The 71,084-nt window shown below is 39.7% G+C and overlaps 12 protein-coding genes across 12 annotated transcripts; 7 read left to right on the forward strand and 5 right to left on the reverse strand.

The window, feature by feature from the left end:
* Positions 1–2,210: 2,210 nt before the first annotated feature.
* Positions 2,211–2,873, forward strand: BGZ61DRAFT_487555 (uncharacterized protein; the record flags this gene model as incomplete). Its single annotated transcript, XM_046249988.1, has 2 exons — positions 2,211–2,517; positions 2,677–2,873. The coding sequence occupies 2 exons, from the start codon at positions 2,211–2,213 to the stop codon at positions 2,871–2,873; spliced, it is 504 nt and encodes a 167-aa protein (XP_046093725.1).
* Positions 2,874–6,616: 3,743 nt separating this feature from the next.
* BGZ61DRAFT_229015 (uncharacterized protein) lies at positions 6,617–8,923 on the forward strand. Its single transcript, XM_046238195.1, has 4 exons — positions 6,617–7,029; positions 7,085–7,902; positions 7,969–8,237; positions 8,292–8,923. The coding sequence occupies exons 1-4, from the start codon at positions 6,880–6,882 to the stop codon at positions 8,735–8,737; spliced, it is 1,683 nt and encodes a 560-aa protein (XP_046093726.1). The 5' UTR covers positions 6,617–6,879; the 3' UTR covers positions 8,738–8,923.
* A 633-nt stretch (positions 8,924–9,556) lies between these two features.
* Positions 9,557–10,513, forward strand: BGZ61DRAFT_487557 (uncharacterized protein; the record flags this gene model as incomplete). The annotated part of the gene is made up of 2 exons (XM_046249989.1): positions 9,557–9,706; positions 9,851–10,513. 2 exons carry the CDS (start codon positions 9,557–9,559, stop codon positions 10,511–10,513), a joined length of 813 nt encoding a protein of 270 aa, XP_046093727.1.
* Positions 10,514–10,864: 351 nt separating this feature from the next.
* Positions 10,865–13,225, reverse strand: BGZ61DRAFT_374933 (uncharacterized protein; the record flags this gene model as incomplete). Its single annotated transcript, XM_046242375.1, has 2 exons — positions 10,865–10,958; positions 12,834–13,225. Coding segments are annotated over 2 exons (486 nt in total), but the record flags the coding sequence as incomplete, so codon positions are not given.
* An 11,025-nt stretch (positions 13,226–24,250) lies between these two features.
* On the forward strand, positions 24,251–24,953 carry BGZ61DRAFT_500871 (uncharacterized protein; the record flags this gene model as incomplete). The annotated part of the gene is made up of 2 exons (XM_046251624.1): positions 24,251–24,291; positions 24,530–24,953. The coding sequence occupies 2 exons, from the start codon at positions 24,251–24,253 to the stop codon at positions 24,951–24,953; spliced, it is 465 nt and encodes a 154-aa protein (XP_046093729.1).
* Positions 24,954–26,129: 1,176 nt separating this feature from the next.
* BGZ61DRAFT_289997 (uncharacterized protein) lies at positions 26,130–26,282 on the forward strand (the record flags this gene model as incomplete). The annotated part of the gene is made up of 1 exon (XM_046238562.1): positions 26,130–26,282. A coding segment is annotated over one exon (153 nt), but the record flags the coding sequence as incomplete, so codon positions are not given.
* A 7,380-nt stretch (positions 26,283–33,662) lies between these two features.
* Positions 33,663–33,884, reverse strand: BGZ61DRAFT_374925 (uncharacterized protein; the record flags this gene model as incomplete). The annotated part of the gene is made up of 1 exon (XM_046242374.1): positions 33,663–33,884. A coding segment is annotated over one exon (222 nt), but the record flags the coding sequence as incomplete, so codon positions are not given.
* A 1,485-nt stretch (positions 33,885–35,369) lies between these two features.
* Positions 35,370–35,801, forward strand: BGZ61DRAFT_288798 (heterokaryon incompatibility protein-domain-containing protein; the record flags this gene model as incomplete). Its single annotated transcript, XM_046238548.1, has 1 exon — positions 35,370–35,801. A coding segment is annotated over one exon (432 nt), but the record flags the coding sequence as incomplete, so codon positions are not given.
* Positions 35,802–52,642: 16,841 nt separating this feature from the next.
* On the reverse strand, positions 52,643–54,283 carry BGZ61DRAFT_435776 (endo-1,4-beta-xylanase). The gene is made up of 3 exons (XM_046244000.1): positions 53,673–54,283; positions 53,174–53,614; positions 52,643–53,115 (listed from the first exon to the last, which is right to left on the reverse strand). Exons 1-3 carry the CDS (start codon positions 54,108–54,110, stop codon positions 53,023–53,025), a joined length of 972 nt encoding a protein of 323 aa, XP_046093733.1. The 5' UTR covers positions 54,111–54,283; the 3' UTR covers positions 52,643–53,022.
* Positions 54,284–55,788: 1,505 nt separating this feature from the next.
* Positions 55,789–57,125, reverse strand: BGZ61DRAFT_487563 (Clr5 domain-containing protein; the record flags this gene model as incomplete). Its single annotated transcript, XM_046249990.1, has 2 exons — positions 55,789–56,929; positions 56,992–57,125. 2 exons carry the CDS (start codon positions 57,123–57,125, stop codon positions 55,789–55,791), a joined length of 1,275 nt encoding a protein of 424 aa, XP_046093734.1.
* A 4,264-nt stretch (positions 57,126–61,389) lies between these two features.
* On the reverse strand, positions 61,390–64,302 carry BGZ61DRAFT_576492 (trehalose synthase; the record flags this gene model as incomplete). The annotated part of the gene is made up of 6 exons (XM_046256222.1): positions 63,765–64,302; positions 63,304–63,692; positions 62,957–63,232; positions 62,334–62,879; positions 62,174–62,283; positions 61,390–62,105 (listed from the first exon to the last, which is right to left on the reverse strand). The coding sequence occupies exons 1-6, from the start codon at positions 63,915–63,917 to the stop codon at positions 61,390–61,392; spliced, it is 2,190 nt and encodes a 729-aa protein (XP_046093735.1). The 5' UTR covers positions 63,918–64,302.
* A 2,978-nt stretch (positions 64,303–67,280) lies between these two features.
* BGZ61DRAFT_541922 (uncharacterized protein) lies at positions 67,281–68,687 on the forward strand (the record flags this gene model as incomplete). Its single annotated transcript, XM_046255108.1, has 4 exons — positions 67,281–67,754; positions 67,916–67,924; positions 68,029–68,415; positions 68,622–68,687. 4 exons carry the CDS (start codon positions 67,281–67,283, stop codon positions 68,685–68,687), a joined length of 936 nt encoding a protein of 311 aa, XP_046093736.1.
* Between the last annotated feature and the right edge of the window lie 2,397 nt (positions 68,688–71,084).

Consider the following 71,084-nt stretch of genomic DNA (forward strand, 5'->3'; position numbering starts at 1 on the left):
AACTAAGTTATAATCTTTACTTAATAACTAATACTATCTAACTAAAGTATACTAAAAATTATTATCTTAAATTATAACTCTAAGTTTATATCTTTCTTTTAAAAGACTCTTTAAAGCCTTTTTAATATTAAGCTTATAATAATTATAACTTATTATCTTTAGATAAATAATTTCTTTAAGTAAAAAAATTAAATTATTAAAATTACTCTATACTTTTACTATATAAAAAATTCTAATACTAACTAAATTTAAATTCTTCTAGCTTTATAATAGAATCTTAATAGTATCTATAATATTAAAATCTATATCTTTACTTATAAATTTATCTATAATATTAATCTTTATAAATTCTTAAAATTCTTTTAGCCTAATAATAAAAAAACTATAAATTTACTCTTTTTTTATAAAATTATATAAAAAGAAATATAGCTTATAATAAACTTTATAGCTACTAAAATAAAATAATAATATAATATAAAATACTACTCTATTTAACTTAAAATTAGTAATAAAATATATTTATAACTTTATAATAAATACTATCTTTTTAAGAAGCTATTAAAAAAGCTATTCTAGTAATATACTAGCCTCTTTAAGATTAAATAAATAGTTAGAGATCTTATAGCTAAGCTCAAGCTACTACTTACTTAAAAGATCTACCCCATAATATCCTACTAATAGCTTCAGCCTGCCTATATTAATACCTTCTACTCTAAGAAACTAAGTCCTATAGAGGAAGATAATAACTAATACATTATAAATCGGATCTTATAATAAGAGGTCTACTAGCTCGGGAGGAATACTACAGCCTTTAAGGGCTTCTAGGTGCAATAGAAAGAATGGGGACCGGAATATAACAGCTGGGTCCGGACTAAGCATATTAACGAGGAAGTCATTGCTAACTTCAAGGCAGCTAACCCAGCTGCCTTCGAGGTAAATAAAGAACCGCAACAAAGCTTACAAAAAGTAAAGAAATAAGCCCACTATTAGGCCCTATATAACTAACTATACAATAGAAATAATTAAATAGTATTAATATATTAATGCTTAATGAAAGATGCAAAGAAATAATAAAGATAGAAGGAAATCACAGGTTGAGAGGCATCGCCGGCTTGCAGTTACTAAGGTCAGTAATAACCTCCTTTAAAGCCGGGGATATAATGCGGAAAGACCAATCCTGAGCCTCACGCTCAGGGTCGGGCCTAAGGTATCAGGCCCTATGCAGTTACGTGGGTCGGGACCCTTACGGTCCCGAGCCCTCGACTGCAAGATAGAGAAATCAACCTTCTTTATATATCTTTATGATACCCTTACTTATATAACAAGCAATTCTATTTCGCATTAATAACTTCTTTATAATATTTAATACTTATATAAATAAAAGCCTGAGTTAAACTATTTATAAATAAATCTTATTTAAGATAAGTATTTTATATATTAAATTCTATATATTAATTTAAATAGGTATTTATAAGATATCTAGTTATAGAATTATATCTTATTACTTAATCTATTACTATATTAAATACTATACTAATAATAATATTTATATTACTATAATATAAGTAATATATAATCTATTTCTTCTTAAATTTAAGATTCTTACTAATATAGTTAAGGTAAAATATATAAGTTATATACTTTATTAAATTTATCTATAATTTTCTCCACTTTTTAAAAGGTAATCTTACTAACTTTTAAAAAATAAAAGTCTTAAGTTTATATAATTTCTAATAAATCTTAATAGTATCTTTACCCAATTTAATAGAAAAAAATAGTTTAGTAAAGTTATAATTACTAACCTTAATAATATTATTTTAAAGAGCTTATACTAAAATATAGCTTATAAAATAGAAAATTAGTAGAAGGTACTTATAGAATAGAAAGATTATACTATTAAGAAGGCTTAGCAGTTATAATCTAATACTATATTTAAGGTCAGTTAATTATCTTACAGCTTTAGCTTTCTATCTGCTTCTTTATAGTAGCAGAGATTAACTTCTATAGCAAGGACATCTCTGCTGTTTTTCATCGGATCCTTAACAATTCAAAGGGTCAAATCTTCGTAATACAATGCCTTATGTAAGCATACCGACTCTATTTCTGAGCCTCCAGTCGTTTCAGGTCGCTCAGTTACTTCTCCAGCATCTTCAGAAGGGCCCTTTTCAGGCCTAACTTGCAGGGCACCGTGTCTGGTTCGTCCAACAGGCATGGGCCGACTGGCCAGGCAGCTGATACCATCTCAGGGTTCAATAACTCACGCTTGCCCTATCAACACAGGTGTTAACAACCCTCAGGGCCTCGATTCCAATGGGTTTGAACGCACATCCGAGCATGGGCAATTCTTCACACGGAGCAACAGGCTGATCGTCTCGACTAGCACTGTGTTACCTCCCTTACAACCTACCCTTTGCAGAATCATCTGTCCTGTCCAAGGCGGCCGCAGCGAAGGCGAAGATACCACTCGAGGAGCGCTGTTCGAGTCTCGAGACGGAGGCGGTGCTGTGGGAGTAGACGGTAGGAGGAAGAGCGTTTGGAGGAGGATAGTCCTAGATGAAGGAGCGTGGGGTGGTAGATAAGTCCCTAGGAGTATTAGAGGAGGACAGAATGGCCAATGGGAACTCGCTTAACCTCACTACCCGACACAAAGGACACCCCGCACTACTACCGTTGCAGATTATATGACTCTTCTAGCCCTCCAATTCCACGTTCTATTTCCAAATGGTGCAACGGCTAGAGGATTCTGGGAAAGCCTTAGACCGCCTTATACCCAAGCGACAGCGGCAGCAAACTATGCATATCCCGCCAATCCCAGTTCTACCGTCGAAACTGATATTATACAATACCCGAGACCGAGCCGTAGCCCCGAATAATATTTATAGCGACGTGCTGTTAAGCCAAGTACGACACCTTCACGCCTGGCTGAAGAGGTGAAAGACGACGTTATCTACCTCGGCACCTTTCCACGCCAGCTGTATTATAACACCGCCGTTTCTGCTTTCCGATGCCCTGCTATCGACTCGAATTGGCCTTTAGATATATTGCTACGATACAACACCCGCAAAAAAAAAGGCAGGCGGGCAGCTTAGTCCCTCAATAAGCAAACAGATACGCAGATGATATAGTATAAGAGAGCCACACTATTAGGCTAACTAACGATACCTATAGCAACAAGGAACCAGAATATCTAGTTAGGTTGGGCAAGAAACTTAACTAGTCTAATTTATAGTTTCTTTAATAGCATAGGCTGATTTTACTGCAGGGTAGATATTAAGTATTTCAATAGAGCGACTGAATATTAGTTAAGTTTTACTTATATTTCTTATAATTAAGTTATATATTACTTTATTTTTTAATAGATAATATATTTGCAAGTTCGAGCTGAGGTTTATTATTAGGTAGTTATAAAATTTAAAGAGTCTTTATATAATAAAGAGATTTAGCTTATTAGATAAGAGTATTATAAATATTTAATATAAATCTAGCAGGCTCTATTATATATCAGCCTAAGAGTACTAATACTAAATAAGTAATATATAATATATTCTTTATTAAGCTGGTATAGTATATAGTTTAAGTATAGGTCTTTTACTTTTATAAACTAACTTTAATTAAGTATAAAAAATATTAAGGCTGCTTTTAATTAGGTAGTCGTAAATAATCTTTAGCTATATTTAATATATTATATTAACTTATCTTATTTATCTTTTATTATTATTTGCAATAGATAATGAAATAAAGGAGCTGCGGACTGCGAACTGCAAGGCAGCAATCCAGAAGCGCACCAGTTAAACCTCAGCACTCCGCGTTAGTTAGCCCTGCTACAGATCAGCGTCGGCCTATTGTATATCCAATCGGCATTGGCTCCATCCGAATACCCACTTAAGCTCTGCGCTGAGCTGTATCCTTCGTGAACGGGGCCGCAGAGGCCTATAAAGCTTAATAAAGCATTTAAGAGTGGCTATACGATCCTTATAAATATAAGGTAGTATGGTAGTTGCCTGTCGTAAATGCGGGTTTACCCGTTATCTCGGCGTCGATATCTGGAATTAGTTGACCCTCAAACGGGACCCGGACCCTAGAAAGTATATGCAGCACCCACCGGCTCCTACGGCTGGAAGGAATGCTAGCAATGCTGGGGCCTGCCATAAAAGGGCGCCGGTAGACCGTCATCTACAGCTGCACCGCACAAGCTCAACCCTGTTATTAATTAGAGCCTTAGCGACCTGGAACTCGCCCAATAGGGCATAAGATGTAAAGTGGGGTTCCACAAGTCTTGTAATAGCCCCCTCGTATACCACCACCCTGGCCGGAACATATATAATAAAGATACCAATTCCATATGCTACAGACTAGCTACAATAAAAGTAACTGCATTTTTAGATTCCCTAAAGGCGTAGCTTTAATATTTTGTATACCAACCCCTAGCCTTGTAGCAGGCCTCGACTCTCTGCGGCATTAACTCTATTAGGCTCTAAATAAAATCCTGGGGGATAGTATTTTATGTTGCTTCTAAGTATACTTTAAATTTTATAATATTAGCTGTATTTTTTTTAATTTTAAGACTTAAGAGAATTTTTTATAGAGGTTTCTTTTTAATCTAGCTTAAATATACTTAATAGAATTTAAATTAGAGCTATAAGAAAACTAGTTAATAAGAGAGATTTTATGCTTTTAAAGAAATACTATAATTACTTTTAATATATAGATTTTAATATTATTTTATTAAAAATACTAAGTATTTTTATAATTAAAAAAAAATCTAGAAGTTAAAACTTTAATATAGCTATTTAATAAGTAGTTATTATATTTAAAAGTTAAGTTTTAAGTTATAATAATTAGCTTACTTTAGCTTTTTTTATAAATTATATTTTATATTATTATTATTATATTACTTTTACTATAAGATTTTATATTAATAAATTTTAAGTTATAAGCTTTATAAATAAATCTTTAAATTTAAATATTTAATATAATATTACTATTTTATATAAAATATTTATTAAAATAAATAATTTAAAAATATAAATAAGATATAAAGTAATAAATAAAAATATCTTAAATATTTAGTTATATCTTATTTAAATTTTTTTTTTTTTTTACTTAATTATATAAAAATTAAAGCTACTAAGCTATATTTTCTTTTTATAAAAAGATTCTTTTTTTAGCTTTCTATTTATATAAATTAATCTTATTTAAAGCCTAGTAAATAGTTATAATACTTATTTTAAGATTTAAATTATCTAATAAGTTTTTTCTTAAGATATTTTTATCCTATTATATAGTGTAAATAATAGCTCTTTTTACCTATAGTATTAAACTTAGAAGATACCTAAACTAGGGCTTTAAATTAATAGATATAGTTATCTCGAGCTATTAAAGCAAATAGCTAATTATAGCTGTCGACACCCTAAAATGCATTATAATTATACTCCTTACCTCTCTAGCTTGTATAGCTGGAATAATAGCTACATAAAGTTCTGGGTTGGTTTGTTGCTTTTCTTGACGATTTGCAGATATAATAGTCCCAAAGGACTGTAAATTAGACGACATAATAAAAAGTTATGGAAGGTTGAAGATGAAGGAGCAAAAATCGCGGTTCTGATTTTTGATGCAGGGCGCGAGAATGTTGCGTAGCGTTGCAAGACTTGTGGAACCCCACTTTAGGATGGGCTGGTTTTTTTTTAGATCGTGTGGAACTCTCATCACCTGACTGTAGCACATTCTTAATGGAGCATACGTTGACTGGGGGTCTGATGGCTATGTTGGCGCTGGAGGCTTTATCGCGATGTGTGGGGAGGATCTTTGGGGAGGTCAGGGCATCCAATTCGTTCACCCGCAACCGCATTCTCTGCAAAGCCATCGAAATCGGCTCTTCAGCCAAGACATGAGCTGCGCCAGCACGGGTGATACGACCAAGAGATAAGACATCCTTCGCCCCTGCAGCTCCTTAAGCACTCTATATACGCGACCACAATCATCTCGCTGTGTTGGAGTTTGAGTCAATAGAGGCCAACCTGGCTGCAGACTCTGTTTATGCCACCGAGAGTCGGGCATACACGCTTGGTGCTGCCGTGGGTCGTGCTGCGGTATTCAGCCCAGAGGGCCGCGAGATGGCTTCAATTCCTGCTTACATGCCTGCCGAAGTTGCTCCGTTCTTGCTGGTAAGAAAGAATCAACACAACTGGCTTCGCGGATCGACCTGTGTACGGCGTTAATGGCCAGTAGTCTTTGGGCGTGCCAGAGGAGATTCGCAAGGGTTGGCCTAAGAGTGTACCTAAAGAAGAAGGAACGTTTACCAATGACGTCTTCAACAACGTTTCAATTTTTTCAATGGGTTCTTGTAGGATGAGATTTGTATGTATTGCCTTGACACAGATCATGTGAGTTTCCAAGTGGAGATGAGGGTGATTTGTCTCGTTTTGATAGGTCGTCTCATTGCATTTACCCCCAATCACGCCCACGACGAAGTGCGCAGATGCGCAATACCTTGGCGCAGTTTCGGTGGTTGTTATTGGTCGCCTCACTTTCACATGGCTTATCATGCGCCTGCTACAAACTGACTTAAAGGGACGTCTTTTTCTTCTCCAATCGCTATTCCCTCATCTTCAATTTCTTTTCACTCTCGCCTTCAGTTTCTTTTCGCTCTCATCTTCAATTTCCTTGAGCTGTCATCATACCATCATCCACTATTGCCCCAGTTCTTGATTGCCTCGACAAGCGCCACCATGGCAACAGCCAAGCAAAGTCACAGTCACTCTGGAATTGCTACATGTGCGGCAACCGCCGGCACGTCGTTGGGGTAACGTCCACAGTTCCATCAATTTGCTCAGCGCTACGACTGGAAAGTAGCCAGGGCAACCCTCACTGCTGCACCTGATGGCAACTTCTTGCCTCGCAACAGTTGGTGTGGGGCTGGTGGTTAGGTTGGGTATGAAACATGTCGCTGGGGGAGAAGGTATCTCTCGTTTGGAGTCTGATTTTACGACGTACTCATTGTGTTCATTGCCCATTTCATTTGTCGTTTCTGTGAGTACTGGCATTTCCATTTCCTAGCTTGGCCAGAAATTAATTTCATCCTTAGGGAAATGCCCCGTCGGCGTCGTGCTATCATGAGGCCCTCGGGCTGATTGAGAACAGGATGCTGAGGGCTAAAACATGTCATCGACTGGTGCTCATCATCCTTTCGGTCAAGATGAAGAACTGCAACCAGGATCTGATGGATCAGCCGGCTTACAATGTTCCGAAACCAAGGCCACTGAAGCCACCGTGGTCATATACAACATTCAATATTGCAAAAGTTCAGCAAGACTCCATACACAACAACCAAAAGATTACAGCTGCCATGGCTAACACTCTGAGCTATTCCGAGTCCGGCCCTCAACCGCACACAAACAATCAAACTCACCGTGGACCATTCTTGGACTTGAACCTTTTGTTTCCAGAAACTGAATATCACCAATCTGAAGCCACGTCACCCAAGCAGTTTCTGGCTTTGGAGGAATTTTCCTCCATTCAGCTAGAAAGTTTAGACAGCTTTTTAGCAGAACGACCACCCTCGACGTTGCACAGCTCTCATATGTCAGTATCCGGATGCAAGCGGGGTCTGGACAATATAACCCACCTCCTAGAATCTCAAATCGGTACCAAACGTCAGAAAATATACTCATGTCCACTTGACATTCACCCACAAGCGCCGGAAGCAAACTGGAGCGGCCCGCAAGACGACAGAGGATCTAATCAAGGAAATCCTCAACCGAGCCCATTTCGCAGATCAGAAACATATGGACACTCAGGTCCTGATCTCTTTCCCTGTCCATTTTATCGGCGCGATCCAATCAAGTGCAGGACAGTGAAAAGGAACTCATGCATCAGAAAGAAGTGGACAATTAACAGACTAAAGTAAGCCTTGATTGGATTGGATTTTCGGGAGTATGCAAAAACACGTGGGTGCTGATAAAATCACAGAGAACACATATACCGTCAACATCATTCTTCGACGCATCGATGTAGTCGTTGTTTCGAGGCTTTCGATACAGCTACTCATCTCTACGAACACCAGCGCGCCAGAAGCCCTTGTCTAACACAGCCTGATCGACCAGAGATTGAAAACATCGACGACCTCCAGAAGAGTCAGATCCAACGGAGAATGCGGGGAAAGTCTGAAGTCGAAAAGTGGGAAGACATTTACAGGATTGTATTTCGACTTGGGTCTTCCGACAAGATTCCCTCTCCTCGTCAGTAGTGCCCTAAGTCTCATTAATGTGAATAAGCTAATACCCATGGAGCAGAATTTGATACCGAACTCGGTAACGGAACTGGTAGTTCCCTCGATGATTTTGGAAAGTACTTGATCTGTCAACTTCAACCCAACGTGGATCAGGAAGCTGAGTTAGAGATTCGAGCTTGTCTCCGCCTTATGCAATCCTTCAAACAGTCGAGATCTATGACTTCCCCCACTACTTTTTGTGATACATCGAAGGTTTTTGAAAGCTCGCTCAATGCTACAGAAAAAGAGCAAGACTGGGCAGATGTCGACACATTGACGGTGAACGGCCAGGAACACAGCGTGGTTGATGAATGCACGACAAGCATCAAGTTGACTGAAGACATTGATATCTTCACTAATGCGGGGCTGTTCTATACAATCGAGGATACATTGTCTGAAAATGAGACAAGTTTGTTTCAAAGTGAGTGTAACTCGTCACTGGTTAGCTCTGAGCAGAAGGTTGGGTGATGAAGCAAAGGGACTCTATTTTCTTTTTTTGGGTCTCCTATGTTTATTTCATATATATGTCCTCACTCTAGAATGTTTGCTAAAAGGACTGTCAGTTGCTTGGGGAATATAGTTTTCAATTTGATTCTTTTGTCAATTCATCACCACTACACGGGTCCGAGTAGGCCCTCGTCACCAAATGTTTAGGGGGTGATTAAATCGGCTCTCTATAGGTGCCCAAGAGATCTAAGCAATTCCATAATGTTGTAGCTGTTACTGCTACTAGTAGGCGCCCGAAAATCGGCCCTCTATAGTCGCTCCGCTCCCTAGGGGGGGTTACTAATAAGGAAAAGGTGCCCTTTACTTAGAAAAATTCGGTACTTTTAAATAGTGCCAATTTCTTGAGACTGTGAGGTCACTTTATTATAAAGGTAATTATCCCTCGATGAGGGAACCTAGTGTTTGAATTTACTGCATTTTCGTTGTGCACGTCACAATTGCCAAGGCCCAAGTTTGGGTTTCAAGTGTCACATAATATAGGCTATCATAACACTACGCATTAGCGGAGTGTTCATTCCACTTTTGCCGTAGCTGTCAAATGCAACAGTTATGAGCCCGGTTTGCCCATAGCTGAAGCGGACGATATTCTTTGATCAAGCTGTCTTCTCAGAGCCCTTACAAGCTGTCTTATCAGACCCCTTACAAGCTGTCTCATCAGACCCTTATCAATCTTATCTCCCTTCCCTGCTTCCTAGCCTAAGTCTTGCAATCTAGCTTCTTCAAGCTAGCCCTTCAAACTAGGTTATCAACTTCCGCTGTTGCTTGCAGTCATCTATCGCGATGGGCACTGCTGATACGGAAGCCTCTTCCTGGGCCAAGCTCAACGGGCCCAGCGATTGGAAACACTGGATCGCCAGCATCCGGAAATCAGCCACCATAAAGGACGTCTGGGACCTTATTGACCCTTTTAAGGAAAACAAGGATCCCCTAGTCCGACCAGTCTTTCCTACAGCTGCAGATATTAAGCCTAATGCGACTAGGCTGTCTCAGCTGACCCCAGAGGAAAGGACTGACCTTAATGGCCTTGAAAAATAATATCTCGAAGATATCAGGATCTATAAAAAACGCGAAAAGGCCCTATCCTCTATCCAAGACCGGATTATCCTGACTGTCGGCAACTACCGAGATGTCATCAATGATAAAGATGACGTTACAAAGGAACTAGCCCTCCTACGGGCCCGGATCCAGCTAGCTACCTGGTTCCATGAAAGAGAAGTCCTTAACCGTTATCGAACAGCCCTCAAGGGGCCCGGCCGGACTAAGACTAAAGAATGGGTCACAAGCTGGCAGAAGGTCCTTACAGAAGCCCGCAACCTAGGCCTTCCTGGCTCCAAGGGTCTTAGACCAACCCTAGACTTCCTAGAGGCTGTCAGACCGATAGACCTGACATTCGCCGATATCTGGATGAATAAGATCCAATATAAGGTATTAAAGGGCAAGGCAGACTGGGAAGCGAAGATCCCGGACGGTATTAAGATCAGCGAGCTATTCGAAAAACAGGCTGCAGATACGAAGGCACCGAGAGGGTCCTTTGCTACCTTCCAGGGGTCCGGGTCTTCCGGATCCAACAGATCTGAGGGACTAAAGACCCCCTGCCTCTGCGGCAAGCAACACCGCTACGCAAAATGCTATTATCTTGTTGCATCTATCCGCCCGGCCGGATGGAAGCCCAACCAAGACACCGAATTCAAGATCAATCAACAGCTCGAAGACCCCGCTACGAAACAACGGATGTGAATGGCACACGCTTCACGCGTACCCGGATCCAAGTCAAATCAACTGAAGGACCCGATCGATCGGTAAAAGTCTGTATCGACACAGGCTGCAGAAACCCAATTATTGATCGGAATTGGCTCCGAGGACTTGAGCATCCTGTTGAGACGAGGCCAGCAGTCAAGCGAACGGGAAACCTTTCCTGATTCACGGGATACAGTGAGCGAGAACCGGCTTCACTGGTCTGTCATTCCAGCACAATTCTTCTTCATCTCCTTACAACTATTATACCTGCCCAACCCGGGGCTGCTACTACCCGAGAATTCTTCCGCTAAAAGCCAGCTAGTATAACTCCTCCACCCAGGCGCCCAGATACTATAAGGCCGCGACAATAAAATAGATACCTAAGGGAGTCTCAGTCGTCCCTAGTAGTATCTTGGTGTAGAGTGCAGTCTTTTGCCCTTCTATTCTGTAATCGTCTCTATTAAGTCTGCCCTTACCTTTATCGTCCGGATATACTGCTACTACAGGTATACTAGTAACGAAACTCCAGTCGTGGCTGTAGATAAAAATGCCCAGTAGGAATGAGATTCCCTCTCCCTGGTTCTGTACCTTGGCGTCGTCCCCGTCCTTATCCATGCTAGTTTATGTGCCTTCGTTGGTACCCTCGCCGGCATCGCCTATGTCCCTGTTCCCTTGCCTGCCCACAGCTGGTCGCATACTATATTCCCCCCTCCCCAGCCGTCCTAGTATATCTGCCAGCACCTTTAAAGTGGCGAGGCTTTGGAACTGCACGGCGTGCCAGATGCCGATCTATAGCGTGGAGTTGGTGAGGTCCCTATCTGGCTTCTTAGTCTCGATGGAAATAGCAATAAGCCGTTCTTAGAGGGGGGGGTAATTAGTATAGTTAATAGATTGGCCGGGCTGTCGGTTATGGAGTTTATTAATCCTTGCCTGGACTGGGGATAACTGGCTGTCGACGCTGGAATTGATGCAGATATAGAAATCTACTAGCTTGTGTGGGGTATTTCGCGGGCGGTAGTAGGTTGAGATAGTAGCCGACGTACTAGATTGAGATAGTCTCCTATTAGTTTGGACTTGCCTGCCTGTCTGGGTGGGTAATATAGGGAAATATGCTAACTTACTACATCCAAAAGTCAACAAGTTGGCGCTGGGCCTCGGGTCGAAAGGTCCACCGTAGCAAGTAATGGTGCACCTCCGTATTCCAAGCTGCCTCCTCCTCCCCCATCACCTCACATTCGTTGGCTCGTTACATCACGAACAAGGCCGTCCGCCAGGGTAGAGTTCGCTGCGCCGGCTTGTGGCCAGGCTCGGAGCAAAAGGCGTCGTCCGAGATGTCGTCGACGCACTGCGAGGCTTCAATATCGGGCTATAGGCACAATATTAGAGCGGGCCGAAGGTTAACTACCGAACTCCTAACCTACCTAGGCTATGTGTAATCCAAGACGGGATTGAAGGGGAAAAGTCAGATACCTTTACAGACGGCGGAATGACGCCCACGCCTCGGCCGATGCGCCTTAGCTTCCGCATCAGCACCACAAGCGCAGGCGGGAGCCTGTCTGGACTGTCGGCAAACTTCCTGTGCGTGAAGCCATCGTCGTAGAGCTCCATGGCGCGCAGCTGCTTTAGGGGCGAGGACCTCCGCGAGACGGCGGATAAAGCCGACTCTGGTGATGTAATGGAGGAGGCGGCGTCGGGGAATGACCGCGCCGGGGTCAGGACGGCGAGCGGTGGCCTAGCTCAGCATAAAAATAGAAGCCTAGCCAAACCATGGATTTCTCACCGGCTACTCCGCTAGGCATCCTTGTATACAATTCACTTCAAACTGCTGAGTTTGGGACTACGAAGTTGTAGTCGTCTATCATAAACAACCCTGTCTAGTCTGTTTGTTGTTGAGAACTGGCCAGGGCAAAATGCATCAGACGTCAGCGCTACGCGAGGTAGGCATGTTGCTATGATATGGATCTGAAACTGCCTGCTGTTAATTACCTATTCGTAGCATAAGTTCAATTGCTAAGACTAGTCTATGGTCTTTCAGCCAGGCGCTGGGTGCGAGGCGTGGCGCAGGGCGACGACAGACTCTATTGTTGATAGCGCCTCGCCCGAAAAACGCAGAATATGCTTCTTGTACCAGGGCTAGTATGTCTCGCTTGTCCATTTCCTCAGTCGATGAAGCCCTGTAATAACCTCGAATGTTCCCAGGGCGGTTTTGGTATTCCCAAAGGACTGGTCGGTCTAAAGTGTCTATATTGCATATTAGGATCTGATCACGCCAGGAAGATTCGACAGGTAGGATAAACTTACCGTCTTCCCTGCGTGGTACGTCGTGGCCGCCAGCTTCCAGTCATAACCTTCCACGACAATACCAGGGATAAAAGGCAGTTTTTGTACGGCCTCTGGGCCAGCCAGGTTAGCGAGCAGCTTCCATTGGGATGACTGCCAGATGCCGATCTGGAGCAATGCCTTGTCTTGGGAGCTACTTGCTCGTTTTGTCTCGATGCTGACGCTAATCGGTCGGTTGCGTATGGGAAAGAAAGCGGTGTGGTTCACTGATTTCTCGGGCATTGCTCTCTGGAGCCTCTCGATTGCGTCGTGTACTTGGACGCCGGTGTCGTAATCTGGATTGACAAATATTGCGTAGTCGACTCGCGCTCCTGCTGCGCGATTGATTCGATATTCTCCGGTAATGCTTGCGGACATGCTGAAAGGAAAGTTAGAGTCGTGCTGTAAGACTTGGAAATATGGATTAGAATGGGCGTTCTTACCATAGACTAAAGCCGACCAAGTGTTAAGGCAGTCGGCCGAATGCCATATTAAGTAATAGGGAATGGACAAGGTGATTCCAACCCGTCTCGTTATACGCCATCTTCTCGCATTCGTGCGCCATTATAACAGTCTCTAGGATAGAGTCAAGCTTCAATTGACGTCCATCATCTTCGGGAGTGTATACAGAGTCGTCAAACTTCTTAAACAGTCGCGCATTTCGGGTCGATTTCTGTTCGTTTATAGGTGCCTTAAGGTAAATTGGAACAACACTCTTGCCCATCCCTATCGACTCTATCTCTTTAATCAGATCCGCCAACGACTCAGGCAAGTCCGGGTTGAGGACATCCATAGGGACCCTCTTCAATCCAGCCGGTTCGAGGGACAGTGTAGAGTACAGCTTAATGGGAGACGATCGTCCTGACTTCTGACTCTCGCTCTGGGTGCCAGAGGAAATCGAGTGGCTGTCCCCCGCATCGCTCGGCCGTAGAGAGGGAGGCTGCGCTCGCGGTGTCGGTTCATTGGCGTCGGCATCGTCATGATTCGCCTTACGCTTCTTAGGTGTTCGGGGAGGCATGTCGTTGCGGGCTTCTACGTTTCTTAGCGAGGCTGGTGGGGATAGCAGACGATGGCTACTCTCGCGTTTGTGCTTCGTCGGTCGGCTGATTGCGTCGCATTCGAAAATTGAGGAGTCGTGGTTGTCGGGAACATTTCGAAGCCATGCAATGAGGAATTCGCTCTGGCCAGTTCCCGGTTCGCACATTGGCAGACGTCTTTCTAGTGGCGTTGGTGCGATTCTAATGGCTATAGCGGCGACGTTTTGCTGTTGTTTGTGGTTAGGTGAGATAGTATTGACGATTCGAGTTATGCTAATTATTGGCAGGGGAATGCAGGATGCGTCAGCTTATCTAATGTAAAGTCTTTAGGGGGCGACCCCTAACGTAATCTACCACCTTCCCGGTCAGACCCCCTACTCGGTCAAAAATTCCCCGCCGACGCGACCCGCACCTCACGGCAACACAAACTGAGCACAATGACGACAATTTATTGCAAGGGACCGTTAAATCAATTCAGGACTAACCATTACACGTACGGGCAGTGTGTTCAAAGGACCTGCATTTACTACACCTTGGTGGCGCACGCTGTCTTGGGGCACTTAGCTCCTGCTCCTCTTCTATCCGTCGTTTGACCCGCTCCTCTTCTTCTCGCCGTCGCTTGGTCTGCTCATCTTCCTTCACTCGCCGTCGCTTGACTCGCTCCTCTTCCTTTTCTCGACGTCGCTTAACCCGCTCTTCTTCTTCTTCTCGCCGTCGCTTTATCCTAGCCGTACCTTCTGCAACCGACAGAGTCCCGCCTTCGCTAATGTATTCACGGCGTTGTTCTTTTTTCTGCTTTTGCCGTAGGTTTCCTGACCGTAGTTGTCGGTTTTCGTCGGCAAGGAGGGCGGCGCTATGCATGGCTATTTGACAGCCTTTAATAAGCTGGTTGATAGCTTGTGAGACTGGCGAGTCTGGGATTTGTGGCCGGCGTTCAAGAAGCCTTTCGGCGTGAGTGTTAAGCTGGTTAACGTTACACGGGGTCTTGTAAGATTCCAGCCTCTTGTGGGGGCTTGGAGTGTTCTTATCACCGTGATCGTTACCCACTTTATCAACCTGAACTTGTAACCGCGATAATACCCTGTTTGGATCCAATGGAAAGAGGCCTGTCGCCATAAATCCGCTTCGGATATTTGACGGCGAGAGTGCTTGTCGGCGAGCTTCTAAGTATATAGGAAGGAACTCCTGTTTATCGATATGATGGATCCCAGCGAGCATTTTCTCTTGAACCTTCCGGCCGTATATTGTTTTTAACGGCGAAAAGCACCCAACATCAAGAGGCTGCAAGAGATGTGAGGAATGTGCTGGCATTTGGAGTACCACGATGGAATTTGCTGTACAGTACTTGTCAAATTCCGGCGTAACGTGGCTGCCGTGCCCATCGAGAATAAGAAGTCGATGTGTACCAACCGTACGGCGCCGCGTATTTGGATCAAAAACTTCCTTTAACCAATATAAGGCAAGGTCGTCGGAAGTCCAGCCTTTCTCACTAACGGCGATATGCCAGTCGTCGGGTACGCCCGATTCATACCAGCTTGCTTGGTGTAACTTGCCCTGGAAGATAACCTTCGCCGGTAAAGCCCAACCTTGGCAATTGACAGCCTCGATCACAGTAACCCATTCGCGATTTCCAGGCTGCGTGAGCATAGGCCGACCTCGTCGGTCAGACCTAGTAAGGACTCTTGCCGTTGCAATGACTCCCATTTGAAAGCCCGTCTCGTCAAAGTTATAGACATCCTCATCAAGAATCCCCCATTTCTGCTTCGTCGCTGCGACTCGATCATACCATTCTTGGATCTTTTGCGGGTCTTCGCATTTGGCACGTTGGTAATCATATCGGCGAGAGTACTTTGCCTTGATTTCGTCGTGGCGGCTAACGAACCTCCGCACCCAGTTTTCGCCAACAGGATCTTTGCCTCGCTCAGAAAGCAATAAATTAGCCATCCGGCGAGTGTAAGCCACTGTCGGCGGCATCCCTCGCTCGTCCATCGATAAGATCCATTGTATGAGGGCCGTCTCTTCCGTCGCCGTTAGCTTCTGGTTCTTCATCTGCGCGTCGCGTCGGGGACGAACACCGCGGAGTCGATCAGATACTGTCGATGGAGGGACGTCGTATGCAATCGCAGCCTTGCGAGCACTTTCGAATTGGCCTTGTTGATAGGCCCTGGCGGCGAGCAGGACCCGTTCTTCGCGCGGAACTGATTGGTCTTGCGTCGCCATCTTGGTGTCCACTTTGTCTTGCCGTGAGGTGCGGGTCGCGTCGGTGGAGAATTTTTGACCGAGTAGGGGGTCTGACCGGGAAGGTGATAGATTACGTTACCTGCACCGCCCCGTACACGCACCGCCCCGTACATGAGTCAGCAACAGCTCCTATAAATCCCCCCCTAAGAGCCCTAAGAGCCCTATAATTATAGGCTGTCTTGACTACGTAAAAGACAGCAGATTGCACCCCTTCTGTAACCTTCCTTATGATATTTACTACAAGTAGGCAATTTCCTCTCTAGTAGCTTAATTAACAGCTTAAGCTCCTGCAGCTTAAGCTTTTATAGCTAGAGCTGCTAGAGCTGCTAGAGCTGCTAAAGCTGCTAGAGCTATTAGAGCTTTTAAAGTTAGAGTCTGTAGTTATAGTAAAAAATCAGACTTTAGTATAATATTTAAGATACTATAGTATATAAGAGTTTTCTTTAGTTAAAATTAAAAAGTAGCAGTTTTAATATTAGTAATTATAAGTAAATAAAATAAAAAAAGTATTTAAAATTAAATTAAAAGAAATATAATTATTAAATAATATAATTATAATTTTTAACTACTATATAAATTATAAAATTTAATATTAAATTTTTAATTAACTTATAATATTATTTAAATAAAAATATAATAATAAATTATAAGATTTTTAAAGTTTTAAAGTTTTTAAAAAGAGATTTATTAAAGTTACTATTTATAATAATTTATGTTTATTTTAAAAATATGAAATAAATAAAAAGAATATTTAAAATTTAATTAAAATTTAATTAAAATTTAATTAAAATATTAATATTAAATTATATAAATTATAATTTAATAATATACTAAAAGTAATTTAATATAATAGGCTAGGTCTATAAGAAGATCTCAGCCTATACTCTTAACCTACTAATACTTTAACCTATATTAGTTAGAAGATTAAAAAGCTCTCTTACTAATATTTCTTTTCTTCTTTTTCTTTTTTTCTTTTTAGCTTTAAAATACTTATTACAGTTACTTAGCTAGTTATTAATATACTTAATTAGACTGTTATATTATCCTAAAGCTTACCTTTTAATAAGATAACTATTTAATTAAATTAATTAATCTAACTTCTACTTAGCTTGCTATATAATTAAGCCTAGAAGAGTAGAAGATTCTTATTTATATAGCAGTTAAATAGTATATTTCTATAATAACTTTAATAATAGATTAAGTAGTAGAAAATTTTTAAATAGAATAAATAACTAATTAATTAAAATTAATTAGTCTGGTTTCTACTCAGCTTACTTTATAATTGTTAAAGACTAAATAAATATATAAATATATATCTTTAACCTTAAGAATTAAATCTTAATTAATTCTATAAATAAATATAATACAGTATTAATAGCACTATTTATACTGTATAAATAGCACTAAAATACAGTATAAATACAGTATTAATTATACTATTTATACTGTATAGAAAAGATATTAGCCCCACTTATATTTGGAATCATTTTTAATTCCAAATCATTTTAACTTATAATCCGGATACTTCGGAAAGTATAAGCATTTTAAGTACAAAGATTATACTAGAAAAAGGCTGCTTTTTTAGGCTTTTTTATGGTATACAATATGTCTCTATATCTTTGATGATTTCAAATCAAACCACCTTTGATTTCAAAGCAGAGACTTGATTTCAAAGCAGAATTACTCAGAATCCTCTAAACATTAGATGACAATAATAGTACCACTAAAAAGCCGCTTTTTTGGGCTTTTTAATAGTATACTTATTGTCTAGCTACAATACCTAGATTTTGAGAAATTGTCTATAAAAAGCTAGAGACCCTCTGGTAAATTCTGAACTTTTATATATTATTATTATCAGTACAAAATACACTATTATATACTATTATACACTATTTTACACTATTATCCCTTATCTCTTATCTTATCCCTTATCTATATATTCTTTATAAGAATATTCCTTATCTATAATTTATCCTATTCTTCTACTACTACATAACCTCTTACAATAATTAAGCCTTAAAGAATAAAAAGCTTCTATTTATATAGCTAGTAAATAATAACTAATAAGATAATTTAACTAAATAAATATCTAAGATAAATAACTCTTATAATAGATAGCTTTAGTTAAAAAGAAGACTCTTCTAGCTAAACCTTTTAAGTACTAATATAAATAATAATATAGATATTAAAATAATTAGAAGCTCTATATATAAAGTAAGACATAGATTATAAAGAGATAAAAACCCATATCTATACTCTTTAATTAGCTATTATAACTTCTATATCTCTACTATAACTACTAGCGTCTATTAATATAATTAGATTAAAACCCTAATAAAATAACCTATTAAAAAACCTACCTACTAAAAGAAAGCTAATACTATTAGATTTCTAATACTTTAATAAAACCTAATAGAAGTTTTAAGTATAGTAGCTTAAAATATAAAATAAGCTCTATATTAATAGCCCTACTCTTAATAAACTATCTAATTAATTTATATATATCTATATAAAATTAAACTAAATACTATAGGTAATATTTATAGTTTTTTTTAAGAAAGAAAAGCTAGATATATAATTTAACTTAAATTAATTTATAGAGTATTTAGTAAGTTATTATAGAGATATAAATATTAAATAATAAACTCTTAGTTAATTAAAGATAATAAGATAGAGAGATAAGAAAAGTTTTACTTTTTTCTTATTAAAATTTAAAAAAAAAATTATAAATAATAAAAAGCTAGCTAGAAAGACTTAATATAAATTAATATCCTTAAATATATAATTAACTAGGAATTTTATTCCTACCTAGCTAGCTAGCTTAATCTACTAAAAAAATACCCTTCTTTTATTAATACTCTTTAGAATCTTAAAGCTAATTTAGAAAATCTTTACTTTTATAATTAAAAGCTAGAAAACTGGTATAAGTAATAGTAAAGCTTAAGCTTAAGCTAGAAATAACTAAAATAGAAATTAACAGTAAGGTAAAATATTTAATTAAATAAATTAAAAACCTATAAAAGTTAGATAATATAGCAGTTAAAATAAAAACCAGAGAAATTACTAACCTAAATAAAACTAGTAGAAATACTATTAATATAATAAGATTAGCTATATTACTATCTATTATATATAAAACTAAGAGAATAAGTAAGACTTAAAAAAATAGATAAAAAAGCTAAAATAGATAATAAGAGCAGCTAAAAGCTAGCTAAAAAAAAAGATAAAAATAGCAGCTTGAATAAAATAACCTTAGAGGTAGAGTTAGAGGCAGAATTAGAAAATAAATAGCTTCTAACTAAAAGTACTATTAGGAGTACTAATAGGCTTAAGCTAAGTAAAAAATGCTAAAATATTAGATAAATAGCTAATTTTTCTATATTAATATAGAAATTAATTAAGAGTATTACTCTATAGCTTTTATTAATAGTAAATACTTATACTATAAAATAATTACTAAGGCTTTTATTTATAAGCTATATTTACTATATATTCTAATTATTTTATAAATATTTGTATAAGTAAATATTATCTTATTTAGTATTATTAAGTATATAATATATATAAATATAAATATTAATAGCTATTATAAGAAATAAATCTTCTTTTATATTATAGCTAGCTAAGAAAATAAGATTATTCTTAGTTAAATTTAAATAAATTAAAAGAATATTACTATCTAATTTATATAAAGCTAATTATATATCAGCTTATAGAAATACTAGGTAAAAAAAAAGATTCTAAAAGCTTTTAATTATTTAATTTATTAAAATAAATTAATACAGTTTTTACTAGCCTAGTCTAATATATCAGGCAATAAAAAAAAGATAATAGCAGTATATATATTTTTTCTATAAGCCTTTAAAATATTAAAAAGACTCTAATATTAAAAAAGAAGTTAGATTTAAAAAAGATATTAAAGACTAAATAAATATATAAATATATATCTTTAACCTTAAGAATTAAATCTTAATTAATTCTATAAATAAATATAATACAGTATTAATATACTATTTATACTATATAAATAGCACTAAAATACAGTATAAATACAGTATTAATTATACTGTTTATACTGTATAGAAAAGATAATAGCCCCATTATATTTAGAATCATTTTTAATTCCAAATTATTTTAACTTACAATCTAGATACTTTAGAAAGTATAAGTATTTTAGGTATAAAGATTATACTAGAAAAGAGCTGCTTTTTTAGGCTTTTTTATAGTATACAATATATCTCTATATCTTTGATAATTTCAAATTAAACTACCTTTAATTTCAAAGTAAGACTTGATTTCAAAGCAGAATTACTTAGAATCCTCTAGACATTAGATAACAATAATAGTACCACTAAAAAGCCGCTTTTTTGAGCTTTTTAATAGTATACTTATTGTCTAGCTACAATAGCTAGATTTTGAGAAATTGTCTATAAAAAGCTAGAGACCCTCTGGTAAATTCTGAACTTTTATATATTATTATCATTAATTATACACTATTATACACTATTATACACTATTTTACACTATTATCCCTTATCTCTTATCTTATCTCTTATCTATATATTCTTTATAAGGATATTCTTTTATCTATAATTAATTTTATTCTTCCACTACCTTATAACCTCTAATAAAAGCTAAAGGGAAATAGTATTGGAAATGCTTTTACAAGATACTAGAGATTATTGATATCTACAAACTTATTGCCTCTTGAAATATAAATATATAGCTGAAGGTGCAAATTCTATATACTCCTAGTTAGCTAGTTGGGCAGCTATACTTATATATTTATGTGTCTACTTCTAATTATATTAATGGCAAATTGTAGTTTATTGGTATTAGTTGCTTGTAGTGCTATATCCAGTGGAAACATACTAGATGCAAGCATCTTATTAAGAAAGCTTCCCATACCCTCATACTCAAGCTCCTTCCAACTGCACTCATTATAAAGCTGCTAATCCTCGTCGTAACTTACTGGTATATCATTCTCATTATACGCTCTGCCTAGCCCGTCTACAATCTGTTCGAGTAACTGGGGCTTAGTGTTATCTATTCCATGTTCTTCCGGGGGCATAATATGTGCTATTCGTGTTTCTTCCCATGCCGATGGCTTATCTCTCTCTATTTTGTTATAGATCTGGCTCGGAATCCTATATGCTGGCTTTCCTTAACTATTTAACTTGGCTTTGTTGATTTGGATATACTAATAGTAGGGGTTAAATTCTTTTAGCTAAAGCAATGCCCGTTCTACAGCTCCTTGCCGGACTAAGAGTAACTTAGATAAATCGCTAGGAGCTGGTTTCTGTAGTCTATACTAGGATATATGGATGTCCTCTAAAGATTGTAGAAGTGAATGTGGTAATACTATAATAACTAAGTCTTAAATACTATTTGGAAATATAGTTATATAACTCTTTATATAGTATATATATGCTGTATTCTATTTAGTGCTTTTTATTATTTTAATTCTTATAATAAAGTTAAAATAGATATTAAGTATAATTAGCTTCTTCTTAATTAATATTAAGTTTCTAAGAGTATCTAAGTATATATACTTATAGCTAAGTACTTAATATAAGTTTCTATTTTGTGCTATATTGTATTTGTGGATTTTTATTATATAGTTTTTATAGCTTGATATAGCCTTATTAATAGAAAAGCAATTTAAATATAAATATATATAGTAGCTATTTATTGCTATATTATTTATTTACTCTTCCTAGCTAAGCTTTTTTATCTTTATAATACTAATCTTCTAATAGTATATTATATATATATATATAGGTAGGGTATTTATATTATAAAATACTTAATAAAAGTCTATAACTATAGATATATTTCTCTAATAGAAGACTGGCTTCTACTAATTCTTTATGTAGGATATTCTCTTTTTCTTTGTAAATTCATCTTCTAAATACTCAATAGCCCTCTCTAATACCTAAGTTTGCTCTTTAAGGTTGCTATTCTCAACTTATCTTTAATTTTATCTTTTATTTTATTCTTATCCATATTGATTAGCCTTGCATTTTACGCCAACTTCTTATCGGCAATCTTAAAACCTCAGTCTTACTATATATCCACATCAATCCAGTTTATCCTCTACAGGTTTTAATTGCTATGCTTATTGCAACCTCCTTTTTTAACATTGTAAAGCATTAGGTAGATGGCAACTGGGAACTAGCTGGGGGGGTCCCAACAGCAACCAGTGGTCTTTACTATTGGGTTTATATCCTTTGCCGCCAGTTTCTTTCCCGGGCATCTTTCTATCTTAATGCACAAGAAGTTCGCGGTTTGCCTCTTAATCTTGGAGGCGCCTATATTGGTGTTGTACTCCTTGGCGACGGTCGACTCATCTAGCTTTCAGGTCTCTGTATTTAAGTATTAATAGTATCGGCTTGGTATGCACTTGGCTGATGTTCCTATACCTGATTTCCTTTTTGAATATCTCTCCGCCTTGGTATATGAGAATCTTGCGATCTGCCTCTTTTTCTTGGAGGCACTTGTATTGGCGTTGTGCTCCCTGGTGGTGGCCGACTTATCTAGTTTCCTGCCGCCTGTGTTTGCGCATTGGCATTGTTGCTTTGATTTACACTTGATTGGTATTGTTGGTGATTACCTGGTTTGCTTGATTGACCAGTTAATTGCGATCCCTCTAGTGCCGAGTCTATAAGTACGGTTTCTGGAATATCACTAGATGCACTCGGTTGGACAGTAGAGTGTGACCTCCTTAATGCCAGGCCCACAGGCTGGACATCCGGAAAACGATCGGATATGCTTGGTTGGACAGAATGTGATTCTCTTGGTGTTGCGTTTGTATTCCAGTTTGCCGCGCCAAAAATATCATTGTACGTCTTCAGCCCGAGACTGCTGAGTGTGCTGCCAGGCGTTCGACCACGCAACCTTTCAAGTAGAGCAGATGATGACGAATCCATTACAAGATAGTGTGGTGTCCCAAAAATCTGAGACCATGGCCCGACTTCCTTGATCAACAGAAGCTCACCTTCGGAACACTCTACGATTCATTCCCTACCGAAAGCCGCGTTTTCGAGAACCGAAATTTCCTGGCCGGCTTGGGGAACAGGATCTCTCAACGGCCGATAGCAGACGAGAAGACGCTCGAATATTTCCTGCATAATAGCGTAGAGGATCCGGTCAGAGCCATCATACAACAGCTCAAAGAGGTCGAAGAGGTCAGGAGGGCCTTTTAGATCGGAGATGGTGTCGTCTTTGAGAACCATCCCCATGCCCTCAGCGACGTCGCCGAGGAAGTCGTGGACAGGGAGACCCCATCGACACCACCACAGACGCCGGATTATCAAAGGGACCTCAACTAGCTATAACTGGATTAAATCTGCGTCTATCGATCCAACGATACCCTATCTTCCCGGTATATTATAATTTATATTTCCAAGTATAAGCTACCTTATAAGTTGACTGCTCTACATCTTTGTCTTAGTCTCCGCGCTATAACATTTATAAGGAAGTTATAAACTAAAAGATAATTCCAACTTCTATAGACCCTGATGTATTTCTAGTACTATATAGAGAAGCTAACGGTATCTATTATTATATAGATATATTATTATATAATTAAAAGTAGCCTTAAATATAGTCTTCTTACTACTAGCAAGGCTGTTATTTCTCAAAGTTAATTGGGATGAATTAAGATACTATACTATCATCTAGCAGAGCCTAGTTTGAAGATATTAGCTTATCTAAACAACCTCTATATCTATATAGCTATTAGTCAATATCTAGTATTTATCCTTATAGCTCTCAATTTGCTAGAAGAATGATAGGAGAATGGGCAGGAGGAATGTTAAAAAGCTATAGAGAACTTGAAAATATAAGCTGAGGACTTTAAATTGATATTATACTCTATTTCAGAAAATAAATAATTAGCATTATTAGACTACTTACCTGGTCGTAAATCTACTACCTACAAAAGCGTCAATTAGTTGCCGGCCTTGCTATACAGAAGAAAATATCAAATTACTAAGAGCTAGATTAGTAAAGAGTTGTTAAGGAAGAATGATAGGCGGGAACTATCTGACGACAAGTCGGCGCCCAAACTACTAGATATACCTATGCCAACCGGACGAAATATAAGATAAGAAACTAGGCGGAGCTAGCAACTAGCATTATGGCTGCGCGGAGGAGGCGGCAAGTAGAGTTGATAGTATTGTATATAGAAATGCCTTCTCGGGATGGTTAAGGGTGGTTTTCTCGACCCAAAGTGTCTGAATATAGCATTTTACTATAAGAGCTGTACTCCCGCCTGTACATATCATTTTATTAATTATAAAAAATAGCTTTGCCTATTCTAGAAGCAGCTAGAATAGTCTCTTAACAATAGAATTAAGCTATTAGAGGAGGGTGGTGTGCAGGGTGTGCTTTTCCAAGTAACCCTACTTGCATATAGCTATACCTTTATTAGCAAGAGTATAGTGCGGGCTTTTATTAAAGACCTCGAGTACAAGACTGTAGTTTACAAGCATCTCAAATTAATCTATGGTATCTATATGCCTGTCTTCCTAGGTGCTATCAACCTCCGATCGATGAATAAGATTTACTACTATAACCATCGGGTCTATGTGGTGCACATAATATTTTTGTCCTGGGGAGGGTGTAGCATCAACAAAGCACAGAAAATTGGCGACATAAATAGGTTACTCGAAGACAAGGCCATTCGGTCCTTAAGAGCCATGCATCGAGAGGGGGTGATCCACAAGGATGTGCGACTTGCGAATATGTTATTCAATCCTGAGACCAACGGGGTTATGGTGATCGACTTTGAACGGGCTTTGCTACTCAAGCCGCCTCGTTGTCCATTGGCGCCAGGGTAGGGAATCAATCCATGACTTCCACGGTATTGATCAATATGTTGACTTCAATCTACATTAACGTCAATCCACGAGACCTGTTGTTATGTAATCAATCCATCTACTGTTAGGGGCTCATGGATTGAGATATGGATTGACGTGGACGCTAGTTAGGGGTATGGGTGCCCTGATATATTTTGTTAATATTTGCTATATATCTCTACGCAACCACTAATAGATTTAATTAGGTAATACCTCGGATGTGTTTTGACACGTCGTAATGCGTTATAACGCCTAAGCCCAAAATGTCTCTTTATTTACTTGATTCATACGGTCGGGGAATCTTTAATCTCGAGATGGCGGACTTCCCTTTTGACCCTAAACTACCGACTAATAACGAGGGGCATGTCGAGGTCCCTCGGCCTGCTCTGGATCTGGACCCTGAAGTCCGCCAGCCTTCTACTTGGGCACCAATAGGTAATGAGGAGCGGAGGATCTTCTGCGTCTGGAAGGGATTTACGCTGGCCGAGCGTAGCAAGATATCCTATTATAGGTATGGAACTACAGAGTTAAGATTCAATCTAAATATCCCGACGATGGATCTGTATGCTATATATACGCTAGAAGACCCCTATGTTGTAGTTATATAAATCTAAAGGCATTTAAAATGCTGAACTCTACCTCTAGAAAGCTTATAGCTACTAGGAGCCATTAGGACGACGATTAATACTATTAGAGAAGAAAGGAGGTAAGAGGGTACTTACTTCTATTTTAGACTTTATAAGCCTTAAATGTTTTAATCTAAAGAATTAAGTACTAGCTAATAACTTAATTAAATACTTTAATTGAAGAGAGTTTTAGAAGCTTATTATTAACTAAATAGTTAAAAGCTAGTAATTATTTAAGTAGGTTGAATACTCTAAATTGCAATAGATTTTTAAATAACTTAATCTAGCAGTTAAGGTTATAAATATGTATATTATGGTGAAGATTGTATATAGACTGGCGGTATAATAATTTAAGCAATATTATAGTATAGTTTAATAGGTCTTGAAGAGGTTGCTAGGTTAGATCTATATTGTTTTTAATAGTATAAGGACTAAGAATTATTATGTGTTATATAGCGTAATAGCTATCTTCGGAGATTATAAGAATTAACTTTAAAAAGTTGTACTTGGCATTCTAGAGCTAGTAGAGTAATATACTGACAAGAATATTACTGCTGAGATTCTTGAGATTATTAGGTTATTTAGTATTAAGAATAAGATTGGTTATTTTATTCTTAATAATATAGTAAATAATAAAATAGTAATATTAGAGATTGTAGAAGAGCTAAAGTTTAATCCGATTTAATAATATATTTAATATATAGAATATATTCTTAATCTTATTGTTAAATCCCTTTTTTTTAAAAAGAATATTAATATATTTAAGAAATTTATTATTAAGAGGAAGCTTTTAGTAAGAGTAACCTATAATAATTAAATGTAGAAGAATTCTATTAGAAAGATGTATAACTTTATTGTTTGGGTCTATTAGTTTAACTTACTAATTTAGTTACTTTATTAACTATAATAAGACTTATTTATAACTTCTAGTAATTTTAAAGATAGAAAGTAATAGGTAGTTGATGTTATTCTTAATAATAATACTAGATAGTTATTTTAATATTATATAATAAAATGAATACTTTAATTGCAGCCCTTTTATGAAGAATTTATTGCTAAAGTTAAGAGGCTATTTTAAGATGCTTAGAAAGGTAAGGGAGGATAGAAGTTTTCTTTTTACCTTAAGGAGTTGAGCTTTATTAATAAGAGCAATTAGGTGGTACTAAGAATATTTAATGAGATCCTCTTTGATTTTCATATAGTTGTATAAGTACTTCAGGGAGATAGATAGTTGCAATATTAATTGTCTAGAGTTAGAGAAATTTTTAGCTTTATAACTAATATGCTGGAGGTATTTAAATTTCTATTTAGAAGGCTTAAGGATGCAAAATTGCATATTAAGAGGCATTCTAAGCTGGAGTAATTTAGTATTAATATCAACCTTAGCTAGAAGAAGCTTAATAAATATTACAATACTTTAAGGGACTTGCTAGTATATTATGCTACTGCTATTTTATACTCTAGCCTACAATGGGACTATTTCAACGAGATTTGGGGTTAATAGTACCCGAGTTGAGTCGATAAAGCAAAAGATATTATACAATATCTTTGGGAGATGGAATATAGGGACTTATAAATTATAGTTATATCTCCTGAAGATCTAGTTGTAAAGAGGCAAAAGACGACCTTATCCTTCTTTGATCGGTATTGTAATTAATACTATTAAAGCCAACCCTCTACTACTCAAGCAGATAAATATATCCGCTGGTAGGCCAGTATATCTAGAAGCAACAAGGACCTTGTAGATTTAGTTAAGTATTGGATCCTCAAGAGGTTTGAGTACCTAAGACTATCTCAAATAGCTCTTGATGTTATAATAGTACTAGCTATAAGCTTGAAGTATAAGAGATTATTCTCTGCTACTGGGTTAATAGTTATGCCCCTCCGAAACTGCTTAAATGCTAGGACGATTGGACTAATCTAAATGCTACAATCTTGGTTATGTATAGGAATTATTAAAGATATCGATAGTATATTACTTAATGATATAATATTGGAGGAGGCTGTTAGACGGGCTTATTTGGAGGAGTAGTAGGAGTGAGGCATTTGAAATTTTAGCGATAGGTTCCCGAATTGCCCGATTAGGAAATCCGAGTTAATGTGACAGGGGTCTTCCATGGGTTCAATATTATGGACATCAATCCACGGATAGCCTCGTGGACATCAATCCACGAGCACTCTGCTGAGTAAGCCGTTAATTCAATCCACAAAGTTGTATATTGACGTGGATGGATTGATTCCCTACCCTGATTGGCGCAGCTGGTGCCAAACAAGCGAGCATGGAAGTCGGAGACAATGGATGTTAAGAAGGCGACTGGTAATTCAAATAAGCGAATTCGGCCAAGCTAAAGCTTTTCTAAGGATATTTAGTTGGCAAGGACGGCGTTCTTAGAGTAGAATACTCGCTAAGGGATATAAGTTGCAAGAGCTCCTTACTAGCAAATTTACCATTAATTACACTTTGCACGCATCTTCCTCTAGACTATTCCGTGCAAATTATACACACTCTTCTTACATTCCTAGTAGATAATAATTATTCGGCCCTACATTACATTAGATTCTTATAATTAATTCTCCTATATAAGATGGTTTGGGTAATGCAATATATCTATTGTAATATTGCTAGATTGGCTAGCAAGAGTGAATGCACACTCCGCTTATGCCTAGTACAGTCCTAGCTTCTATCCTTACAACCTATTAGATGCCCGTACTTAGTTATACATTCTTTATACTAGCATTCTAGATATTAATATAAGGATAAGTACTTTTTACTCTATAAGTAAATAATTAAGTTGTAACCTACTAGAATCCCAGAAGCCGACTCACTAGTATAACACCTTTTTACACCTTTCCAGTAGCTCTTCTACTTGGACCGATACTAATAGCAAATGCAACATAGCGCCCAAGATTTCTTAAAGCGCCTGCAAGCATCTAATGGTCGTACAACATGTAGAAGTACAAGCATTGCAGAGCAATTCAGTCAATAAGCATAATACTTGTATGCACAGGAGATCATTGTGACTATCATCAAGGAAATATTAAGCAGCTGCTTTGTATGTAAGTGCCAGGAATAGCTGGTCGATTGAGCTAGTATGCATACAACTATAACACTCCCATTCCAAGTTTCATCAATACAGAATGCGCATACATCGCCGCGAGAAGAGCCTGCAGGGGTAATATGGGGTTAGTTGATTAGAACGGTCCAAGTCGTGCTGTTATTGTCATTTTTGGTTATCTAACTAGCTGTAAACTTGCCTTAATCTTATTTACTATCTAATAGGATGGTGTACGTTATCCCCTCTCCGGGGAATGAGAAAACAGTATCGATCCATTGCCGTTTTTTGTTTTGATGGAAACCATATCGAAGACCCAAAAACGGCGTGCTTGACCGGCTGCAGCCCCAACAGCCCCGTCGTAGGGGTAGAGTCATATGAGCAAGGCAGATCCGAGCACACGCTAGACAGGGGCATACTAGCGGGCAGCTGTCCACGTAGCAGCGGAGACACAGGACCATCAGGCGTTCAGTGACAGTGGTGCGAGAGGGGAATCGTGGCAGGGCAGTGAGGGGACCGGATAGTAATTATTGGCTGTAGTGTCTTGCCTCAGTTTGAGGAGACACGGACGGCTGCAGCAGTGAGAAGCTGAGGGTGTGTCGCTTGCCCTGCATACCCTTGTCAGCATCAAGTCGTAGGAGGGCAGACCGGCTCGCCCTGCGCAGATCGCTTAGAGCCGACTAGATGGTCTGCATTATCTATTCGCACTATTGCTGCTGCATTGCGGTTGTTGGTTGTAGCCGAGCTTCCTGTCTTACACGATACGGAGACCCATGAGTTGCCTGTCTGCTGAGCACCAACCAAGGCGGATAAAACGGCCAGGATGCGGTGTTTTCCCGGCCAACGTTGCCGGAAATGCATTGGCCCATTGCTGCCTGATGCCCAAACCTCCAGCAACACCAAAACTGTCATGCACTTTCCAGTCCGAACTGCACGTTGTCTTAGTCGAGCTGAGGTGGCTGACCGGGGTTTCGGGGGGTGCGCGTGACCGTCCGTGAAACGTTTGAGGGGTGCTGGAGTGGTGGTCAGTGATTAAACGACCCTCTTTGTGTTGTTCAAGACGTGTATCCCGACGAGACATTGGATCCGGGAAGGGAGACCATTCCGTCGGCATTGCAGCTCTTGGCGTTGTGGATCATTATTGTGGATCACTCTCTGTGGCTCAGATTACAACAGCGTGTCCGCGATTAACTCAGCTTGTTAGGTTGACTCGCCTGCGCCGGAGGCCCACATGAGCCAACAGGTAATGTCGCACTGAGCGTGCTAAAAGGATCAAAGATCAGGGAATCGATAATGAGGAGTAGCAGTGTGTTCATTGATGTCTAAAGTGCGGGGGTACTCCATCCTACAGATTTTACTCGAAGCACACAGTTTGATTACTAAGTGCCGTTGTTTCCTGGGGTCTTCATACCTGCACCACCGGTGGTGCAAATAAGTCACATGACTTCGCACCACCGGGGGTGCAAATAAGAGCCGTTATGTAAGTGATGTAGGCTTATGAGGCATTTGACTACGGCAAATTGGCCCTCAATTGAAGGATCTACGGCTTCTACGGTATCAATTTCACTTGCGGCGCCTTTATCCTGCTAGAATGGACCCAATTGAGGTCGCCCACCGTGCCCGTGACGATGCCCTCTCAATTGAGGTCGCCCACCATGCCCGTGACGATGCCCTCTTAATTGAGGAGGGCAGCCTCGTCCCTGACGATGCCTTCTCAACCGCTGCGGGCAGCCTCGTCCCTGACGATGCCTTCTCAACCGCCGCGGGCAGCCTCGTCCCTGACGATGCCTTCCCAACTGAGGCTGCCTGTATTTTCCCTGACGATGCCCTTCCTCCTGAAGGCGAATACGACTTAAGGGAGGAGTTGCATTCTGCAATTAATGCTTGGGCATCATCACGAGGTTATGCCTTTGTGATCGGAAGGTCTAGAAAGACTGCCAATGAAAGAACTTCAATATACTTTATCTATGACCGTGGAGCAGGGCGTGCCCCTACTATTAGCTCTGTATAGAATCGGCAACGGAATATAATATCACGCTGTACAGGATGCTTCTTCTCGGTCCTAGCTAAGGAAAGTATCTGCAGGACTAGATGGAGTCTAAGGCATCACCCTAAGCCCAAATATGATTAACATAATCACAAACCAACCTATACTCTACAAGCACATCCAATATATCGTCGACTAATAGCACTAGAGGAATTAAAGGTCTAATAACTCTACAATGCTGGTATTGCACCACGGGAAATCAGATCCCTTTTGCACACAACCTTGGATATACTTGCCTCAGGCCAAGATATCCACAACTATGTTGCACGGGGTAAATGGAATCTATTAGAAGGTTAAAGTAATATATATACTCTTGCTGAATAGCTTCAAAAAGAGGGCTTCTAGAGTCAATTCGACCTCGATAATAGTGGCAGAGTTAATGCGGTAATATTTGCCCATCTACAGTCATTGGGATATGTCAAGTTATATCCTGAAATGCTTATATTGGACTGCACCTACAAGACCAATAAGTATAATATACCGCTTCTAGATATAGTTGGTATTGATGCTTATTATCGAACCTTCTATATTGCATTTGTATTTCTCGGTAGCGAGGAAGAAGCTGACTATTTATGAGTTATCAAGAAGCTACAATCCATATATTAGCTTCACGGAGTAGCTCTTCCATCTATTATACTAACAGATCGCTATCTTGCCCTTATGAATGCTATTGCCTCTCCCTCTTATTTCCCTGAGTTAACTGCATTACTATGTCAATGGCATATTAGCAAAGCAGTCCTGACCTATTGTATGCCCGCAGTTGTTCGAGATAAAAGTAAAGCTCAGGGCGATGAAGATTGGGAAAGATTCAATAGCTGTTGGAATGAGCTTGTGGCCTCCCCGACTGAGGATATCTATAAGAAGAGGCTTGAGGAGTTCAAGAAGCATTATATTCCTAAGTATATCGACGAAGTAACCTACCTTCTAGATACCTAGCTGGATCTCTTTAAAGAGAGGTTTGTTAAGGCCTGGGTTAATCAAAGCCGTTACTTTAAGCAAACCATCACATCACGGTACGAGGGTATTCACCTACTTGTCAAGTGTTATGCGAAAAACTCAAAGAAGGATCTCTACGAGGCCTGGAGGAATATCAAGCTTGTTGTAACAAACCAAATAATTAAACTCGAGGCCAACTAAGCTAAATAGCACATCGGTATACCTCTTCGACTAATGGGGGCCTTATACGGCAATATATGCAGTTGGATCTTACATAAAGCCTTATATAAGGTTAAGGCTCAGCAGGAGCGACTGTTAATGGATCTTCCTGCCTGTATAGGAGTCTTCACTAGGACTCTTAGTCTACCTTGTGCTCACATTCTTAAGTCCTTGCTTATGCAGAATCAGCCCCTTTAACTATATCATTTCCATTCACATTGGTATCTCCAATGCTCAGGAACCCCCCGGCTTATTATGGAGCCACACAGACAGTTTGATCATCTTGCAGCTACCTCAAGGCTGCCACCAACAAGTACACAACATAAGCCCTGTACATTTGAAGCTGTTGAGAAAGCTATACGGCCAAAGGCACCACCAACATGTTCGAAATGCCACACGCAGGGCCACAAAATGAACTCCAAGCTATGCCCCTTACGCTACAGCCATCTTTTGACGGATCAGGCAGAGGCTCAAGCTCCAGCTCAAGCTCCGGCTTAAGCTCCAGCTCAAGCCCTTACTGAGGCTCTTACGCAGACTCTTACGCAGACTCTTACGCAGAGTATTACTCAGGCTCTTACACAGGCTCTTACCCAAGTTCCTGCTCAGGCTCCTCCATCAACACATACACATACTCGCCCTATTACCCGCTCATCATCTCCATTATTCCTGACCGGGTGCTCTGTCATCTCTGAGACTATATCCGAGACTCTATCTGAGACTGTATCTAAGACCGGAGCCCGCACCAGGAAGCAGACGAAGACAACGCATAGAACAGCTCTCCAAAAACCTGCTCATGCAGCTGTATCAGAACCTCCCTTGCGATTTGATGACCCCCGTGCTATCTTCCAATAGTACAAAGAAGCACGAGAAGCCTGGTTTACTATATTACCTCGAAGAGCCTCCAGGACTGATCAATAATACCGCAAGGCAATGGGGCTGCCCTTACGTTACAAGAAGGCAGATTACGACTGGTGCCTCGACTACAAGTAAATGGGGAGTCAATGTAGGGCAGGAAATACTCCAAGAAGCTGGTCGAAGGAAGAGATGATGAGTTATCTTGATTGGGATAAGGCTGAGAATGAGCGAGTTGAAAGGGATGTAGGGGTTGAGATGGCGGAGCAGCCTTTCTCGAGGCAGCAAGGTATACAAGATATTTGGGATGCTACTAAGAGAGATCGTTAAGTATAGGAGAGATTGTATGCAGATAAGGATACCCCCTGCTGAAATTTGTATAAATAATAGGAAATTTAATTAATATATACTATTTAAATAAAAAAGAAAAGATAAACCTCTAATTATAGCTTCAGTAATTTAATAGCTTTATTTAATAAAGCTATTATAAAATGAAGATATAAAGTAAAATAGCTCTAGTAGCCACTAATCTACTAATAGAAGAAACACCAATAATAATATAATATCATATTCATTAAGCTATTCTATAAGATTACTATATTCCCTGCTATATCTACATAATATACCCATTCTAATTAACATTCTAAATATACATACCTAATCTCTCTACCGCCCGAATTACAGGTAGATTGATAGTCATCCCCACAGCAGCTATTAGCCAAGTTATGCCGGGGACTGTAATATTATCATTACAGTATAGATTATTGATATTAATAAGCTAGTTGTAATTCCATATAGAAGTTACATCTAGATGAGCATGCTATTGCCCTATAGCAATGACATTATTGAGAAACTCAATATACCATTCTCCTATAAGCTAATACCCAAATAGCAATATCTCTATAGTAACAAACTGCCCTTAAGGAGGATATAAAGTAGCTTGGGTACTTATAAGTACTTAGGGGTTAGCGTAGAGCCTGGTAGGGGATGTTGGGTTAGTTGGTAGAGTCGTAAGAGTCTTCCAATGCTCAACTAGAAATGGTATTATTACTGTATAATTGAGGCAGGCTGGGTATTGTATTTGTTGGTTATTAACAATGGGCTGTAAGATAAATTGGTTATGTTCGTTGACCAGTATAGGCCCAGCTGGTATTACTGTATGATCTACGAAGATGGGGATACCCTAAGGGTTCTGACGCTAGCTTTAATTGCAGTTGTACATCTTAACTGTATTGTTAAAGATAGAGAAAGAGATTCCGTAAATAGAAAGAACCTAGCTTTATATACTGTATGTATTGAAGTTATTCATCTATATGCAACTGCTATAATAAAGTCGTCTACTAACATATAACTGCTACATTAAAGTCATCTACCTATATGTAACTATATATATTAAAGTCATCTACCTATATATAGGTGATGTAACGAAGTCGTCTACTAGCACATAGCTGCTGTGATGAAGCCATTTACCTACACATAACTACACACATCAAAGTCATCAACCTACACCTAACTGCTATGGTGTTATTCACAGCCTTGAGCAGACGGGCTTGGTGCTAATAGATCAAATGTAATACAATAAATTGCTGTATCTACACCAAATCATCCCATTCCTTCAATTGCATGAGAAAATGCTATTTCCGTGCGTGCAAGAGAGACAACATCACTTACATAACGGCTCTTATTTGCACCACCGGTGGTGCAGGTATGAAGACCCTGTTTCCTGAGGCTCGTTGAGATCATGCCTGACTTGCGACAGGTAATTATGAAAGCCCCAACTTTGGTGATTTAAATTGGGTCCTTGGCGCCAGCCACGGCGCGTCTATGAAACATGGGTCCTTGCTTGGTCCCTCTTCGGGCTGACCCCGCGAATAAAGCTTCTCAAGCCGGGCGCTGCTCTTGAGTTGTGGTAAGGTGGGGGAATCTGTTGAATAAAGTGTGTGAGTTGCCTTAACGTACTGATTCATGTTACCCTGCCTTCGGTCTACCTCTTCGGTGGGATTCGTTCGGCGGCGGTCCCCGACCTCCACTCCTCCACTCCGAATGATCGGGCGGTCATCCGACACTGCAGAGGTGCTACTCCAAAAGAACGGCTGTGATGGTGCTCCGCCGAATGACAACTATGCAGGCTCATTCTGTTGCCTCTATTCTTCGGTCTGTTCGACTAGCATCGACAAACCAAATCATAGATCTACAATCACAACCCAGATACGACATCAAACACGACGTCAAGATATTTCTCTGCCTTCCTGAGGAACCATTGTTCACTTCTGCGTGAGATGGCATGAGCTGGTCCGACTTTGTCAGGCCTGAAGCGAGCTACTTCAACCTGGAGCCACAGAATTGGCTCTCCACGGTTGGAGGCAAAATGTTGTTTGGGTGGGGCAGAATAATTTCCCGAATCGTCGTCTGACGAGTGGTAAGGCTTACTACCGCCCAACTACATATAAACGGCTCAGCCTGGTGGCTACGTAGCCAGGCTAACTGCTTGCGCCTCCTTCTGAAATGGTCAGTACCAGATAAAACTCTTGCCCAAGACGCCCAGGGACAATTCCCATCATAACAATTTCCAACAACTAGACTCCAACCGCATCGAGCCTCAGGTTATTAAGAACACCTTCCGTTCGTCATCACGAAGTAAGTAACCATCACTTTATAATTAGCAGGGATGGAAGCATACCAGTATTCTCCACTACCTCCCCGCAATATCAGGCTGCTTCACCTCCACACTAAATCTGGTGACGACGAACTTGTTGCGGAACTGAGGACGTTACCGCTAGAAACTGCTGCCATTATCGAATTTTCTGCTCTCTCATACGCTTGGGGAGATCCCCTTCCGCGAAAGAGAATTATCTGCTCTGGGCGTGCGGTCGAAATTGGCCCAAGCCTGCACAATACCTTAGTCAACATTAGATCCCGACAATACCGACGCTTGATCTGGGCAGACGCGTTGTGTATCAACCAGAACAATAGAGCTGAGCGTGCTTCCCAGGTTCGTCTTATGGGCGAGGTTTATTCAGCAGCGGCTACGACCGTGATATGGCTCGGCGCGGAATCGGACAGCGTCGGACGAGCATTTGAGTTCCTTCGCAAGTTCGACTTGGTATATTCTTGCAAATCTACGAGTCTGTCGGTCGATGATATCGAAACGCCACATAAAGCTGAAGCTGAACTTATTACTGCTGCCTTTACGCCTAACCCTCTATCTGCGGCTCAGCACATTGGGACTCTCCTTCAACAAAGTTGGTTCTCTCGCAAATAGATCCTGCAGGAACTGGCCAAATCTTCGAGCCCAATACTTGTGGCCGGCACAAAAAAACTCCATTGGACATTCTTAGCCTCCTGGCTTAATTATGTCATGGATCATCCCCGGACTTTCTGGTACTTTGAAGCCGCTTGCCCTCGAGGAGCTGATGGTAGCCCAGAGAGCGACAGCGACTCCCAGCTGCCGACATGGTATCAACGGGCCTGTATCCTCGCGTCCCTGAAGGACAGACAAGAAAGTCTCTGTGAACTTTTAAATACGACCTTTCTATTTAACTGTTTAGACTTTCGAGATCATATTATTGCGCTGCTGGGGCTCGCCTCTAATGTCAGCAGTTCTGACCTCAAACTGTTGGTCGACTATAGCATCCCAGGTATTGAACTATACCGGCGATTTGCTAGATTTTGCATCCGGAATAGCAGGAGCCTCACAATACTATGGTCTTTTATTAACGGTATTTCGCTAGACCACCACGGCGTACTGGAGTCTTGGATACCCTATATCAAGCACGCACCCAGGAGTCCCCGTGCAGTTGGTTCTAGACTCGGTGTATTAAACTGGACCCTTTTACATGCAGCGGGTGACTCCTTACTGCAAGCTTCGGTCGATGAACAAGCCGGCTATCTGAGCATCTGTGGCAGGATCGTTGATGTTATCGACTCGATGGGAATGACGCCCAACATTAACCTTACCAAGTTATGTGAACAACCTGGCCCAGGGATATTCATGACAGACTCCTTAGGGAAATACGCCTCAGAAGTCCACCACTGGCTAAAGGACTGTGAATCTGTCACGAAAGTCGGTAATGATACCAATCACCCAGCAAATAACGGCGAGAAGTTCATCAGCGCCATTTTATCGCACTTTAGTTATGAACTTTCGCAGGAGGCATCGGAAAGCTTTCGACGATACCGCGCGTTCATTGAAGCAATATGCGACGCCAAAACCACTACTGAAGTGCAAGAGGAAGTAGGTAAGATATATAAGTTGCCTCTTTTTCAAGATATACATAATATCTTAGTCGAGAATATGTGCCGACGATTTGGCGCTTCTAGGAAAGGGGCCGTGGGGTGGGTGCCGAAGTGCACCAATATAGGAGACGTTGTCTGTGTTTTCGATGGAATGAGCATACCGTATGTCTTGCGTTTGGGCACTGAAGGGCGACATAGGCTGGTCGGTGAGGGCTGTATGACGGGGCTCATGGCGTGCGAAGCTATGGAGTTAACGGATTTTGAGGCGAGGGATATTATACTGGAATAATCATTCAGCAGGAACTATAAGCTTAAGCCATCAACAGTAGCCAGACAAAGAACGAAGAGAGCAAACAGTGTATCTGACTAAAAAATTAATCTGCTTCAGGTAGTTGACTTTGGCAAACACTAATGGACCTTCTTGGATGGTCCAGCACGCCAGTTGTATCTTCGAGTCAGCCGCAGACGCATTCGAAACAGTTTCAGTGGATCCCCTTCACAACCTCAGAGCAACCACAGCTACCCTACTGTACCAATTACCACTGGTATTGGCACCCGATACCTCGACAGCAAACTCTCATTTCGGACTCACGTGGAGAAGTGGACAGCCAAAGCGCGGGCTGTCGCACACCATTTACGAGGACTTACCAATACCGCACACGGCCCATTGCCCGGCGCCGTGCGGAGCGCCATCAGGGCTTGTGTTGAGCCAGTACTACTCGTCGGTGCTGAGGTATGGTACCCCGGAGCAACCCGGCCACGATGGACCCAACCGTCGAAGGACCAAGCGTCAGGGACTCAGCATCTTGTGCTGAGAATGAACAAAGCCATGAATCAATCCATGCAGGCCATACTCCCCGTCTGGAAGACGACACCTATCGCGCCCGCCACCGAGAAAGCGGGATACCACCAGTCGCCCAGCTTCTCGAAGCACGCCGATACCGTTTCTCCGCCCGACTGAAATCCTTGGATGAGGTTCATCCCCTCGCGAAGTGCACGCTTCCACCAACGGAACCCATATATTTCAAACTCGTCAAACAGAAATACCAGAAACCAGCGGAGAGGCACTTCAGGACCCGCCTTCAGCGTGCCAACGAGCTCCTCGCTCGCTGTACGCGGCCGTCTCTCATCCAACAACGTTACAACAGAGAACAGAGGGCATCCCTACAGACAGCGTCTAAAGAAGAGTCAGCTGAAGCCTTCCTCCAGTGGACACAGCGATGGGATCAATGATGAGTTTAGAGTGTCGGATTTCGGTTGTGTTCGAGAGGACTCAGTCAATAAGATCGCGTCTTGGGCGAACAGCACCCTACCATGCCCCACCACCCTTTCGCTAACACCACCCTTTCGCTAACCAAATTGTGGCCATCTCCACTAAAAATCCGTTTTTTCAACCCTTACGGATTATAATTAATTTTAATAATATAAATATAAAAGAAATATAATTCGATAGAGAATTGAAGTATTTATGTATTTTTAGGTCTTTTGACCAGCCGACCGGATTGGGTGGTGCGCTAAGGAGTTTCAGTTTCCTCCCTGACTACAATAACCGAAGCAGTCTCCGCCTCTGAGACTAACTTCTCCAAAGAGTCAGATTCCACCACAACAGCATTTATTTTGCTTCCTTTTTTGGGAATATCCTCCGCGGCGGCTAGAGCTTCACTAAGACTCATAAAACGCCTATTGGGATTAGGAATAGCCTTCCTCTTCTTCCCTCTCTTTAGACAGGCTAGTTCCTTCTTCAGACTAGCAATTTCCACAGCATATAACGCCAATGTTTATTGCTAAGCCTCAAAGCCTTTAGCTATTATAGTATATTGCCTCTGTGTATTTGGTGATTTGTTTAGGCTAAGATTATAAATATAATGACTGGTCTTTAATGTATCATCTAAGCTAAAATAAGATGCCTTCTCTGGAGTTGTCTTTAAATTGCTATGTAGCTTGTTCTCTTAGATCTCTAGATACTGCAATGCTTTTTTTTATGAGATTGGCCAATTTCTAGTTACTCTTTAGCTAGAGAGTATATTCTTCTTTATTATTTTTACTTTATGAGTTCTGGTATAGGTTCTGATGAAGTTAACCTTATCTACTGGTGTAGAATTAGTTAGGAAAGCGAACTTTTCTAACTCTTATTAATATATAGCCTTAGAGGCATTAAATACTCTATTATCTAATAGCTGGAGGCTATGAAAGCAGTATACTAGAAGGTAGCAATAATAAATATTATTCAAAAAGCACGTAGCTATCTATTTATTCTTCTCCCAGTTAGTAGTAATCCCCAACTAAATAAATAAAGAATATATTATTATATAACTCCCATAGCCATCTAGAATAATTAATCTAGTATCTAACTTATTAGTAGGCTTAATTTAAGGTAAATAGACTCTTTTAAGCTACTTAATATTAATATAGTTATCTATCTATTTATTAGGTGAAGTTATATAATATTAATTAGCTATCTTCTTAAATTCCTTAAGAAACTACTGCTATTAGAGTTTCTTTTTTTTAAATATAATTCTAGAAGTTAAAATATAGCTATTAGCAGTAATAGCCTTAATAAATAAAGTCCAATTTTACATCTATAATTCTTTAAGGAGAGCCTTCCACTTTGAGTCTATACTTCCAACTACTAAACTATCCAGGCCTAATAAGAAAAGTTTGGTTAATTAGATTTTAAATAAAAAGGAAATAAAGAGGTAGAGGCTTGCTAAAACTAATTATAATACCGCCTTTATTAACATTAATAGTATTCTCAGGCTTAATCTACCTATACTCCTTCTTTCTAATATTAAAGAATTAATAGACTGTTTTAGATGTGAAAAAGTCAAATTTATTAACTTCTTAATATCTTCTAATCTTAATCTTAAGCTTGAAATAGCATTAAATAAATCTAGCTATCTAATTACATCTTAATATTAGTTATTTATTTTATTATTTTAATATAGTAAAGATATAGGTATAAATTTAACTATAAGATAGAGTATATCTTAAAGCCTCTTAATAAAGAATCCAAAAAGCTAATTTATCTTTCTAATACTTAAATAGATATTATCCAGGCTGAATTTATTTATTTATAGCTAACTAACTACTAAGTCTATTAGAAAGAGTTCTTTATAGTACTTTCTACTTCTAAGCTAATTAAAACTGTAAAAGGCCGTTATCTATAATATCCAATATAGCCTCAGCTATATTATCTTCTATATATTTCCAGCAAGGCTGTAATAAAGGTATTTTTATTGTGTTGTAAAAAACTGATATAAAAAAAAGTAGAAAGAAGCAGTGAGGAATTTAATGTTTAATTTGGTGACTTTATAGTATAGGGATCTGCATATATTATATGCCCTATATAGATATATAAGACTATAAAAATAAACTCCATTTAATTTTCTATTTATAAGAAGTAACTACTTGCAAATAACTTCTATTTTGGTTAAATTCCGTATAAGTGAAATAGTTGAGTTTTATATAGCGCGTAGCTATTTTTAGTTAGCGAAAGGGTAGTGTTAGCAAAAGGGTGGTAGGGCATGGTACTGCACATATACACACAAATCTATTACACCCGGTAGGCCATGTCTAAAGGGCTCTAAAGCTAAAAATATATACACAACTCTAGTTCTTGCCTTGATCTCGCCAAGCCCTTGCGGATCTCGCCTTATCCTTTTAGTCTAATCAGTGTTGCTAATAATTCAGCCGAAGGCTGACTCTACATTAATCCATAAGTTTTCCCAATAATGAGGGTGCCTTCCGTTAGGAAGGTGCCTTGAGGAACGAAAGGTTTCTATGCCGCGCCCGCCTGCCTTACCCCAAAAAAACTCACCAGGATCTTTAAAAAGCCACCATAATTGGCTACTAATGGGTTGGTAATTGGCTACTAATTGGTCGGTGATTGGCTACTGATTGATTGTTGGTGCCTTTTTTTTTTTTTAACTCCTGCTTCCCATTGGCCCAGTAAGCGCGTTCCCAGCTGCCCGCTGCCCGCGCTTCCTCATCCCCCTCTCATCCCCCTTTTATCACGTTACCATACTGCAGTTGCTTGGACTCTTTAGAATCCTCATCTCACCAGCACAATACCTTCTAAACAGTCCTATTGCTTAGTTCCTCCAGTCTCGTCTGTGTAGCAGTTATTTCTTCGGGGACCCTATTGCCTACTAGGTCTCTCTCTTATATCTTAGATATAAATATAATGCTATCTAGTATTTAGTAATATAATAGCTATATATATAAGCTATATAAGTTATACTATAAGGGGATGATATATCTATTAATATTTATTATTTTTATTTCTTATAACTCTAGTATTATATACTTAAAGATTTTATTTTATATCTTGTAATTTATATATATAAAAGTTGCTATATAGGGTAAATTTTTTTAATTGATATTATTTTATTATTATAGCTATTTCTATTGGTATTGTATTTTAATGCTTATAGGTATTAATAGGATTATATTCTATAATATCTTAATAAAGTAAAAGTCTTTTATTATTTTTAATTTTAAAATTATTCTTATTAGTAGCTTAAAGTAAATTATTATATTAGCTGAGATTTAATAGCCTAAATATACTTTATTAAGAATAACCTTTTACTCTATATAAGTAATATTATTAATTAGTTTTAGCCTTTAGTATATATTATAGTTTATAATAACTAGTATTTTTAATATAAATATAAAGATAGCTAGTATTAATATTATGCTATTATTACTTTAGTTTAATATTATAATAGCTTTTTTCTCTATTAATAGACTTTTCTTTTATTTATACTTAGATATAAAGATTTATATTATTAATTACTACTAAATCTAAAATAATAAAGTTACCTCTATATTTAAATTCTACTAATTTCTATTTAGTAATATTACTATAGTAATATCTATCTCTTATAAAATCCGCCTATTCTTTTTATAGTATCTTAAGTTAAAGAGGTTAAGATCTATAAGATTTTGTACGCCCAATTAGATTTACTTTAATAGCCTCTATAATACCAGATTTCTAGTAGTATATATTTATTTATCTAGTATAATAACTGTTATAAATTTCTTTTATAGTATATATACCTTATTATACTAGTGCTATTACTCAGCCTTAAATAAGTTATCTTTATCTTATAATATAGCTATACTAAAGAATAAAATTAACCTCTCTTAAACCGGGTAGAATTAGTAGAAGTCTCTATAAAAGAAAATAATAGGAATTCCCCTAAAATCTTACTTTAATCTGCAAAGCTAGCAGAGCTACTTATTTACTGCATATAATATCTACACTCTAAGTATACTCACCTTATTAATAACTAGTAGGTTATTATTCTACCAGTCTATTTATAACTAACTATAGATAAATCTTTCTGCCTATTTTAGCAGCTAGATGCTATCTACTAATAAGTCTTTTATTATATCTATAAATAGCCTTTAATCCTTTAAGAACCCATATATAGAATAAATAGTAATGCTATTAAGGCGTACTATAGCCATTCCTAATATTGCTATAATTAGCAGATAATTTAAAAGGCCCTTCTTAGTAAAAAGCTCTATAAGTATCTTAATAACTTATAACTTACTAATTCTATCTTTACTACTAATAAATTAGTAAAGCTAATTAATATTATTATTCTTCCTATAATTTATTAGGTTAAGCTGGCAATATATTATTAAGAGAGTAATTGCCTATTTCTTATTTAATATTAATTGTACTACTAAAGCCTTACTAGCCTCGAGAAAAGAGGTTAACGGGCTAAACTAGACCTCTACCCTCAAATCTATATTATCTACTATCTCTTCTAAATTTACTGCTATTATTTAAATATTTCCATCCCTGAAACTAGTAAGTATACTATATACTGCTATATTGCAATTAGTTATATAGGCTATAGCTATATTTTATATACCCTAGATTATTTTTACCCTCTTTTTAAAAGTATATATCTGCTATAACTTTATAGCCTTAATCTAATCCTATAGTAGTACTGCTACCCTAAAAAACACCTATTTTAATATAATTATCTATCTTTTACTCTATTTAGGTATTATAATAGCCTAGAGCTTAGCCGTTAAGAATAATATTAATTACTAAAAGTAGTAAAGCTACTATATTATTACTATAAGCTCTTGTAATCCTGCTATAATCTAGTTTATACTAACTGTACTTCTAATAACATCAATAAGATATATTACATTTCTAATATTATTAAACTGGTATGCCGATGCAGCCTCTTTATCTACCTAGCCTGCTCCCGCCTCCTCAATATATACACCCATAAGATCCCTATTGCTAGATAAGAATATCTATTACTTAATATTCTATTTTATATCTTTAGCAAATTGTCGAAGTACTTATACATTATTAACAAGATATAAGATTCTAGAATATAGCACCTCTTATACCCACATCTATATATTGTTAATGTTATCTTGTTCTTTATCTAAGAAGAACTCCTATAGTATAAATAGAGCAAGGTACTATATAACTGCTCTTTAATATAAGAGTTAGTCTCTTTAACCCCTTTTAGTTAAGTTATCTCTGGATATACTTATAATAGCATAACTCTTTATTATCTTAGTTAAAATCTTTACTTAAGTAGCTATTAAAGTAGATAATAGCATACTTTCCCAGCTATCTTAATATTTATACCTATTATCTTTCTAGTAATTAATTGCTCTTAAATAACATCTCTTTCTAAATATCTAATTTTTTATTCTTATTAATATATTTAAGCTAAATAAGTAAAATATAGTTATATAGGCATAAATCTTATAGAATATCTCTACAATAACAATATATTTTAGTAAAGCTAATTCTCTAGCCTAATTCTTCTATAATAATTAAGTTATCTATAAAACTATCTATAACTATAATACTGCTTTTTTACTGAAGATATTGCTACTATTAGAAGATATACTAGTAGAGTAGGGATATATTTAGATATACCTAAGTACTGCTATTTGTAAACTCACTTAGGTACCCTAGAAGATAGGTAACAACCTCAACTTACAATAAAGGCTATTTGGTAAATATACAGTTTGCTACTCTTATTAGAAACTATTGTACCTTGTTTTTTATACTATTTTTGTTATTTCTACTATTACCTCTAGTATCCTCTCTAGCAGCTAGTTAGTTACCTATTAAAAGAATAAATAACAATTTTACAGCTACTGCAACTTACTTTTATATTGAGTTCTCTACTTTAGTTATATAATTTATAATATAATAGATAAGAATTATAATCTTTTATTATATTATTATAAAAGAAATATTATAATTATAATAAAGTTCTATAGTTATAATCTTATTTTACTAGTTAATTATAGGGTGTATTCTATAAATCTATAGTATACTATCTAATATAAATGCAATTTTATTAATTAATTTCTATAGTATCTTAAATTAATAGAGGTTGCTTTTTTATTTTTTCTTATTTAGAAAATACTTAATATAAGTTGGACTATAGATATAAATCTATATTATACTAGTATAGAAGTTAGCTTTCTTATTAAATATAGCTAAGTATTACTTAGTATTATTTAGTAAAGAGGAAATATTAGATATTACTAACTACTCTGCTTATATAGTATAGAACCCTTCTTAATTAAGATCCTACTAAGTATATTAGCCTAGTTCTATTTGCCTACTATAAGTTCTAAATAGCTAATAGTATATATTGTATATTACCTATCTTAGAGAAAACACTATTAATATATTAGATAATATACTTATAATATACTGTCTAATTCTTTCTATAGATATTAGTAAGTATAGAGCTTAGATATGTATTTTTATATAATTAGAGTAGCTTATAAATATAAAATACCTCTTATTTATTAGTTTTTATAGTATTATAATACTAGTTAATATGCTTAAAAATTAACTCTTCTTTTACTTTTATATAATACTTAAAAAACAATATCATCTTCTAGTAGAAGAATATAGCTAAACTTATAGAATTTAAAATAGATAACTATATATATTTAAACAATATATTAAGGCTTTATAAAAAAGCCTTAGCTACTTTAAAATTATATAAGTAATATACTACCAGTTGAAGCTTTACTGTATTTATAATATTATTTAGGTTAATAATAAACTAAATTGCAGGCATGCTATAATATATAATAAGTATTTAGATCTTATACTATATACTGAGATAAAACTCTCTAGATATAGGCTAGTAGTAACTATATAGTAATAGGCTTTTAAGAAGCTTTTTTATATTATTATTAGTAATTTTACCTAAGCTTTTTAATTCTACTCTAGCTGCTATTAATCTATTTATAGTTAATAACTATATAATATACTCTATCTTATAGAAATTCTTTCTTATTATATTTAGCATATTAATATACTAGTTTCTTAACTACATACTTATATTAAAGATAAGAAATATAAAAATATAGTGTATTGCAAATTAGCTGCTATAATATTATAGTATAATATCAGCCTAGATTTAAAGGCTTATATTTTAAGATAATAAGAGGTTTTATACTATTATATCTACTCTTCTTATATTAGTACCTCTTTCTACTTCTAAGGCAGCTTCTTTAATTAATTATAGCCTTTTAATACTAAATAGTAGTAGTATAGAAAAGAGCTTTATAAAAAATAAGGTATTAAATAAGTTAGCAAACTTATTTCTATAAGAAATATAAATATATAGCTTAGAGTTATTATTAGCATACTCTTGCTATTTTTTAGCTAAGAATTCAATTTATATTTTTAAGTTTATATAGTTGGTTTTAGCAATTCTAATATCTTTATTAATAGTATTATAAGTAAATTGCAATTTCTCAATATCTACTACTTTTAATAGTCTATCTAGTGAAAATATTCTAGAAGAGGTAATTTTATTAATTAATTTTATAATCTAGTTAATCTCTACTCTAGCTTTATAATAAGACTTATTTCTCTTATTTATTATTAGCCTACCTTCTTTCTAATTAAGTAGATTGAGAATTTCCTCAATCTCCATTAAATTCTTATTATTTATAGCATACTTTATAGGCAGCATAACTTATGCTATTTATGTCTTTTCCTATATTAATAGCTTATTCCACTTTATGTAATTATATATTATTAACGGCATTTTATATAGCAGGGCTCCCCAACTCTCTATCTCTACTATATCAATTTTAATTTCAGCATAGTATAGATTATTCTTTTTTAATTAGATAAGAGTTCTCTTAATAACTTACTGCCTTATTAATAAAAAGCTTAAAAGATTATTTAATCCCAGCTTTTCTATACTTTACTATAAGATATAAATCTTATTTATAACTTGTAAAAGTAAATAGAAGAGTACCTTTATAGCCAGCTTCTATATATTATTTAAGAATATTATAATATAATCTTTAATATACCTTAGATATTTTAAATTTTACCTCTAGCTATTTAGAATACTATACCTTATAATAAATCCATAATATAAATTTAGTATAATAAGCTTCTTCTCTATTAATATAAGGCTCTTAAAGTTATTAGAAAATATATACTTATAGTTAAAATAGCTATAAAGTTAGATTACTAGCAATAGGCTATCTTACCTTAAATAGCATAAATATTCCATATAATTTAAGATAGATTCTTCTATAAAAAAGTAACTTAAATATAAAAATAGCAATTAGTTACTCTTTTTAATATAGCTTAATATTTATTAATTCTATATTACCTTACTTAACTCTTTTTTTATATACTTATAATAGCAGAATATATAAATTTATATTAATAAGATACTTATATTGTAAAATACCTTATAAAAATCTCATATAGTTATTATCTTTCTCTTATATAATACTAGCATATACTATATTTACTTATTAGATAATTTCTTCTTTATAATAAAGTTCTCTTTTAAGAAATATAATATACTTATTAAGTCTTTAGCTAGTAATTTCTATCTTCTTTATCTTGAATTTTTAACTTAAATTTATTTTTTTAGAGGATTATTATAGCTATTATTACAATTTCTTTTTACCTACTACTAATTTCTTAGCATAATTAACTATCTTTCCAGTTAGTACTTTCTAAGAGTAATTACTATAACCCTCTTATTTTTATCTTCTTAAAGACTCTTCTTAGAAAAATTGTATTAATAAAATAGCACGGGCTTAATAATTGCCGCCTCTAGTATACTACCTACTACCCTTAGTAACAGAGTCTTTCCGCCCAGCCCAGCATATACTAGCTCTACAGTAGCATTATCTACATCCATTTCTATACTATTATCTTATACCTAAGTCAGTACTAGATATTAGGCTTATACTAAACCTTCTATATTAGAGCTACTGCTAGTCTTTAGTTTTATTTTTAGCAGCTGCCGACCCCCTTACTAATATCTCTTAGGCAAATTCTATATAATTGCTACTACTAGCTTGCTTTAACTAATATCTTTAGATATTAATTACTTAAGCTGGATAATTTAAATTATAGGTGCCTTAATTTAATAAATAAGTAGGAAATTGCTAATAGCTACTATATTATACTACTTATTATCTCTATCCTACCTCTTCTTAGATAAAAAGTGTTAATAAAAGAGTGGAAAATTAGAATCTATAGCCTCCAGTATATTATATTCTCTAATTAATAAAGGCCTTTAAAGCTAACTTAGTAGCTGATATTATATAAAACCTCTACTATTAGCTGTATTATAAGACTTCTATACTCTACTTAACTACAAACTATTTTATAGATATCTTTTAAGTAACAATCTTATAATTACTTCTATATACTGCCTCTAAGTAGTATCTTTAACTGCAAACTTCTTGGATAGAATCTATTGGAATATTAATGCTATATTTGCTAGTAAATTATATATAGATAAACATCCCAGCCTCTTCCCCTATATACTAAGCTTCTTTTTAGCAGCTATTATTATATTTATACTACCTGCTATTATCTTATCTTTCTATTCTCTCTTTTATAAACTTATATTATTACCCTCTTATTTCTTTCTAACTAGCAATAACCTCACTCTTATATAAGTAACTACTTAATATAATTTCCCTACTAGATTATCTATCCTACTACTACCTTCTTAATATTAATAACTCTAAATAGATAGTAAATTATAAAGCTTCTATATTAAACTCTCTTTAATTATATAATTTTACTTTTAAATATTAATAATACTCCTTAATATAATATTAATTCCTATAATATTCAAGCAATCTACTAATAATCCCCTTAACTACCTATAAGCCTATCTTTATATATCTATAATTATAATTTTATTACTAGTTTATATATATAATTTATTATTATAATTTTGCTAAAAGCAGGCTTTTTTAATATTATACTCTTCTTTATATTCTTTATAGAGCTATTATTACTACTATAATCTTAAGGAGTATTATAATATTGTATCTTTTTCGCCTAATATACTGCTACTATTAAGATTTAGTAACTTAAAAGCTATTATACTACTTACTATCTTAATATAGAATACTCCAGTATTAAATAAATATTATTAAGTATATAAAATAGCCTTATTTACTACTCTTTTTCATAGCAAATAAGAGTTATTTAATACCCAATTTAATAAGAGACCTTCTATCTAGTTATTAGCTACTTATATATCTATACTATATAATAGCTGCAATTTAATTCTTTACTTATAATTACATTAATTATTTTAATTTATATAGATATATTATATCTTTTTCTTCTTCTATTACTTATACTTCCCTATATCTTTAAAGGCTACTCAATACCTAAAGGGGTACTAACAGTAATATATTTATGATATTCTTCATCTAATTAGACTGCCCCTCTAGATTTGCTTATTAGGATTAATATTATATTAAGAGCCTTAATATTAAAATACTTACCTATATCTTCTTGCCTTCCCCCTTATAGTTGCTAGCTGCAGAATATGCACTTCTATAATTAGATATCGATAACTTGCTAACATCCATCTTCTTCAGTTTCAATCTCTTAATTTACAATTAGCCTATTATTACCTCGGAATAGATTAAAGAGTAGTTCTTCATAAATAGCTGCATCTACCCCTATATACTTGCATGGGAGATTAAGCAGCAAGACAGTCTAGAATCCAATATAGGCTGCACCCTTCTCTATACTATGCCCGCCCTCATTATCCATAATGAAGGCTATTAGCTATAGGCTATAATACACTCCCCCCCCCCCCCCTATGCGCTTCCTGAACAAACTTCTGCTGATATATGTTTAAAGTGTTCTTCCTAGATTCTTTACTTCTATGAATAGCTTCCCCTATGTTCTGCCTGTTATTTTCTTTACTGGCCCTATTATCGGCCCTGGTTATTACTTGCTGCAATAGAACCTTCTCCCGGGTCTAGACGCTACCCAATTAAAGTACTGTAGCTTTATCTAGCTTTCTACTTATCTTACTTTAAAGAGCCCTAATAAGACTCTCTTTAGAGGCTTTTACCCTTTTTAGGTTTTTGTTATCTTCCCTATTTATATAAATCCCTGGGCTATTCTATATAAGAAGATAACTAAGAGGTAAGATTTCTAGTTTTAGATAAATACTTAATTTACCTGTATAGGTAAAGTTACTAGCCTTCTTAATTATTATATTATAGCCTACCTACTAGGCTTTAAATAAGACTATGTCTTTATTATTATTTCTGATTCTTGGATTTTTCTTAATAAGATTACTACTATTACTATAACTTAGCTAGTTTTATCTCTTTTTATACTACCAAAATAATAAAATTTCTTAGCTTCCTCTACTTTCCAAGATATATAAGCTACCTATTATTCTATAGCTATATCTAGCACTCTTCTATTAAGTTTTCTAACTTTATCTTTAGCTAAGCCTATTATACTACTACTAAAGTAATACTATCCTAACCCTAACCCTGCTTAGATACTAATAAAGAGGCTATATATGCTATAACTAGCTTTAAAATCTTCCTCTTTATCTAATAGTTATAGCTCTATTACTTAATCTTTTCCTACCTTAACCTTAGTATCTTCCTCTAACAAACTAAATACTATTAAATAGAGTCCTACTTTAATAAACTCTTTAATACTTACTCTTAATTTAATTATTACTTTACTATTAGATTCATCCAACTAGCTATATTAAAGCTATTAACCTACTAAAAAAATTCTAAAAAAGAAATAATAATATAAATAGTAAGTCTACTATAATATTTTTATAAGGAAAATAAACCAAGATAAAATTAGCCTATTATCTAGCTATAAGATAGAAAATACTACTTAACTCATTAATATTACAATATCTATTTTATATTAGTTATCTCTAATTTTTACTCTCTCTAAATAGTAATATACATATCTTTTTAGCTACTTTACCCATCCTTATAAATACAAATCTTCTTGTAAACCTTCTAATTAGCCTTCTAATACTCTTTCCTACAATATCCCACAACTTTATATCAGCTATATCTCTTAATCTCTTTATCTTCTTATATATTTTGCATAGCAAAATTTCTATATAAGTACTCAGCTTTTAGTATAGATCCTCTTAAGTAATTTTACATATTGTACCCTAGATTTCTTACTATATCTGTATTTTATACTCCCCTTTCCTATATATAAAACTAACCTAAATACTAACAAATAGATTTTCTACTCTATAAAGCTAAGATATAGAGCTTTATAAGATATTTATAGCAAATAACCTATAATTTTTACAAAATAAATTTAAAGTAATATAATATACTGCCTTATACTTCTTTATAAAAGGCAATACTATAGCTATAAATAAATTATTATACCGGGCATTTTACCCTATATTATAAGCCTTACTAATAAAATTACAAAAAAGGTTGTAGGTATACTTAAGCTCTTAAACCTTATTATAATAGAACTCAAACTAAATTAAATAACTAGCTATAATTTAATAAAGATTATAAGAATATAATATATCTTCTTTTTAAGAAATATTCTTAATTATTTTATAATAAAATTTTAAGAATATTTTTATTATACTTATCTAACCATTTCCTTATTTTCTCCGCCCTTTTATACTATCTTTGCTATTTATAATATAAATAAATTAAATAATTAAAATATATTCTACCTGCAAGGACTTATCTAATAGAGCCAGGTATACTAGGCTATTTACAGTTCTAAATTTATCATTTATATCTCTCTTCTAGAAGCTTTTTATAGTATTATTACATTTGCAGGGCATAGAGTTTCAAAAATGCGCCACTAGGGTACCAACATATAAGCCACTAAAGACGCCCCAATGCAACCTTGGTGAATATGCTGTAAAAGCACCATGAAAACCACCCTCTCCATTCTTCGTTCCTCAAGGCTATTTTGCGCAAACTGCGACCGGTTTGCCTCTCCTGTCAGGGATAGTATAGACTCCATCCCCAATTTTTATTGGCTTTGAAAAATGACAAGGATACTGTAGACGCCATGCCTGGCTTGTATTGGCCAACTGCAACCAGGGATTGTCGATGTTTTTGGAGCACCATTTGAGAATTGCACCTCGTTTTGCGTCTTTGATCGGGCATAAAATGCCAACATGTAATTGCAAAAAGATATTTCATTATGTATAAAATACTTTGCAGCTTTCTCTATCAAATGATGTAGTTTTCAGTTTGAGAAGAGCTGTGGTGGACTTTTCGCGTAATTAAACATGTGATTTCCAATGCTCTTAAAATTTCGCTAAGTTTCTCACGACACACATTAACCCACGCCGCACTCACACCACTGATGACTCCGACTGGCCAGTCGTTGGGTTGGGATTGGTTGGCAGGGCTGTGTCAGCCCGGGATTACTGGAAGTCCCTGGGGTTCTTCTGATGGCCAACGGATAAGCTTGCTCCTACGAGAGAGTTAGTAAACAGCGAGTGCCTATGATGGGTTTCTTCACGATCTCAGTAAGAGGAGTAGGAAACAACGGGTCAATAGTAGAGTTATAGTGTGAACGGCCTCTAGTAGCTGGATTCCAGCTACCTAGTCCAGGATGCTATTTACATCAAAGATGAAGAAGAAAGAAAGAAGTTCCTAAGCGCTCCTGAGCTGTGGAACGATTTCTCACCCCTGGCGCGCACGAGCCTAGTACGTCTTGCGGCACAGCCGCAAGGATATGGGCCCTGGCCCGTGACATATGGTCATAATGTCGATGATATTGCCGCACTATAATGTAGATATCTGCGCTATAGCGGGTCGCTCAACTGATCATATCTACAAATAAGATGTTGAGTGAACCTGGCTAAATTCTAATTGGCTGCATCATGTTTCTGTGGCAATGAAGGAAGCTTAGTTATATTCTAAGTATATGGCTATTGCCTTAACGAAAACGAAAAGGTAGAAGGACGCTGTATTTATATACGTTTTGATATCCACGGGCGGAGGATAGGAAAAAGGGTTGGTCTCTCTACACAATCTTGGTGGTAGCCAGCCCTGCGCGGGGCTGGTGTGGACTGCTGTTCAAGGTCTATTGAATCATCGAACAGCAAAGCGGGACGTGCTACGTGATTGGATGTCCGTTCACATGTGGTTCTAGGAGCTCCATGAGGTTCCTCCCGACCACAGCTTCTACAGCAGGCGGACTGGTGGCCGATGCCTTCGCTGGTGACCTGGGAGAGAGTACTGACAACAACTCCGCTACTCAAGAAAACAGAGGCCCGGCCTTGTGAAAGACAGAGTGTGTCCGGAGGATAAGAGAAGGAACATTATAAAGACAGCTGAAACACTCCCAACCTCAAAGCCTGAAAGAACAGATAAAGAGATCAATCAGATCAAATGGTTCGCATCAAAAATGGCTACAAAATCGAACCCTCAATCTATCAAATTCTCCTGTAAAGGTAGTGTTATTGTTCTTGTCCCGACGAAACTCGTCGGTGTTGAGACCCTCTTTTAAACCTCAGACCAGTATGACCCAATTGTTGAAAACGGGCCCCGCCAATGAAAACACAGAAACGACAGCACCTTATCCGGACCTCCCTGTCAGCCTGCCCCCGACACAATACCATATGCCAAGTTGGCGTATTGTTTACCTCCAATCAATTTCAGGTTCCCCAAAGTCTTGATTCATAATGTAGAATACACGGTCTGGAGGGCTGAGATAACCTTCAGCCACTCTCTTTGCTAATAAAATTCAAGACAAAGATCTAAGTATTCGTAAATTACGAGAGAGCATTGGCAATAGCATAGTATGCAGCCTTGGGCTGGTAGCTGTTGTCGAAGAGAAGCGGGTTTGCGCCAGTCCTCCAGGAGTCCTACGAAAAGGTGAGCCATGATTTCTAATATAGACAAACAGGGAAGACAAGAACTTACAGCGTCTCGCACACCCCAAACGGTGATACCAACGCACTTCGGCACATTAAGACAAGCCTTGGTAACAGCAACATAATCCGCAGAGGGAGCGTTAGCGATATCGAGCTCAGTGACAGCAACCTCAGAGACGCCAGAGCTAGCGAGGGCCTGAAGAGCAGCTTGGGTGCCACTAGAACCGCCGGCGCTAAGGTGGCTCTGGGAGCCAATGCCGTCGATGGGAACACCAGCCGCGATCCATTTCTTGACCTTAGGGACGATGCCGTTGGCGACCTTGCCGTAGGTTGCGCTGTCAAGGTTGTAATCATTGATGTACAATTTCGCATTCGGATCAGCGGCACGGGCAGCCTTGAAGGCGATGGAGACAAACTCTTCGCCCAAGACCCTGGAAAAGACTGAGTCACGCAGGCTGCCGTCCTCAGCGAAGATCTCATTCACAACATCCTTTGAATCGATTAGCTCAATTGGGTCATAGAGAAACTCAGACGATGTCATTCTATACCCATGCATAGATTTTGCCCTTGAAGTGCTTAACTACAGTAGTAATGTGGTTTTCAATGACTGATTTAAGCTCAGCGGTATTTGTAATGCTCATGACCCAGCTCGGGAGTTGGGAGTGCCAGAGAAGTGTATGTCCTCGCATAAGTATGCCGTTGCTTTGGGCAAAGTTGACTACAGTATCGGCATTGGTAAATGTAAACTGGCCTCGAGTTCCCTCGGTAGCATCCCACTTCATGCTGTTCTCGCAGGTGAGCTGACCAAAGGAGCCTTTGATCACCGCAGCATTCTGCGAATTGCTGAGAAGGGTAGGGTCCGTGATGGTGCCGTAATACGTCTTGCCCTTGGCCACGAAAAGGTCGTCAATGCTGGCGATGGCACGTTCATCGATAACCGGAACCGCTGCGACCAGCGAGGCGACGAGGAAGAAGAATGGCTTCATGGTAAAATGATTTAGGTAAAAAGTGAAAGAATGTTGTAGCAGCGGGTTGAGAAAGAAACTGACAGACAAGTGATTGAAATGAGGAAAAGATGCTCGATGCAAGTCAACTATTTAACTGCGAACAGATGGATAAACAAATAGTCCCCTGGAGTACTATATGGAGTATAATACCTAGGAAATTTTGTTTTAATACGGTGGAGAAATTCGATTGACTGGACGGGATTCAACAATACCTGTTGGAGGGACCCACAAGAGGTCCTTCGGCACGCTGCGACCCACACCTGATTTACCCATAAGGTCAGGAGACGTAGCAGTACATAAGGGTGACTTGCGTCCTACCTGCGGCTAGACCTTTCGTAGGATTCAGTTTAGTCACTCAATTTGTCCTATGACCTGCAGTGACATAGTTCTCCGCTAATACCATATTGTCGCAATTTAGCCGGAGAGCAATCCACTACATCCGTCGATCTTGAAAACGACAACCACTTCATGTTTCCCATAAGTGGTCTAACCATTACCGAAATAGGTAGGCTGTTCTTCGGAAGTTGTGTGTTTCACCTCTTGGCACTCTTACAGGGGATGCCACCAGTGAACCGTCCCATGTGTGCAGGGGTGCCGGCAAATCGAACCGAGGATAATCTTTGTTTTTGTGGCATGAACCGACGAATCAGCTATTTGTATACAATGGAGCAACTTTTGCAATGAATTTTCGAAGAGAAACAGTATCTGGTCAACGAATTTTGGTCATATCGTAGACTATTGCCACGATTTGCATTTCGATGCAAGCACCCAGCACGACAATTTCCGAGTTTTAGACTTGAATAGGGGATGGAAAATTCATCCATTTAGCCTGCCGTTGCACAATTCGTTCACATAGAGTATTTAGCCTTAACAGTTCGCCCCCATTCTCCCTTGCCTACATTTGTAATTATGGGGCCATTCCCGGTACGCTATGGGCGCAGGGATCGACTGTTCTATATGCATCCCTTGGCCCATTCCACCCGATTCTGAAACTTGGGTCGTATACATGATGCACCAACCCGGATAAATGGTAATAATTTAACCAGCTATTCGGGCCTCCCTCAAGGATGGCAGAAAAGGGTGATTGAGCGGAAGGTCCGACTCCATGTAGATGAAAATCTTATTCCGAAACACATAATCGATTCCTTCGTGAACCATTGTATTTCCACCAATAAACCCTCCTTTAGTTTCGTAATGTTGATCGCAAACCATTTTCGATAAATCAATGTATACTAGCGGCTTAGAAGAGTCAAGATGAGGAACCAGCAACCTTTCTTCGTCATTCAGTTTCAACATGTTTTCGCTTATCGTGCAGCTTGCACTCACCGTCGGCACTGTTGCTGCACGCGACCTTGTACCGGGCCACGAACCCGAGGAACTCTCCTCCAACGTTGTCAGCCGGACAACTAGTCTCCCCAGCAGCTTCAAATGGAGTTCAACCGATGCTCTACTTGGGCCTAAGAGTGACGGTCACAACCTTGCGGGAGATCCTACCATTGTTCAGGTCGACGAACTTACTTTTCTCTTTCATCAGTTCATACTAGTTTATCCTATCAACTCATTTCTTGATCCTCACTTTCCCCACCTGATCGGTGCAATGAATTGCATCGTGAGCATGTGTTCGTTCTTAGGTTAATCGAGTGAAGTAGAAAACTGGTTACATGTTTGGGAAATACTGAGCGACGAATTGCCTGACTCGGTGAAGCCAAGCATCGCCTGCCACATGATCACCACTTGAAAACCCGCCATGTGCTTTGAGGTAGTAGTAAAAAAGTTGGAGATCTGCCCATGCCGGATTCTCTTGATTCGGGGCACTCTGGAGCCACGCGAGCATGATGTCCGTCTTGCGCCCTGCTTCTTCAAAGTCACCACTGACTATCAACCTGTCAGCAAACCTGCCGAGATAGGAAACACTGGCTGAATCCATAGAAGCCACGTCCATTTCCGGGAACGAGTCTTTTGCCATTTCCCTCCTGATTCCCATGTAGTCCAACAACACGATATAGTGACAGCTGAGCCTTTCAATCATGCGGTCTCTAACACGAAGACGTTTGAAATCGTCCACAGCCGCCTCTAGGATTATGGCGATGAACTCATTTCGGTCTTTGTGTAACAGACGAACAAGCCGACGGAGTAGCCAAACCAGTGGATGGCCTTCCCCAAAGACAACCAACAGTGTGTCATGTGTGTGTCGGAGTAATTCGAATGTCAGGGCTTCGTGTCGCTGGTCAAAAGCGGACACGAAATCGGATAGATAGAAGATAAGAGTGGGATGTTGTTCCTCCACTATAGACTTAAGGTCATCAAGCGACTTGTTGAGAGCTTGAAAGCCGGGCTTCATCATGTTAACCATGATCATGGTACGAGCTTGATCCAGTCTCCTGTAGCATCGAACAGTGACGGAACAGTCGACAACTTGATCAACGTGAGTTCTTCTTGCAGTTCCGTGGTAGCATGAGCGATAGTAGCCGTGGAGCAGTCGAAGTAGCTCGTCCGTGTATTGAAGAACACTGGAAACATGCAGAACAGGCTCTGGCGATGGTGAGCGACAGTCGATATCAAAGTTGGAGCTACCCATCTTGAGCATGCCCGCTTTGATCTTCGTCTCGAGGTCTGGTCTGCGGCGTAGATACTTTTCGACCTGTTCCCAGTCGACTTGTCTACCTCGCACAAAGAAGATGGACTGTTTTCCGGCAACACTTCGTTGTTGTTTAAGTAGAGACATCTGGATGACTTCTTTCTCTTTGTATTTCTTATCCAAGCTCCATTTTTTAAAGCGATGCTTATACATCCTTGGTCTATTCATAGTTTAGCATCCGTGTGCCTTGCATGTTGAGACCATGTCTGAGTGACTACTCACGTTGCATGGAAATCATGTCTCAGCCGCATTGTCTCTACCACCTCTTTAAGCGGCCTCGCGTCATCTGAGTAGAGCCTCGTGATATGGGGCCGCATACGAGCCCACTCTTGATCCGTGTATGCACTGGTAGACATGGTCTGGTACTGGCTGCGGTGTTGAACTTGGGCGGGGAACGAGTGAGCAACAGTCTATGCCGGCAAACCAGGGATCTGGTCCCCAGGAGATCAGGGCCAATTAACCGGCTCGTTGTAAGGAAGAAGAAAGTGGCTCAAGACGTTGACACGGGAAGTGTTTAGAAGACCTCGAGTCGAGGATTGGTGAAGAACAAAAGGACAGCCCCCTATATGGACCCTGGTTCGCAGTGGTACTTGCCGATACTCTTAGCGGCTTACTGTACTCATTGTGATTGGTTGAGAACAAAAGAACAAGACTGTGGATTCGTTTCAGGGGCTGCTCGGCGAGTTACTAGGATTCAATAAGCGATGACATGGATCATCTGCGGGGCAAAATGCAGCCATCATGCCAATTCTGGGATATTGCATCTCGGATATTTTAGGGATATGCGGGACTGATACAAAAAGCCCGAGGATCCGATGCAAGCGAGTGATCAAGACGAAATCCTTGACATTTCAACAGAAACTTTAAAAATGAGCTTCCTAGCCCTAGGGTGTGAAACTCCCCGCTTACCTCTTCGTACTCCTACCGTAACCATTTAATTTCGTCCTCCAAGATACCAATTGTCCGTGTAGGCCCGATTACGGTCCGAAAAGGTGAGTCAATTTCCGATTTCTCTTATTACTTTTGTTATTCAAAACAATGACGTTTGTGACAAAATTCATCACAAACGGGCCCGTGCGTACCTTTATCCCCAAATTCTTCGTACTTTTTGTCAACTACATACGCCTCGGATTGAACTGGTTGGATCACGAGGTTGGCCCATCGAATTGGCCAACCGGTTAAACTCGTCGGTGGAATAGACATGGTCCTATGTGACGACTTTCTGGCATTTTGTTGGGTCGGCGGCTGTGCAACTTGTAAGGTTCCACTTAATAACGTGATACTGCATATAGATCACTGCCCAGACTGCTCTCTTAGTGCTTAGTGCTTTGCCGTCATGGGCCAGAAGTAGCCTCCGCAACTGCATAGTAGCGTTACTTAGAAGCCTACGTCAATGGGGTTTCCAGGCAATTTTACAACGCGTGCCGACGACTAAACCGGATTTCCTATCGGCGCCAGCGAACGTCAGGCCAAGGTGTTGGGAGCTGGCGCCCGCAGAGTGAGCCTGTTCGTTGCAACAAGTAGGGTTAACGCATGGACAACGTGATTGGGTTGTTTGCCCACGGCAAATCCCGCCTGCTACCCCACTAACTTTAAGTTTGTACGACTCAGGCTGCTGGTTCGCCGGGGCGGCACACAGCCTAGTACCATCGATATCATTGTCAACAGCCTTCAAACGGCGGACACAAACAGGAAAGTTCCGATGAAGCAGTGGCTCGGGCAAAAGCAGGTGGCGCAGCCCACCATCATGACTCAGGAATGACGCCGTATCAGGGGTGGGAAGCTTCAATCTAGCAAGCTCGGATGCTGGTGCCAGATGGGCGGTAGTTGTGACAAGCCGTATATGAACGGCAACCAAATATGTTGTAAGGGACAAAGTAGCTAGGGAAGTGCGGAAGTGCTTGAGTCCAGATCGGAACTGTCTGTATATGATTAACGGACGAATCTTGACATTTTCCAGCCTGCGTCGCTCTCACCCCTTCTATATGTCCCCAAATAGTCATGCAGCAAACCAGGCTCAACTAACATGTCAAATATCCCTTCGTTAAAGGGAGAAGTCGGGTATACATCAAGCCGTCACGTTATTATTTCTTCCAATACGAGATTTGATGTATTTTGTTGCATCTAGCAGATGGAAATGATCATATGTGTGAGAAGCTCTTGATTTCTTCCTATCTAATGAGGGTTTTTGGGTCAGTCTTATAGACGAAGAAAACGATGATGACCTCAGATGACCTCAGACAGCCGAGACGCTCCGGATGCCTCGGGGTCTTTGGCTTTATCTAGTTATTGACCCGAATGAAGGAAAAACTAGGCCGCTGACGAGGCAGGTGGCGATGGACGCCTATGATGATGAAGGAAAAGCTTCACTTCCGCAATAGCCGTTGAAATCCGATATCCCGATATGTGACATATTTGCATGAATGTGAAATCCGAAGGTATGCCAGCATTCAGGTTTCCGTTGGCAGAGATCGACCTGAACTCCTGAATTGAGCCACTTCGGTCATGGCATTGAGTTGTCTCGCTGAGCCAGAGGTTCTTGCAAACTGGCTCACTGAACCAGGCCATTGCCTCCATCAGTTGTCCTTAACACTTCCTCTTCCTCTGTTATTTGTTCTATATACTATGCCCAACCTTGTGCATCGATACACCTCTGAGATCTAGCTGCCTGTTAAGGATGTGCTTGAGTGCTGGAACAATCTCCTCCGGCGACTGTGTTGGCTTCTCTGCTTAGTTGTAGCTCGGTCTTACTTTCCCAGTATATTAATTTTAATCGAGGGTTTGATGCAGCTGCGATACCTTATAAAGGCATAATATATCCTATAGCAGCTAAGATACCCTTGTGATGGTATACAGCAGACTTTGCCAGATTCCTCCACTATGATATGCCGAGGCACTTAGCAAAGTCTAGAAGGTTCTGCCGGGACATGACGTAACTTACGGCCCACTGCACTAAGCAAAGCGGGCCTGTAGCACTGGTTACCCTCCTTTACCGCGAGCCTTTGTAGTGGTGGCGTTCCGTCCCTAATCCGCAAAGGTAAATCGACTAGTGCAACGGACGCAACGACAGTCTAGGGCAGGTTTCCATGACAAGGGGCTGGTGCTGATGGAGGTGAACCCTTAAACAGCTCTGCCCTACGATTGGTTTTACTTCTGTTGATGCTTTCCATTAACCTTCAGCCCATTTCTAGTGCATTGACTTCCAGGGGTTGTTATTAGTGTCAAGATAAAAGTTCTTATTTCTCTCAGCTGCCCGTATTTCATATTTCTCGAGATCATCATCGCTCACTCCTCAAGACGTCTTCCATCTGCCCTTCAACATGGGCTATGTGGACGACTCCTCGGTCGATGGCCCCATCGCTCCTGCAATGGTATCCTTCATCGCCCTATACAACGTCATTGAGCTCAATGTCATCATATTTTTCATATTTAAGCGGAAAAGCGGTCTTTACTTCTGGAGCTTCTTCTTTGCTACCTAGGGCATATTTTTCCATACTATCTTACAACCAAAGCTTGGGATTCAGAGGATCCCGGGTGAGAGGGGGGCTGACATAAATATTCAGTTGCTTTCTCCATTTTCTATCGGACAAGACGATTAACGTAATTTGTCAATCAAGTGGTCCTGTTGCCGTTGTTCTTTTCCGGGGGGAAGCCCCACTTTACCGGGTCAACGTTGTAGCGGTCCGGCAGGGTCTTATCTTATCAAAGGTGTGGAGATGATGACAGGGGTTTGGTAACATAAACTGATCCTGATTGGCTCGCGGAGAATTGACAGGGATACCGTCCGTCCCACGGCCTGACAGGGATAGACTTAGACTTATCCTGTACATCCATGTTGTTGACTTGAATGAAGCATAAAAAGCTTGTTGAAGACATTAAAATATTTAATTTAATTTCATCAAATCAAATAGACTTTTCTCCATCGATGCATATACTTTTTATTTCGCGTATCGTTGTGGCTGATTTTTGGTTGATTTCATTGTGTTATTTTATCCTTTCGCGACACACGTCCCAACCCGCAACCCGAAGCCCAACTTTGATCCCACATTGCAAGTGTTATCGGCTGGCTGCTCGCGGCGGCTGTCATCAATACAGATGAAGCTATTGTCATCATACGCATTGACTGCCTGGCTAGAGAGCTGTTGGGAATCCATGAGAATGCACAGAATGAGTTGTATGGTGAATTGGGCGGGGTTGATTTCGCTGGTGCTTGGAGTCACTCCATGTACCTCGGCCTTGGCGGGGGTCATATGGGGCGCGGTATGTAAGTTAGGTGTTGCCTTACGACGCTCAAAGGGATAGTGTCACACGGGTCATTATGAGAGTCAACCGAGCCTAGCCGAGGGTGATAGTCAAGAACAGCTTCAACCCCACTTGATCAACCTGATCAACTAGGAATTCCAAGGAAGCCTAGAAAATGACGATATCAACGATGAAAAAGCTGACGAAGCTTGCCACAGCTGACAAATGCATATATTTAACAGAGCCCTCAGAGGAGCTATCCAACATAGCCCTGAAAGGCATAAAGAGCCTGCCTTTGAACCCTTAGATAGCAAGAAATCAAGAGCTTTCCCCTATGACTTCCTTTGCAACCTGCTAGTGAATGTGACATATAGCTGCTCACTTCGCCGCGCTCGTGTGTAGCGCCCGTTTCAGCCTGCTCTCCAGCGGCTGATACGGCTCGTTCGCCTCTTCTCGCGCCATATCGTTGATCCAGCGCTCATTTGGCTGAATAATTCTTCCTTTGGACAATTCAGACGCCAGGTACAGCCACGAGAGCAAGTTACCTACTGTGCTCACTTCGTCGCTGACGTTCGTGGACGCATACTCGCTCATACGATCGTAGAGCTTTTGGTCAGTCCAGAGTTGGAACAGATGCTCAGCTACAGCATCTGTATCGCTCACATCCACGAGGAACCCGTTCTTGCCGTGCTGGATCTGCAGTGGGATTCCACCGGCCAGCGTCGCAATCACGGGTTTGCCCTTATGCAGAGCCTCCGACACCTTGACCTCAAAACCCTCACGGGTTGAGAGCTGCAAGGCAATTTTCGCCTTGGACAGTAGTGCGTTGAGCATCTGATCACTGGGACCGATGCGCATGATGCAGATGAAGTGCTTGAGGTGCTTGAGATGCTGGTCGACATACTCAAGGGCGGTGTCGTAGACAATGGTGCCGTCTGGGTCATCAACTGACCCGTGTCCGCAGATGAGCAGTTTGGGAGGTCTCTTGTCGGGAAGGGAATGACAGAGGAGCTTGTGGAACTTTTCGTATGAGACGAGCACGTCACATATTCCTTTGGAAGGGTCAAACCGCGCAATGTGGGCGATGTATTCCTCTAGGGTTGAGTGAAAGGTTAGAGCGACTTATAAAAGGCATTAAGATTAGAATCTCAGACGTCCTTACCTTCTGGGAACTGAATTGTGGGCATATACTGCTCTCGACATTGGGAATTGAAGATTCGCCCATAGTAGGAGATACTCCAGTCACTCATAGGTTTGTTCAATCCATCTAACCTAATAATCGGTAAGTTGGGAATCATAAAAGTGCTCAGGGTGCATCTCACCAGTCAGTTGACGCAGGCATATATCCAACCGTCGATGTAGGCACGTTCTTTGGCACAAACGCACGCACAGGGTGGCTGATGAAGACATCCGCTTGCTTGATGGACTCCCACAAAAGTTCCCAAGCCTCAGCCTGTGGAGTGCCCGGCGTGGCGACGAGATCGCTTCTAATCTGGATATGACTTCGGTAAATAACCGGTCTGTCCGGCGTATGCTTTTTTATCAGAGGGATCAAGAATGGCAACTGCGGGTCATCTATGATGATTACGTCGGCGCCACCCTCGACAGGATGAACCAAGGGACCATTTTTCTGGAACCAGGGGAATACTGGCAAGTGAGGAAGTGACGGGGCATACTTTTCCAACCACTCAGGAGCTGGCGGTCCGGCTCGCTTGAGCCAGAAGCGGTCTGCATTCTCATGGACCCAATCGCGGACAATATCCCTTTCTTCTGGTGTGAAACGCGTGCCCGGGGGGGCTACACCTTGGAGTATATTGTGGTTGTTCTTGGTGATGCGGAAGACGCCAGGCCTGGGTTTCGGGACATACCTGCACAGTAATGAAATCAACAGTGCATGGCATAATATAAGCTCGCTGCAAACGAGCGAACCTGGAGGCGAATTTACCATTCCAAATCCACTCCGAGTACCTTTGCAAACCGGACAAGGGCATGGCGCATCAAGGCAACACCGCCACCCTGCGGGGTCGCACTGAAGAAGGCTATCTTCACTCGCTGTTTCTTGAGGTCATTGGCAAACTTGTTGACTGCGGACCAGGTTGCCGGCCCCACCGTCTTCTCGTAGTCCAAGAGTCTCGTCAACTTGACATGGAACGCAGCGTCAACTTCAACAACGCCTTTGCTGCCAATCTCTAGGACCGGGGCTTGGCTGGGACCAAAGAATCTACAGCCAGTAAGAAAAGAGCAGTTACTAAATTTCAGAAGCCGAGGGATGCTACTACTTGCCTTATACACTTCCTTGCCATCGACTCAGCCTGTTCGTCCAGCGATTTGAATGGCAATGTCTCATCGTTTGAACCCCAACTACTCTTCTCCTCCACCTTCCGAAGTACAATGGGTATGATGTCCAGCTCAAGCCAAAGGCGAGCACACAAATCAGGACACCGTTCAGCCAAGTCAGCCGACATGGCCAAGCCGATGAACTTCTCGGCATGGTCTTGTTGATATTCTCTCGCTGTCACGATGATATGATCCGTGATCGCGGGCCAATCTGGACGCAGGTTGCCGGAGGAGATATCATGCTGCGCGTAGTCTAGCATGTATGAGCTATCACGAACAGCGACAGCGAGTGTGACTCCCCTATTGGCGAAGTGGTAATTAACAGCAATGCCGGCGTATATGGCCTGTTAGAGTAAGTCAGAGCGATGCTCGTCCTAATTTGTGGTTTCAACAGTGCCAATGGGACAGCGACATACGTGGAATGGTGGCCCGTCCCAGGTGTACTTTCCCAGGTCGCTCTTCAGCTGGCGTATCTGGTATGCAGACGGCCGCCGCTGGAAGTCTTCGCGATTGACAGGAGGAGCTGCGACCGCTGTCTGGTCGTTCACGCTCTGATCACTGGGGTCCATGCTTGAATGATGTAGCGGGCGATAACTCTTAGGTGCATAACAAAGGTCGTTTTCACGGTACGTATACTCATAGAGGGTTGGACTTTGTCAAGATATAGTAAAATATCCGGCAATTTTCTCTTCCAATCTTCCAATTATTGACTTTCTCATCTTACCATATGATTGGCTTAACCTCTTTCGTGGCAAAATTGATGATAACTATGATGTAAGCCTGAATAGTGAACTGACGCCTCTGCAGTAGCATATGATGGGAGCCAAGGTCTCCCAGAAGTTGAAGCTTTAATGGCGAACAAACGTCCTCAACAGTCAACCTGGGGATTGGGGCGCGAGGGAACCCTCAGTGAACATGTGAATGCCATTGGCGCCACATCTACGGAGTAGTGGCATGACAGGCAGGTGACACGATAGTGGCGTAATATAGCAGTGGGGTGACATAGCAGTGGGGTGATATGGCAGGGGGTGACATAGCAGTGGGGTGACATGGCAGGAGGTGATATCACAGTTGCTCATCCTCCCTTGTTAAAATACTGTCAGATTGCGTATATGAATATAGATGCACATGCAGTTACCACTTATAGTGGTGCACTACGTTTTTGGCCTGACGGTGTAATCTAACAAATACTATAATGCCATTCCACCTTGGTTGCAAGGTAAAATGTGTAGGGTAAGTGAAGCTGATATCCCCACCCACGGGCAGCAATTTTCAGAGCTTGCGTCACAACATTAGTGACTGCTGTTTGTTTCCTTGCCAGCCTTCAGAAGCGCGAGGCCAGCTTTTGTTCTATTGCCCCTTATATCTACGGCCAAAAAACATAGCATACGGTGGCTGACTGATTTCAATCTCCGCTGCATTCGAGCTGAATGCTGCTCCTTGATGAAATGGGCTGGGGAAGTATGCACACCAACAACCGCTCTTCAAAGTTTAGACATTACGACATCAACTCTAAATGAGCAACCACACAAATTAGTAGAGGCCACGATTGTGTACTCCATGATGGATGGGTGGTGTATCTAACGCCTGAGCGCTACCATAGCTGAGCAAGAGAAAAGAGACGCTAAAGAGTATATTCAAGCAAGAGGGATGTGATCGTGGGAATCCTAATGGTCACGCACATACGGAAGGCCATATCAAAAGTCTTTGCCTACGCTAAAAACACTACTAGGGGGGTCTCGACATTTCACTACAGCTCAACCCCCCCGTTTGTCTCTGACAGGGGGGGTACGTCGACTAGCCAATTTCAGATACATTGATTTATACCAAAAGTTCGGTGTGAGCAATGTATTTTAATATCGGATAAATGGAAATTTTTAAAAATTTGGAGAAGGTGATGGATCCGTTACGGTCAATTCGATCTATCAAATAGGGATTAATGCAGTGATGATGATGTTGATTGTTGCTTGATCTGGTCATCCGGATCGGCCGGAAGAGGGGTTATCATACCCCCCTTCTGACTAAGGTCAGGATATCAATCTATCAGAGGTTTCGTAATACAGGGTCTCAATCCAACATATAGCTATAGCAGTCACACGCCATGTACACGCCCAGCTACCCAAATACACATCGTGACAATAGCGACACAGCCGCTTTAGCTAGCTGTTGGATTGACCCCTCGTGTGGTGACATCAGACCCGAATTTACGGATACATAAACCTCTGATACACCGATATCCTAGCCTGAGTTAGATAACTAGAAAACCTCTCTTGAGAAAAGAGGGAGCCGGAGGCATCCCTGATTAATACAATGATTATCTTTAAGCTCTATATTATAGTAATTTCCATTAGCTTAATTAGTAATTATCTTAGTTTCTTAGTAATTGCGTTTATAACTGGAGAGAAAAAGTAGGCATGTCATAGTTCTGCTAGTTGTAACTGCCTGGTCCCAACCTAGACTGTGACATCCAGGCTTAGCTTGTAATAATTATAGCTGCTTAATTCTAACTTAAGCTATAATAACTAGGATCCTCTAAGAGCTCAGAATTAATAGGCTTATTATTAGCTAGTTAAAGCTATAATTACTAATTAAGAAACATCTAAGCAGCTGTTATTAGACCACTATTATTAAGGTAATTTCTAGGATAGAAAAGGGCCTTGTAACGGTCTCAAGGTAGTGTATTGCAACTAGCTAGGCCACTCTACAGAGTATACTAAACTTAAGGAAAGAAGAAGAAGAGAAAGAGAGTAGAGGAGGTCTATCCATAAATATACTCGTCATGGTGGCTTAAAGGTAAAAGTGGGCCACGAAAGGCTGAGGGTTCCCGAGGCCACCTACGGGCACAGCCCGTTACAGCCTTAACCCATTAGTTATCTTTAAAGGCAAAAACTTATAACAGCAGTAGTTTTCTAAGGAAATGGACTTTCTAACCAGTTAGGCATTAACATCATCTTCTAAAGGCTAGACCTCTGATCTAATTGGACTTGAATAGCCAAAAGAGGTCTTTATTCCAGGCTTAAAGACGGAAAACTTCAATGAAAAGCGGCTTCTTATTCTTAATAGCCACCGGTCACACGCAACGCCTGATTTTATGCGTGTTTATATTAAAAACAAGATCCAATTAGTCTATTTACTACCATATACAAGCCATGTTCTTCAGCCTCTTGATATATCAGTCTTTGGGCCACTTAAGGCTGCATACCGAGCTGCGCTAACCCTAGCCAATCCCCTCATTAAGACCAGCCCCACAAGGAAAGAAGTCTTCCCAAAGTGCTATTTTGAGGCAAGGATTACCGCCTTAACAGTAGCTAATGCAAAAGCTGGCTAGAAGGGGTCAGGATTGTGGCCATTTAACGTCAACAAGCCACTGGACAGCTGATTCGTCATTGACGACCCTGGCCAGACTATTACAGTTGAAACAGGCAATCTCACATCACCAAAGACGAATCAAAGGTCTAGAAACATTGAATTTGCAACTCCTAGTCGGGATAAGCGCGCCATCCAGAGGGTGAGAATGAGATTTGATTGCGGAGGTGAAGTCGATTAACAGAAATAAAACCTCGCAAACGCCACTCTGAAAGACGGTATGTTTTTATCTCTAATGAAGCATCTTTTCTATGCCGCGAGAATTGTTATTATCACCGTCTTTCTCAGTGTTATCAGCTTTAAGTTGAGTGATATCGGATTCTCTTTCTTTGTTTTTCGGTCGAGTACGATAAAAAATCTCATCTAAAAAAAACGGGTTTTTTTCTAAGATTTATTCCTCCTCTTAGAATTTAGACTCGGGTTACATCTGCGGAAGACGCATTCGGTGGCGAATCCTCCCTCCATCATCGCAGTTTCACTAAGCTTGAAAAGATAAAATGAGACGATGTCATTTCTCCTCTAACAAGCTATTAGCAATAGCATTAATATCTCATTCAAATATCCATATGGCAGAGCTAGCTCTATCATCGCTGTCGTCTGGCCCTAATAATAGCTTCGTCGGTTGCGTCAGAGGAGCCTTCATCCCCCTTATTAACGCCAATCCTCAATTGGGAATGTGGCAAGCTGCCGGCACCGCCATCGCCCAAGCTCCCAATCTCACCGAACTTCGTGATGCCGAGTCTGGCGGTGAAAACATCGCCTTCAACGCGCAGGGTCATTCTGTTCGTTTTGCCGTACGCGATCCGGACGGCGAATTAACGCTGGTCCGGTCCAACACCCGTCGGCCGACATTGACGACGCCTAATTTTGATTCTACGCCAGGCGAGGAGCCCGTCCTCTTCGCCGATGTGGATGAATCCACCCGGGAAGTTGCTGCGTCGTCGAGTGAGCATCATCCGCATTCCCATTGGAATCTGCGCGAGGAGCATCGCCATCTGCGACAGCGGTGTCGCAGCTTTTATGAGAAACACAAGGGTGACGTCAAGGAAAAATGGGGTCCAACCATTCTCAACGGCCTGAAAGCTTTTTGGAAGTTTTTTTAAGACGCCGGCTGGATTTGTTATTACTCTCTATTGTTTGAACATTGTTGTATGCCATCTCTATCAATATTATCAAGTGCACCTTACTAACGTGACTATAGGCATGGGGTGTAAGTTACCAGTATCTCACACCGAATGGTCCCCAGTCTTTCATCATGATCCACGCCAACATCATAGAATTATCTAATCCAAGCATATTCTAACCTGTGCCTAGGCAATGCTATTCTTCCTACTCCTCAAAGCTGCTCCGGCCATGAACCATCCCAGCGCAGATGACGACAATTCGCCCGGCAAGAAATGGCTCGAAATCGACAGCCAGATCCTCAATGCCTTATTCTGCGTAACAGCCTTCGGCCTAGCACCTTGGCGCTTCCGTGATCTTTACCTCTTCTTTCGCGCTGTTCATTGCAAGGATCGCCCGGCCATGCTGAAACTTGCCGATCAGAACAAGTCCTGGTTCCGCCCACCAGCTTGGGCAACTGAGGATTCGACTGAAGCGTCGGAGACGACGAGTGCTGGTATCGTCCGCTCCGCCACATTCACTGGGGAGACTGCCCCTCCAACGCCCGTCTGGGAACTGGGCTTTCCTATCTGGATGATGGTTTGAACACCTTTCTCCAGGTCGCCCTTTATTACTTCATATGCAGCTACAATCGATTTAACAGACCTGTGAGTTACTGCAGTTATGGTAAATCCGCCCCTATTTTTAAACGCAATTAACTGACTCGGATAAACTAGACATGGGCTACCGGTACGTTCATCGGCCTAGGCTGTGGCGTCAGCATATTTGCAGGACTAATGTCCTAGTGGGAGGGGCGCAAGGTCAAGAAGATTGAAGGACCCGAGGTAAAGGTTTTCCAGACAGAGGCATAAAAAAGTGTGGCAGGGAAGACGACTGAGCTCATGCATGTTGCACACCCAAGATCAAGGCTTTTCAAGCCTGAATTAGTAAATAGCTTTATTGACGTTGTGAAAGGAAGCTTTGATAATCGAATATCAGCAGGCTTCCTTTCTTCAGGAGATAGGAAGCCTGTATTATTCGCTTTTGGGCTAAAAAATAATTTGACTAATATTTACAAAGTCATCCTGGAGCCTTGTTCCTTCAGACCGCTCTGTCTATCCACGTTTACGTTTCTTAGCCCGGAATCTGAAGGTTGGGGGAGGCTTAAATACAAATACCTACCACATAAAGGCCACGGCATTGCGTCGATTCCCATTTCGAGTTAATCTCCGAAGTATGGACGGGCTGATGCCAGGCGGGCTGAGTGACACATCAAAAAGTCTGTGCCACTGCATGGGTATCCTTGTCGACGAAGACGAAGACGGCGCCGGGGCCGCCGGGGCTTATACCGGTTGTGAGTATTCGGGGATTTCACCCACGGGAGAACTAGCCCTCTGACAAGAAGATGGCCGCGCCCAAGCTATGGGGTGCCACAAACACTCCCGAGCTTCAAAGGGTAAGGGAGCGAGACTCGGAGGGTATCGATAGTGCCATATACTCACACTAGTGGGCAATGCCCCACCAATGACTGGGGACATAGAACGTGCATCCTACATTCACCTGCTCGGTCTACGATGTCGCGTCATGAATCCGTCCACGGCGCCCTATGTCTGAAATCACAGTAACACAAAATGGTCGTGACAAGCTTAGAGAGCAACACAGACTGCGACTCCAACCAATTCAATGCCTTTGCCTGTTGATGCGATAAGGGTCGCTCGTCACGTAAGTGAGGGTATCATCAAGATGTGTAAAGAAGGTTGATTGAGCTATCTTGTGGTTGAGGGCTCGGGACCGTAAGGGTCTGTCAGACGGAGGGATCCGGTCCAGCGGATGACTAAGGAAGCGGGGGTCTCGGAGACCGTAACTGAGGGAAATCCCTCGCCGGTCAAGATGATCAACAACACAGAAAATCCATCAGTCATAACGACGTTATTAACGTCGTAATTATCATCAATTCAATCAACCTATTTTGGCCTCATCTGATCGTACATTTCGCTGTGCCAAAGGCCCCCAACTCAGACCGTCAGACCCCACTTACGGGATCACGAGATCTGACACAAGGCATGATGCCTCAGGCCCGGCCCTGAGCATGAGGCTCAAGGCCGGTCTTTCCGCATCACCTGTGCAAGCTCGCATGAGCCCATTATTGATTGATTCCATCAATTTGTGAGTGCCAAGTTCACAATGGAAGAAGTTTCTCTTCGTCGTCACTTGCAGAAAAATCGACGTTGGTTGAGCAATCAGGACAGATATGGTGACTCGAAGTTGGTTTGGGCGGACAACCATCGAACCATCCACTTCAACATCACGCCATTCGCATGTCTCTTCTATTTATTGTCACCAGATGTCATCTGTCGGCGGCTGGTGCCGAACGTCAAACGATCAGGGCCTTGAAGTTTCAGCCGGGAGACACTATCCACTAAATACGCCATGAATCTGCATTGTAGAATCATAATTCCCCACACCTCGCTTGCTCGCGCTAAGTAGAGATCTGTGGTGGTTACAAGCATGTGGCGGTTATATGGCGGCCCATTCTAACTGCTGGGTACTGCAAAGTTTATGGCAGGCCATCTTGGGGAACTTGTCTGCGCTGTAATTGCCCTCGCCGGGGCGAGCGCCGATGGACGGATCATCTACACCATGGCCATCGCAGGCATCGCCATTGGTACTCCTTCTTTCTTTGCCCGCCCTTTGATACTCTTTTCTTGAGCTTCCCGTTTGACTTCGTATTGTTTGTAATGTGGCTTGTGGCATTTTGCCTGCTCAAGACCGTATGACCCTCCTTCCCCCTCATCATCATACTCCTTGGGGGAGACCACTAGCGGACCGTAACAACGAAATTCTTCCTAAACAGAAATACTCCTCGATTTCTCGTGACACAGCACACCTTCTGAGTGGCATTCTTATTGGTCCTCGCCCCGCGTCTACCCTTGAAACTCCAACGCTACTTGGCGCCGTGTTCACTCTCATCAAACTTTTCTCTCCCATTTCCATCCCCAAGGATCCCCGAGAGCGGAAAAAGGTCCGGAAGATTTTTCTCTCAGACCCTTATCGTGAAGACGAAAGTGACAACTGTGACCCGTCGCCAGCATAAGCTTTTCGGTGCTGACCGGCTGCATGCGGGGAGTCGCCGCCATCATGTCATTTAATGTTTGACGGCCCTCCCTTTGACTTTGAGCAGCTTCTCATGTCGTCGCTCGGCAGCGAATTAGAGACAATGCCAGGCATGCCGAGTACCGAGACGTCCAAAGAGGCGCTTTGCGAATGGC

Source organism: Ilyonectria robusta (genome assembly GCF_021365365.1).
Source record: "Ilyonectria robusta strain PMI_751 chromosome Unknown BGZ61scaffold_80, whole genome shotgun sequence".
NCBI classification, from domain to species: domain Eukaryota; kingdom Fungi; phylum Ascomycota; class Sordariomycetes; order Hypocreales; family Nectriaceae; genus Ilyonectria; species Ilyonectria robusta.

Excerpts from the sequence above, each read along its gene's own strand:
- BGZ61DRAFT_435776 (XM_046244000.1), bottom strand. The coding sequence starts at position 54,110 with ATGAAGCCATTCTTCTTCCTCGTCGCCTCGCTGGTCGCAGCGGTTCCG. Across the intron at positions 53,615-53,672 it reads AGGGCAAAATCTATGCATGG|GATGTTGTGAATGAGATCTT; the intron begins GTATAGAATGAC and ends ATCGATTCAAAG. Across the intron at positions 53,116-53,173 it reads TTTGGGGTGTGCGAGACGCT|GACTCCTGGAGGACTGGCGC; the intron begins GTAAGTTCTTGT and ends ACCTTTTCGTAG.
- BGZ61DRAFT_229015 (XM_046238195.1), top strand. The coding sequence starts at position 6,880 with ATGGCAACTTCTTGCCTCGCAACAGTTGGTGTGGGGCTGGTGGTTAGG. Across the intron at positions 7,030-7,084 it reads CCATTTCATTTGTCGTTTCT|GGAAATGCCCCGTCGGCGTC; the intron begins GTGAGTACTGGC and ends TTTCATCCTTAG. Across the intron at positions 7,903-7,968 it reads TGGACAATTAACAGACTAAA|AGAACACATATACCGTCAAC; the intron begins GTAAGCCTTGAT and ends ATAAAATCACAG.